The sequence below is a fragment of the Erythrolamprus reginae genome, chromosome 10 (assembly GCF_031021105.1).
Source record: "Erythrolamprus reginae isolate rEryReg1 chromosome 10, rEryReg1.hap1, whole genome shotgun sequence".
NCBI lineage: Eukaryota > Metazoa > Chordata > Lepidosauria > Squamata > Dipsadidae > Erythrolamprus > Erythrolamprus reginae.
In genome coordinates, this window is record NC_091959.1 from 12,025,801 (window position 1) to 12,093,308 (window position 67,508).

The 67,508-nt window shown below is 42.9% G+C and overlaps 1 protein-coding gene across 1 annotated transcript; it reads left to right on the plus strand.

Annotated features, from left to right (window-relative positions):
* The first annotated feature begins 33,393 nt into the window (after positions 1-33,393).
* Positions 33,394-38,445, plus strand: MEX3B (mex-3 RNA binding family member B). Its single transcript, XM_070763568.1, has 2 exons — positions 33,394-34,278; positions 35,376-38,445. The coding sequence occupies exons 1-2, from the start codon at positions 34,026-34,028 to the stop codon at positions 36,932-36,934; spliced, it is 1,812 nt and encodes a 603-aa protein (XP_070619669.1). The 5' UTR covers positions 33,394-34,025; the 3' UTR covers positions 36,935-38,445.
* The last annotated feature ends 29,063 nt before the right edge of the window (positions 38,446-67,508 follow it).

Here is a 67,508-nt window from a genome sequence, read left to right on the forward strand (position 1 = left end):
CTACCTACCTACCGAAACATAGAAACATAGAAGACTGATGGCAGAAAAAGACCTCATGGTCCATCTAGTCTGCCCTTATACTATTTCCTGTATTTTATCTTAGGATGGATCTATGTTTATCCCAGGCATGTTTAAATTCAGTTACTGTGGATTTACCAACCACGTCTGCTAGAAGTTTGTTCCAAGGATCTACTACTCTTTCAGTGAAATAATATTTTCTCACGTTGCTTTTGATCTTTCCCCCAACTAACTTCAGATTGTGTCCCCTTCTTCTTGTGTTCACTTTTCTATTAAAGACACTTCCCTCCTGAACCTTATTTAACCCTTTAACATATTTAAATGTTTCGATCATGTCCCCCCTTTTCCTTCTGTCCTCCAGACTATACAGATTGAGTTAATTAAGTCTTTCCTGATACGTTTTATGCTTAAGACCTTCCACCATTCTTGTAGTCCGTCTTTGGACCCGTTCAATTTTGTCAATATCTTTTTGTAGGTGAGGTCTCCAGAACTGAACACAGTACTCCAAATGTGGTCTCACCAGCGCTCTATATAAAGGGATCACAATCTCCCTCTTCCTGCTTGTTATACCTCTAGCTATGCAGCCAAGCATCTTACTTGCTTTTCCTACTGCCCGACCACACTGTGGTCGGGCAGTACCTACCTACCTACCTACCTATCCATTGTAAACAATTGCCCAGACTTAGCTCTTGCAATGGTCAATTAAAATATCTTGTGTGTGTGTGTGTTGTTGTTGTTGTTGTCATCATTGTAGTCGTCATTGTTTTACTCCATATCTGAATAGCCAGCATGGGGAGCTCCATTCCAGAAATGAGACAGGCCTCAGAGAAATCTAAATTGGATTACCTGGATTGAATTCAATTTTCCATTTGAATTTAATTATGATTAAATATAGTGGATCTGATTACTCTCCCTCAAGGTAAATCTTACCATTTGAAAGCAAACCGTCAGCTCACCCAGGTCGGGCACTTTGGATTCGCAGCTGTCCACAGGTTATTGCTAAGTCCCGCTGGCTGTTCAGGTAGGTTGGCTTAAATGAGCAAACTTTGGTGTTTTTGGAGATTTCTAAATGAAGGTCCAGGGCCTGGCAACTTGGTAAGAGAGATGGAGGGAGGAGAGAGAGATATATTTTAATTTAATTGGATTTGCTATTGTATTTGTTGTTTCTATATGTTATAAGCCACCCCGAGTCCTTGGAGAGGGGTGACATATAAATAATAATAATAATAATAATAATAAGAAGAAGAAGAAGAAGAAGAAGAAGAGAAGGAGGAGGAGGAGGAGGAGGAGGAGAAGAAGAAGGAAAAGAAGAAGAAGAAGAAGGGGGAGGAGGAGGAGGAGAAGAAGGAGGAGGAGGAGGAGAAGAGGAAGGAGGAGAAGAAGAAGAAGGAGAAGAAGAGAAGGTGGAGGAGAAGGAGAAGGGGGGAGGAGGAGAAAAAAGAAGAAGAAAGAGGAGAAGGAGAAGAAGAGAAGGTGGAGGAGAAGGGGGGAGGAGGAGAAAAAAAGAAGAAGAAAGAGGAGGAGGAGAAGGAGAAGAAGAGGAAGGAGGAGGAGGAGGAGAAGAAGGAGAAGAAGAGAAGGTGGAGGAGAAGGGGGGAGGAGGAGGAGGAGGAGGAGAAGAAGAAGAAGAAGAAGAAGAAGAAGAAGAAGAAGAAGAAGAAGAAGAAGAAGAAGAAGAAGAAGAAGAAGACTGACCAAATTTTGAAGCATTATACACCAAACATGATTGCGGAGAAAAAAAAATTATGGATCATCGACATCACAATCCCAGGAGACAGCACAAATGAGGAGAAGCAGCGAGAGAAATTAGCAAAATAGGAAAATCTGAAAATCGAGCTGCAACGACTCTGGCATAAGCCAGTGAAAGTGGTCCCAGTGGTACTTGGCACGCTGGGCACAGTGCAAAAGTATCTCAGCGGACATTTGAAAACCATCGGAATTGACAAAATCTCCATCGGTCAATTGCAAAAGGCTGCTTTACTGGGATCGGCAAATATAATTCACCGCTACATCACACAGTCCTAGGTGCTTAGGAAGCGCCCGACTGGTGATGAAATACAAAATCCAGCATAGTGATCTCGTTTGCTGTGTTGTATTGTTGTTGTAGTAGTAGTAGAAGTAGTAGTAGTAGTAGTAGTAGTAGTAATAATAATAATAATAATAATAATAATAATAATAATATAGATTGAATCTATCTCCTTCTCTCTCTCCTTGTTCTTCCCTATAGAAGAGAAGGAAGAGAATCAGAGAGAAAAACACAACAACATGAGTGTGATAAATAAGGGTTTGTTTGTTTTTTTAAAAGCCCATAGAGGTTATCTTGTGTTCATAGCCCAGACAGGGCTGCTACTCAGTGATTATTTTTCCTGTTTAATGTCTTAAGTTCAGTTGGTATCAAAGAAACCTATTTTAATCTCCCCCCCCCATTCCTTTTCTGCAGGGGACACTATAGAGGGAGGGGGTTCCTCCTCCTCCGTGGCCCCCTTGGGGGAACCCGGTCTTGATTGGAAGCTATTTTCATAGGCAGAGCACTTTCATGCGCGGGAGGGGAGGAGAGGTTGCTGACGGGGTGAGAGAACCACAATTCCCAAGGTTACAGCAGAGTTTAAAATAACTTCTGCTGTTGTCGAAAGGGTTGGATTGCTATGGGAGTGCTGAGCAGATGTCCAGAATGGGGTGGCTGACTTGAAGGAGATATTCCTGCTCATGTTGACTAAATTTATTTATTTGTTTGTTTGTTTGTTTGTTTGTTTGTTTGTTTCTTCCTTCGTTCGTTCGTTCATTCATTCATTCATTCATTCATTCATTCATTCATTCATTCATTCATTTGGTCCAATACACAATGAGAGTTTTAGTGGGTATATATTTTCGTAGATTTTCGTACAGGTATGATGGTCTTGGTATATTCGTGTTTCTTCCCGTGTATGATTTGGAAATTTCTGGCGACGTTTCGACGAGGCCCCACTCATCATCTTCAGGCTGGTGTTTCTGTCCTTGTTCTAGAACAAACCTGAATATACCAAGACCATCATATATATATACACATAGTAAAATACACGATGAAGGTTATAGAGGAGATACTCATAGTAAAACATATCTATGAAATAATAGAAAAGAAGGTATAGTAATAGAACATATCAATGAAAGAATAGAAGAAGAGATATAGGAAAAGAAGAAAGGTATAGGAGATATAGGAGAGCAATAGGACAGGGGACGGAAGGCACTTAGTGCACTTGTCCTCGCCCCTTACTGACCTCTTAGGAATCTGGATAGGTCAACCGTAGATAATATAAGGGTAAAGTGTTGGGGGTTTGGGGATAACACTATGGAGTCCGGTAATGAGTTCCACGCTTCGACAACTCGGTTACTGAAGTCATATTTTTTACAATCAAGTTTGGAGCAGTTAATATTAAGTTTAAATCTGTTGTGTGCTCTTGTGTTGTTGTGGTTGAAGTTGAAGTAGTCGCCGACAGGCAGGACGTTGCAGCATATGATCTTGTGGGCAATAAATGGCCGCAGTCATTTCTGTCTGTTTGCTATAGGTGGGAATCTTTGAGACACTGTCGAGTTCTGGTCACCGCACCTCAAGAAGGATATAATGAAATTGGAAAAGGTGCAAAAAAGGGCAACAAGTATGATCAAGGAAATAGAGCCCCTCCCTTATGAAACCAGGTTGCAACGCCTTGGTCTCTTCAGCCTTGAAAGACGGCGTTTAACAGGTGACTTGATCGAAGTGTATAAAATCATGCATGGGATAGAAAAGGTGGATAGGGAAAAATTATTTTCTCTATCACACAATACTAGGACAAGGGGGCCCTCCCTAAAGTTCCTAGCTAAGAAAGGAAGGACAAATAAAGGGAAATATTTCTTCCCCCAGAGGGTAGTTGGTTTATGGAATTCACTTCCAGAAGAGGTCGTGACAGCTGTCAGCCTGGATAGCTTCAAGGCTGGATTAGGCAGATTCATGGATGCCAAGTGTATCGGTGGTTATTGAAACGGATGTCCATGTGCCGCCTCTATGTTGGTTGAGGCAGGCAGGGTTCCCTTGGGTACCGTTTGTTGGGGGTCAAGGGAAAGGGAGGGTCTTGCCTTCTCTTTCTGCTCAAGATCCCCATGGACAATTGGTGGGCCACTGTGTGACACAGAATGCTGGACTCGATGGGCTTTGGCCTGATTCAGCATGGCTCTACTGATGTTCTTATGTTCTTAACAAATTTGCTGGGATTCAGGAGGCAGAGAATATCCATAAAGTAAGGTTACAAGGCATGTACCTCTCACATATAATGTTTGCGGGGGAAGTTGGTATCGTGTAGCGGGAAGCCAACGGAAGAGAACAAGCAATGTCAGTGGTCAGTAGATCATCGACTGGCGGTGTGAAGGTTAGAGATGAGTGCCGTCATTCCGTTTCCCTCCAAGTGCAAAGTGCGCATTGTAATACGTTACCTGAATGCTAAGGGCATGAACGCTGCTGCGATGAATGCCCAAAAAACTTTATTCGGAGAGAGTAACAACGAAAGAGCTTGCAAGCTGGTAAGAGCTGGGAACATTGTTAGCACCTGGTTAGGGCTGGAAAGAAACCTATTCGGAGCAATTTAGAGCAATGAAAAAAACCCTTGAAACACTTAGGGCTTGGAAAACATTCTCTGCAGAGAGTAACAATGAAAGAGCTTGCAAGCTGGGAAGAGCTGGGAACATTGTTAGCACCTGGTTAGGGCTGGAAAGAAACTTATTCGGAGCAAGTTAGAGCAATGAAAAAACCCCTGGAAAGTCTTAGGGCTTGGAAAACATTCTTTGCAGAGAGTAACAATGAAAGAGCCTGCAAGGTAAGAGCTGGGAAGATCGTTAGCAGCTAGTTAGCGCTGGAGGAAAAAAGCTACATTCAGAGTATAAGACGCAACCAAATTATCAGCCTCTTTTAGGGAGGAAAAAGGTGCATCTTATACTCCGAAAAATACAGTCCATCTGCTAGCTGTAGCCAATTTAGCCATTGCTCCAAAAAAAGACACATTTGTCAGGAATCATGAGGTAGAAGCCAGAAGCCAAATCTCGATCCGATATGCATGCTCTCCATTGAGTGAGTAATAAGAAAAGTTGATATGGTGTTGTGACAGTTAGCTCTGTCCCAGCTCCTACCCCAAGGACTGTGGATGTGGGGGAGACATCCACATGCTGCAGGCCTCTTTTGCTCCCAGTGGAATCTGATGATGAAGGCTCCTCTGACCAAGAAGACATGAGTGACAGGAAGGAGTGTGTAGCAGACAGCTCAGAAGGAGATCAATTATCTAGCTCCTCCTTGGATTCGGAACAAGAGTTAATGATACAGCCACGCATGCTGAGAGCAATGCATAGGCAGCAACAACTGAGAGATTATTATCAAAGAAAATGAGGCCACCTGTGGTTGGGTGGGGCTGTGGGAATTAGTGAGGCTGCTATAAATAGCAGCCTGTGGGTTTGGCCATTGTGGAGGATTATCTGATCGTTGTGTTTCGTGCCTGCTTTGCTGACTTCGACCTTTGTGTACTGGTTTTTCCCACTTTGAAACTAAACCAGAGCAAAGTGTGTTTCACTTTGTGGAAGTAGAAGGATTGTGAATTGCCTCACAGCTGCAAGCTAAGTATCTCAGAACTGATAAGGGACTTGTACAAATTACCAGTTTGTTTGGAGACGAGTGCTCTTTGCTATACAAAAAGAGCGCTTAGTTTATTTGAATTTTCGGTATAAAGAACATTGTTTTGAATTTTCAAACGTGTGTGTGTGTCTGAAATTGTATCTGTGCATTTCCGGGAGGATTCTACCAGAGAGCTCGACAGAACAATATATGATTGATTTTAAGCATTGTTGTTGTGTTTATAACTATGTATTGTTTGGAGAAAAAAAATATATACCTGAGAAAAAAAAACCAAAAACGGAATAAATCATATTTTAAAATGACTGGGCAAGGGTTAACTGGTCTGTTGAATTTGGGGGAAAGTTGAGAAGGTTGTATGATGTCTTTTTCCTGCTTTTGTCGTCCCTCAAATGTTTTATTTAGTTGGGGAGAAAGGAAAGTAAGATATTTCCTGAAAGTAATTTATCTTTAAATTGGAAGGCCAGCGTAGATTCGTTACAAATACACTAATGGAAAGAGACAGGGATTTTTTTTTTTGTCTCTCTTGCCTTATCTTCGAGTGCTGCTGTATGTGTTGAAGTAACAATTTACTGTTTTACTGGATAATTGCTGGAAATGAACAGGAACTTGGAACAAAATTTACCGGGAAATGTACAATAAAAAATAAAATATAGAGACACACCAGCAGAGGGCGGACAACCCTCGTTAACTAAAATAAAGAAACATTAACAAATTGGTATGTGGACTCAGGTAAATTAATGTGTCCGGTACTGTTGCATTATCAGCGTGCTGGGCACTGCCAGTTCGGTTATTAGTTGCAGGTAAAATGGAATAACGCACGAGGATCGAGCGAAGGAGACAGGAAAATATTGCAGCTGGGAAAAGGAAAGTGGTCTTTAAATACTGGATTGCCACTTTCGGACAACCATCCTCCTCCTAACTGGAAATAGGCTCCATTGAGCTCAGTGTGACTTAGTCCCAGGTAAGTGGGTAGAGCAACCTTCCCCAGCCAATAGTTTGCTTGCAGTTTATAATAAATAAAATAACAATAATAACAGCAGCAGCAGCAACAAAACCCAACAACAACAAGTTGGAAGGGACCTTGGAGGTCTTCTAGTCCAACCCCCTGTTTAGGCAGGAAACCCTACACTACTTCAGACAAATGGGTATTCAACATCTTCTTAAAAACTTCCAATGTTGGAGTATTCACAACTTCTGGAGGCAAGCGGTTCCACTGATCAATTGTTCTGTCAGGAATTTTCTCCTTTGTTCTATGTTGCTTCTCTCCTTGTTTAGTTTCCACCCATTGCTTCTTGTTCTCAGGTGCTTTGGAGAAGAGATTGACTCCTTCTTTTTTGTGGCAACCCCTGAGATATTGGACAGCTGCTATCATGTCTCCCCTGGTCCTTGTTTTCATTAAACTAGATATACCCAGTTCCTGCAACCGTAATAATAATAATAATAATAATAATAATAATAATAATAATAATAATAATAATAATGCAAACATAATTCGCCGCTACATCACGCAGTCCTAGGTGCTTGGGAAGCGCTCGACTGGTGATGAAATACGAAATCCAGCATAGTGATCTCGTTTGCTGTGTTGTACTGACATAATAATAATAATAATAATAATAATAATAATAATAATAATAATAATAATAATAATAATAAAGCAACAACAACAGAGTTGGAAGGGACCTTGGAGGTCTTCTAGTCCAACCCCCTGCTTAGGCAGGAAACCCTACACTACTTCAGACAAATGGTTATCCAACATCCGCTTAAAAACCTCCAGTGTTGGGGCATTCACAACTTCTGGAGGCAGTAATAAATAATAAATATTAACACTAAAATGCCACTGAGGCCGAGATTGGAGAGTTGGGGGGGGGGCACAGAAACAGAAAATAATTGAGAAGCACTAGTTTAGCACAAGGAGTGAATACAGCCATGGTTTGATAATAGGGTACTTCACTCTTCTGGGTATTCTCCCCACCACCACCATTCCTAAATGGAGATGCTAAGTGTGAAATCTTTTTTTTTTTTTGGGTGGGGTGGGGCTTTCCAACTCACAAATTCTTCCCAAATTGCCTGGTTGCCGCTTACTGTATTGCGTCTGCTGTTTTGAGATAGAATCTGGCTAAGCAGATCTGCGAAAGCTCAAAGGAAGCGCAAATCTTACTGGCTTACCAGTTTAAATATTTTTCCTTAGTCACGTATGATCTAAAGGGGGGAAAATGATACTTATGTGTCTCTCCGTATGTGTGGCAGGGGCTGTGCGCGGGCTTTGAACATGAATCAGAAACGCATCAGCCTGACACAAAGCCCAGGGCTGCTACGAATGCAAACAGCCACAACTGTTTCGAATTTCCGCACCAGGCTAAAAAAAATAAACGCTAAAAAAACCCCAAGGCTGCTGCTTTAAGGAGTGGATGATATAAAACAACCCTTAAAGGAGAAATGGCCTTCTTTCATAAATTGCAACGTTCTGCTCTACCGTTCTGCTCTGATCTTTCCCAGATCTTTGCCATTTATGCTTTGTCTTAAAATTTATTTTAGGTGATAAATGGAAGGTGATTATTGTTTATCAGAGGATAAAACAGCTAGACAGGGCTATTTATAAACCTGTGACAATCAGCACTGTTTGCTGTCGACTTAGTAGCCTTAAGAGAATGCAGTTATTCGTATCGTTTTATTATTATTATTATTATTATTATTATTGTTGTTATTATTATTATTATTATTATTATTATTATTATTATTATTATGTCAGTACAACACAGCAAACGAGATCACTATGCTGGATTTCGTATTTCATCACCAGTCGGGCGCTTCCCAAGCACCTAGGACTGCGTGATGTAGTGGTGAATTATGTTTGTGGATCCCAGTAAAGCGGCCTTTTGCAATTGACAGATGGAGATTTTGTCAATTCCAATGGTTTTCAAATGTCTGCTGAGATCCTTTGGCACTGCGCTCAGCATGCCAAGTACCACTGGGACCACTTTCACTGGCTTCTGCCAGAGTCGTTGCAGCTCGATTTTTAGATCTTCATATTTCACTAATTTCTCTAGCTGCTTCTCCTCAATTCTGCTGTCCCCTGGGATTGCGATATCGATGATTTACCAGTGGCAAAGAACTGGTGGGATCATAAGCCCGAAAAAGTGGTCGAAAATGAGCAAGCAAAACTACTGTGGGACTTCCGACTTCAGACTGACCGAATTCTGAAGCATAACACACCAGACATCCTGATCGTGGAGAGAAAGAAAGTATGGATCATCGACATCGCAATCCCAGGAGACAGCAGAATTGAGGAGAAGCAGCTAGAGAAATTAGTAAAATACGAAGATCTAAAAATCGAGCTGCAACGACGCTGGCATAAGCCAGTGAAAGTGGTCCCAGTGGTACTGGGCACGCTGGGCACAGTGCAAAAGTATCTCAGCGGACATTAGAAAACCATTGGAATTGACAAAATCTCCATCTGTCAATTGCAAAAGGCCACTTTACTGGGATCGACAAACATAATTTGCCGCTACATCACGCAGTCCTAGGTGCTTGGGAAGCGCCCGACTGGTGATGAAATACGAAATCCAGCATAGTGGTCTCGTTTGCTGTGTTGTACTGACATAAGAATAAGAATAAGAATAAGAATAAGAAGTGGTTTAAAAATTTATTTTCTATCCCTCCTCTCTCCCCCTAATTCTCTCCCTCCCTCCCTTTCATATATGTTGTGATCTTTCCTCACCCCTGGAAATCAGCTGTTGAATGAATCAACATGTTGACCTGTAGTTGGAATATCCTAGGAGGAAGTGAAACCAGAAACCTGTGAAATATGCTAGTATTTAGAGATAAGGAAGCTCTTGGTTAGCCTAGAATACAACTCATTGTCAGAAGCTGGTATGTGCCAGGGGAAACTGGCTTTTCCTTTTGCTTCACGTGTTGAGAATTCTTTTCATAGCTCCAAATTAACAAAGGAGATAGACTCAATTTTTGCAAAAATGGCATGTGGGAGTGGAGCTTTGGGAAGCAAAAAATGGCTGTATTCGGTGCCTATTTATTGTTCTGTCACGCTCTCTGGTAGACTCCTCCCAAAAATTCACAGGTACAAATTTCAGACACACGCACGTTTCAAAATTCAAAACAATGTTCTTTATAATGAAAATTCACTTAAACCAAGCCCTCTTTTGGTATAGCCAAGAGCACTGGTCTCCAAACAAACTGGTAATTTGTACAAGTCCCTTATCAGTTCTGTGATACTTAGCTTGCAGCTGTGAGGCAATTCACAGTCCTTCTTCTTTCACAAAGTGAAACACACTTTGCTCTGGTTTAGTTTCAAAGCGGGGGAAAAATCAGCACACAAAAGGTCAAAGTCAGTAAAGCAGTCACGAAACACAACGATCAGATAATCCTCCACAATGGCCAAACCCACAGGCTGCTATTTATAGCAGCCTCACTAATGACCACAGCCCCACCCAACCACAGGCGGCCTCATTTTCTTTGATAATAATCTCTCAGTTGTTGCTGCCTATGCATCGCTCTCCGCATGTGTGGCTGTATCATTAACTCTTGTTCTGAATCCAAGGAGGAGCTAGATAATTGATCTCCTTCTGAGCTGTCTGCCCCACTCTCCTCCTCCCTGTCACTCATGTCTTCTTGGTCAGAGGAGCCTTCATCAGCAGATTCCACCGGGAGCAAAACAGGCCTGCGGCATGTGGATGTCTCCCCCACATCCACAGTCCTTGGGGCAGGAGCAGGGCCAGAGCTAACCACAACATTTATGGGACCGCCTCCTCCCTCTTACCTCGCTGTGGCCAGTAAGGGTCTGCAGAGTTGGCCTTCTCCAGGTCCCGTCCGTCAAACAATGTCGGCTGGCGGGACCTCGGGGAAGAGCCTTCTCTGTGGTGGCTCCAACCCTTTGGAAACAACTGCCTCCAGAGATCCGCATTATCTCCACCCTACTGGTTTTCTGGAAAGCTGACCTGGTTTTTCCGGCAGACCTGGAATTAGGCTGATTGCAAGTATGTATGTTTATTATATTATTATTATCATTGATTTTTATTATTAGATTTTAACTGTTTTTATTGTTGGTGCATTTATCCCGATTGTTAGCTGCTCAGAGTGAGTGGCATATAAATACAATCAATCAATCAATCAATCAATCAATCAATCAATCAATAAGACACACCAACATTTCCACTCTCTTTTAGGGAAGAAAAGGGTGCATCTTATACTAAATATGGTAAAATAAAATATGGTAGGTTGGACTAAAACAGTGTTTCCCAACAGTTTGACAACTTGAAGATATCTGGACTTCAACTCCCAGAAGTCCCCAGCCAGCATTCGCTGGTTGGGGAATTCTGGGAGTTGAAGTCCAAATATCTTCAAGTTGCCAAGGTTGGGAAACGCTGGACTAGAAGACCTCAAAGGTCCCTCCCAGCCATAGTTCCCTCTAAGCTGAGCAGTGAGCAATCGCTCACTTAAAAATCATCATCAACTCAGAGTTTTCCAAACCTGCCCAGAAGCCGAGAGGGAAAGAGTGAGAGGGAAGGAGAGAGAGAGGAAGAGAGAGAAACAGATAGAAAAAAGAGAGGAAGGAAAAGAGAAAGAAAAAGAATGGGAGTAAGGAAGAGAGAAAGAAAATCAAAATCTAGTTTGAAACTAGCTCAACTATTTAAGTGGCATTTTGATATTGATAGAGTTGCCCTATTATGAGCTCACTGTTATGGACACACAGTACAGTATTTTATTTTGAAATTCTCTGAGACAAAACAGGGTGGGTTTTTTGTTTGTTTGTTTGTTTGTTCGTTCATTCATTCATTCATTCATTCATTCATTTATTATTTCTGTGCCACCCAGTCCCGAAGGGACTGCCGCTCAGACACTATACTTTTCCGCCCCCCCCCAAAAAAATTAGAGGGAACACTGCGAGTCCCAGCTCTATTCTAAACAAAGGGAAACAAGAGAGAGAGAGGGGTTGTATTGTTTGCCTTGCTGCAATTCAGGTTTTCTCTGTTGGCAGGTGGGGGGGGGGGGGTTCAGACTTCATGAAGTCCTGAAAGGGTATCACCATCAGAACTTGAAAGCCAGGAAGGGAGTGAGCAAGCGACTGAGTAAGTGTGAGAGTGTGTGTGTGTGAGAGAGAGAGAAAGAGAAAATAGCAAGCGCCAGGAAAAACAGTGATGCTGTGGACACATGTCAGAGTCTAATGAAACCAGAAGCTTTTTTAAAGGGGGAAAGTGCATTTAAAGGGGATGAGATCATCTGGTGAAAAGAAGAAGAATGCAAAGGGAAAGCATGCTAAGGCTCCAGCTTAAGTTACATGTCTGACTATATAGTCAATCTGTATAGTCTGGAGGACAGAAGGAAAAGGGGGGACATGATCGAAACATTTAAATATGCTAAAGGGTTAAATAAGGTCCAGGAGGGAAGTGTTTTTAATAGGAAAGTGAACACAAGAACAAGGGGACACAATCTGAAGTTAGTTGGGGAAAAGATCAAAAGCAATGTGAGAAAATATTATTTTACTGAAAGAGCAGTAGATCCTTGGAACAAACTTCCAGCAGACGTGGTTGGTAAATCCACAGTAATTGAATTTAAACATGCCTGGGATAACACATAGATCCATCCTAAGATAAAATACAGAAAATAGTACAAGGGCAGACTAGATGGACCAGGAGGTCTTTTTCTGCTGTCAGTCTTCTATGTTTCTATGACATTAGCAAGGCTGCCTTATTTATTTATTTATTTATTCGATTTTTTTTTAATGCTGCCCTTCTCCTTAGACTCAGGGCGGCTTACAACACCTTAGCAATGGCACTTTTTTTAAACAGAGCCAGCAATCCTGGTCCTCATTTTACCCACCTGGGAAGGATGGAAGGCTGAGTCAACCTTGAGCCGGTGATGAGATTTGAACCGCTGACCTGCAGATCTAGCAGTCAGCTTTAAGGGCCTGCAGTACTGCACTCTACCCACTGGGCCACCTCGGCACATGGGGGTATGCGGCGCATGTTGTTGGCAGATGTGCATTGCTCATGCTACCCTGTTAACAGGGGTGGGCAGCAGGCAGGACGGGGTGGAACGCAGTTCCACTGGCGAAAATGAAGCTGTGTGCCCAGGTCTAGCTGACCATCCCCACTCCCACCCTCCTCCTCGGAAAACAGCAGGGAGACCAGCACCAACAGGTGTTGCAGGGGGACCAGTTCCTCCCCACTCTTTTCTCAACAGCTGATCGGCACCCGTTCGGCTAGCTACCCAGCCTGAGGTGGGGGGGGGGGGCGACCCAGGAAGGAGAGCGCGGAAAACGCGAAGCAAATTGTCACCCCAGCGAGCGACACTGGTGAGGTTGTAAGTCGAGGACCTGACAGTTCACTTGAACAATGATGATCGTTCAAGCCAGTCCCATCTGGTCGCATGGCCAGCAAGCCACTCCTACCTAGTCACATGACCATCAAAGCACACCCACAAATAAGCCACACCCACAAAATAAGCCACACCCACAGTGTGGCAGTAAAAACATTGGCGGCCCATTACTGCCTGTTAACCTCTAAAAACCAAGGTGGAGTTCTTACTGCACAGGAGCACATGGAGGTTGAGCACTGATCTGGCATGCAAACATCAAATGCTTTGGTCTTTTGATTAAACCTAATGGTTAAAGACACAGAGCTTTTCAGCTAGAAAGCCGAGAAGCCCAGGTTTGAGACCCCCAGAGCCACATAGCAGGGTGAGATCCTGTTCGTTGCCTCGGGTCCTGACCAGCTATCTATTCAAAAGCATGCAAATGTGAGTAGATTAATAGGTACCACTTTGGTGGGAAGCAACAGTTCCATGTGGCTTTAGGGCATAGCCATGCTGGTGACATGACCATGGAGAATGTCCTTCGACAACACTGGCTCCCATGGCCAAGAAACAGAGGTGAGCACTATGGCCTAGAGCAGTAATGGCAAACCTATGGCACGGGTGCCACAGGTGGCACATGGAGCCATATCTGCTGGCACGCAAGCTGTTGCCCTAGCTCAGCTCCATCGTGCATGTGTGTGCCGACCAGCTGATTTTGGGCTCGCACAGAGGCTCTGGGAGGATGTTTTTGGCTTCCAGAGAGCCTCTGGAGGGAGGAGGGAGGGCCTTTTTATCCTCCCCCGGCATCAGGGAGCCTGGAGAGGGCAAAACCTGAGCCTACTGGGCTCACCAGAAGTTGAGAAATAGGCTGTTTCTGGCCTCCAGAGGGCCTCCAGGGATGGGGAAGCTGTTTTCAAGCTCCCCAGGCATTGAATTATCGGTGTGGGCACTCGCACATGCGCGATAGCACACGCCCACAATCTTTTGTCTCCCGAGGAAAAAAAAGTTCGAAATAGAATACCCTATGACAGTGATTTTCAACCTTCTTTGAGCCGCGGCACATTTTTTACATTTACAAAACCATGGGGCACATTGAGGGGGGGGGGGGCGGCTAAAAAAAGTTTGGACCAAAAAAATTCTCCCTCTTCCTCCCTTTCGCTCTATTTCTCTCTCCCTCTTTTTTTCTCTCTCCATCCCTCTTTCTTTCTCTCTTCCTTCTTTCTTCTTTTTTGCCCTCTTTCTCTCTCCCTCTCTACTTCCTTCTATGTCTTTCTCTCTCCCACCTTCCCTCCCTCTCTTTCTTTCTCTCTCTTGCTCTCTCTCTTGCTTTCTTTCTCTCTTGTTCTCTTTCTCTCTCTCTTTCTTTCTTTCTCTTGCTTGCTTTCTCTCTTGTTTTCTTTCTCTCTCTCTTACTTTCTTTCTCTCTCTCTTGCTCTTTCTTTCTTTCTCTCTTTCTCTCTCTTTCTTTCTCTCTCTCTCTCTTGTTTTCTTTCTCTCTCTGAGCTTCGCGGCACACCTGACCATGTCTCGCGGCACACTAGTGTGCCACGGCACACTGGTTGAAAAACACTGCCCTATGAGACTAGACTTTCAATCCTGGGCCTAGAAAGTTTAGAATTAAGACGCCTTAAACAAGATCTAAGTATTGCCCACAAGATCATATGCTGCAACGTCCTGCCTGTCGGCGACTACTTCAGCTTCAACCACAACAACACAAGAGCACACAACAGATTTCAACTTAATATTAACTGCTCCAAACTTGACTGTAAAAAATATGACTTCAGTAACCGAGTTGTCGAAGCGTGGAACTCACTACTCCATAGTGTCATTCCCAAACCCCCAACACTTTACCCTTAGATTATCTACGGTTGACCTCTCCAGATTCCTAAGAGGTCAGTAAGGGGCGAGTACAAGTGCACTAGAGTGCCTTCCGTCCCCTGTCCTATTGCTCTCCTATATCTCCTATACCTTTCTTCTATTCCTATATCTCTTCTTCTATTCTTTCTTAGATATATTTTACTATGAGTATCTCCTCTATAACCTTCATCATGTATTTTACTATATGTATATAGATATTTACCCACTAAAACCCTCATTGTGTATTGGACAAAATAAATAAATTAAAAAATAAATAAATCACTGCCCTAGAGTCAGACATGACTGGACAGAGAATCCTTTACTTCATCCAATGACGCTGGGAAGTATTGCAATAGAAAGTTGGTCAAAGCTCCCTTCTACTTCCATTGATACCTAATGCAAATCAAGGCAGAACTTTTTTGAGTTTCTTTCTCATGCGTTCTGCTTTTTCAGGACTAAAGATATTCATCCGATCCTGATTCTCAATGGCTCTGGGCAGCTCACAACAGTCAAAAAATTCAAATAAATAAATACACAAGATGGCAAGCCATGACAAAGCGAGAGGTCTCTGTTTCCCTCACCAAGGCCTGAGTGAAGAGCTAGTTTCTCATTCCCCACCTGAGGTCACCTGGATCTTGTCATGGAATCTTGTTGCCAGGGGCAGGTGCTATGTCCGAATATATATATATGCAGAGTAACGCAGGAGGACTAAATAAAATATCAGAATATATTGTGGCAATTAAGGAACCAGGCAGATAAATGACAAAGCCACATTTGCAAAAAACAATAGTTTTACTCTTCAATGCAAAATATCTTCAGTCTTCTACTTACAGGAACTTTACATCAGCTATATTACTTACAAATAGATATTCACAAGTAGATACTAAACCAATCCAGGTTACAAGTAGATACTAAACCAATCCAGGTTTCTTCATATCACTGCTACTACTCTACTCAACATTTAACCCACACTCAAACTGCTCCAGCCAGCCAACTAACAACCACCATCAACAGCAAACAACAGTAGATAGAAAGAATATGGTGAAGTTGATTTGCATCTTATAATGCTCTGGCCCAATCACATTGCAGTTCACACCCAATGGCTCAGCGTTAGCATACAGTGTTCCCTCGATTTTTGCGGGTTCGAACTTCGAGAAAAGTCTATACCATGGTTTTTCAAAACTATTAATTAAAAAATACTTCGCAGGTTTTTCCCCACCCGATGACGTCATATGTCATTGCCAAACTTTCATCTGCTTTTAATAAATATTTTTTTAATAAACTTTAATAAATAAACATGATGAGTAATAATCTAAATGGTTGCTAAGGGAATGGAAAATTGCAATTTAGGGGTTTAAAGTGTTAAGGGAAGGTTTGTGATACTGTTCATAGCCAAAAATAGTGTATTTACTTCCGCATCTCTACTTTGCGGAAATTCGACTTTCGCGGGTAGTCTTGGAACGCATCCCCTGTGAAAAGCGAGGGAACACTGTACTTACATTCTACCTTTTTCCTTATATGGTAATACAATGAAATATCACCCAGGATTGCTAATCCTGACATAGCGAAGGTGCACTCTAGAGGTCTCGAATGCGATCACCACCCGATTTATTTTTCCATCCATTGTTTATGATGATTGACTCATGATCCCAGGACTTTGAATATTTGTCCGGAGCTGCTTGTACCATCACGTTGCATTTGCCTTCAACGCAGGTAGGTAGTTTGTTTCTCATGAATCACGAGAGATGTTTCAGTCATACAAAGATTAGGTGTGTCAGAGAAAGAGTCAAAGAATTAGATGAACTTTTGGTGAACTACAGTTTGTTTATTTATTTTTTTGTAGCCTGAATTACCTGGAATGATCTTTGCAAATTGTTGGTGTTTTGTCTGGCGGTCGTGACACAGTTGGGACATTGCCGTAGAGCAGAGGTCTCCAATCTTGGCAACTTTAAGCCTGGCGGACTTCAAGTCCCAGAATTCCTCAATTTAATTCTGGGAGTTGAAGTCCGCCAGGCTTAAAGTTGCCAAGGTTGGAGGTCCCTGCCTGCACTAAGAGATCTTTTCTGTGAGTGTGGAAAGGGGGATAGATGCCAGTTTAGAGATAAAATACATCGTTTGCACACCAAACATGGGTCTCGTTTGAATTTTTGGACTCTCCAGCGTGATGAGATTAGATTTTGTCCAAAACACAGATGACAAGATAGGATCAACAAATATAGGCAAGCCACAGGCCTGCACCCTGGAGACACACCTGACCATGCACAAAAAAGGTGGACCCTGCAGTTGTGGAAATACGCTAGGGAGGAAAAGGCGAAAGGAGGAGGAGGAGGAGAAAGCAGAAGAAGGAGGAGAAAGAGGAGAAAAAAGGAAGAGGAGGAGGAGAAAGCAGAAATAAGAGCAGAAGGAGAAAGAGGAGAAAAAAGGAGGATGAGGAAAAGGTGGTGGAGGAGAAGGAGAAAGACGAAGCAGGAGGGGGAGGAAGAGGAGGAGCAGCAGGAGGAGGAGAAAGAAGAAGGAATAGCAGAAGAAGGAAAAAAGAGGAAGAGGTGGAGGAGGAGGAAGAGAAAGCAGAAGGAGGAAAGAAGGAGGAGAAAGAAGAAGGAAGAGGAGGGAGAAAGGAGAAAAAAGGAGGAGTAGGAAGAAGAGTAGGAAAAGGAGGAGGGGAGGAACAGGAGGAGAAAGCAGGAGAAGGAGGAGAAAAAAAGGAGGAGTAGGAAAAGGAGGAGGGGAGGAGAAAGAAGAAGGAAGAGGAGGAGGAGGAGAAAAAAGGAGGAGGAGGAAGAGGTGGAGGAGGAAAAAGGAGGAGGAGGAGGAGAAAGAAGAAAGAGGAGAAGGAAGTTTTAGTACTTAATTCCTTTTGATATGTTTGCATCACAATTCTGAGCGTCATCTTGATAGCTGGAAGGCCACCAGGATCGCGATAGATAGAGAAATTATTTTCTACTTTTTGGTAAACCATTCTGACCCTTCCCTCCCCTTCCCTCTCCCCTTCCCTCCCTTTCTTTTTTCCTTCCTTGCATAAACAATGATCCTACCTACTCAGTCCTATCCCCCGCAAGCTGAGCCTGTCTTACCTGCTGTGAAATAAGATATGCATGTTGGTTTGAGACTTATCTCCCCCCCCCCAATAAGCCAGGATTGTATCAGTCCTTGGTTGGTTGGTTGGCTAAACCTTTCCGAGAATTAAATTCTGGGCAACATCCTGGATCGGAGGGAGAGAGAGTTTATTATTCTGAAGCTGCAATGAGTAAGCGTTGACTTTGTTGTTATAATTTAAGTTCCAGGCTTTTATGATTCAGTCTGTTGCAACCAACGAAGCCCTTGCGGAGAAGTGACATCTCCATTACTTTGAAGATATAATGCTTCCTCCAAAAGTTGGTGTCACTGTAAATCTTCTCCCATAATAGTCAGCCGTAACTACCCAAACCTCTGTTTTAGAAAGCTCTTTCTCAGAATACTCTCCTTCTCCTTAAAGATAAATAAAATCAAAAACCCTTCTCATTTTCCCATCTGCCTTTTAACCCCTTGACCATCCAAAGTTGACTTCAACCAGAAGTGGGCTCTACGAGAGTTATCCCTAGAAACATAGAAGTCTGACGGCAGAAAAAGACCTCATGGTCCATCTAGTCTGCCCTTATACTATTTTCTGTATTTTATCTTAGCATGGATATATGTTTATCCCAGGCATGTTTAAATTCAGTTACTGTGGATTTATCTACCACGTCTGCTGGAAGTTTGTTCCAAGGATCTACTACTCTTTCAGTAAAATAATATTTTCTCATGTTGCTTTTGATCTTTCCCCCAACTAACTTCAGATTGTGTCCCCTTGTTCTTGTGTTCACTTTCCTATTAAAAACACTTCCCTCCTGGACCTTATTTAACCCTTTAACATATTTAAATGTTTCGATCATGTCCCCCCTTTTCCTTCTGTCCTCCAGACTATACAGATTGAGTTCATTAAGTCTTTCCTGATACGTTTTATGCTTAAGACCTTCCACCATTCTGGTAGCCCGTCTTTGGACCCGTTCAATTTTGTCAATATCTTTTTGTAGGTGAGGTCTCCAGAACTGAACACAGTGTTCCAAATGTGGTCTCACCAGCATTCTATATCACCAGCATTCTCATCCAGAAAGTAAGGTTACAAGGCACGTAGCTTTCTCTTTTTTTTTTTGAATAAATTTTATTGATTTTCTTAAAATTGACATACATACAAACACACACTTAACATAAAATTGGGGTTGCAAATACCCCTCTTATTCTAGAAGTCAAATTGCGATACAGAAAAAGAATACATTATTAATATCTTAAATCAACATGTTAATTTAAATGAAGAAATTTTGTGTAACCTTATAAAGAGAAAAAATAATAAACTTCATATATAAGCAAAATAGAAACTCAAAGTTTAAATCCTAACAGTACTTCTATTGTTCACACCTAGTATTCATTTTTACTTTTTCTTTTTCTCTATCCATATATACACTTTATTCCAAATGACATAAAATTCCGATTCTTCTTGGTTATTTAACCATCATATCCATTCAAGGCACGTAGCTTTCATGGGGAATGTTCACGGGGGAAGTTGGTATTACTATCGTGTAGGGTTGTGTAAATTTTGTGTTTCTTCAAATAGTGCAGCTGCATCAGTGTTTCAAACTGGTGTCTTTGAGTGATGTACATTACAAGCAGCGCGCTGTCATTGAATTTCTCACTAGGGAGAAAAGAAACTGTTGGGAACATTCACAAACGTTTGTGTACAGTTTATGGAGAATCTGCAGTCGACAGAAGTACGGTTAGTCGCTGGGCCCCAAAATCAGAATAGAATAACAGAATTGGAAGGGACCTTGGAGGTCTTCTAAGGAGAGAAGCAATCTAGAACTAAGGAGAAATTTCCTGACAGTTAGAACAATTAACCAGTGGAACAACTTGCCTCCAGAAGTTGTAGAAGCTCCAACACTGGAAGATGTTGGGCAACCATTTGTCTGAAATGGTGTAGGGCTTCTTCCCTAAGCAGGAAGTTGGACTAGAAGACCTCCAAGGTCCATCCCAACTTTGTTGTTATTATTATTATTATTATTATTATTATTATTATTATTATTATTTAATTAAATTTGTATGCTGCCCCTCTCCAAAGACTCAGAGCGGCTCACAACAACAAAACAGTACAAATCCAATGGATAAAACAATTAAAAAACCCTTAATATAAAAAAACAATCATACATCTCATACAAACCATACTTCAATCAGGAGTGAGTTCTACAAGTTATCCGGAAAGTAAGGTTACAAGGCACATAGCTTTCACGTGGAATGTTCACGGGGGAAGTTGGTATTACTCTTGTGTAGGGTTGTGTAAATTTTGCGTTTCTTCAGATAGCGTAGCTGCGTCAGTGTGCGTCTTTGAGCGATGTACATTACAAGCAGTGCGCTGTCATTGAATTTCTCACTAGGGAGAAAGAAACTGTTGGGAACATTCACAAACGTTTGTGTACAGATTATGGAGAATCTGCAGTCGACAGAAGTACGGTTAGTCGCTGGGCATAGAGAGTGAGGCCATTAGAGGTGATTCTCACAGTGCAGAAATGGCTTCGTGACCAGAACAAGGAGTGGAACCAACAGGACATACACACCCTTGTGTCTTGCTGGAGGAAGGCCATAGAACGGGACGGAGATTACGTGGAAAAATAGGGAGTGTAGAATAATAATAATAATTTATTGGATTTGTATGCCGCCCCTCTCCATAGACTCGGGGCGGCTAACAACAATAATAAAAACACATGTGACAATCCAATAATAAAACAGCTAAAAACCGTTATTTATAAAAACCAAACATACACCCAAACATACCATGCATAACTTGTAATGGCCTAGGGGGAAGGAATATCTCAACTCCCCCATGCCTGGCGGTATAAAAGAATCTTGATTAGTTTACGAAAGACAGGGAGGGTGGGGGCAATTCTAATCTCCGGGGGGAGTTGGTTCCAGAGGGCCGGGGCAGCTACAGAGAGGGCTCTTCCCCTGGGGCCCGCCAAACAACATTGTTTAGTCGACGGGACCCGGAGAAGGCCAACTCTGTGGGACCTTATCGGTCGCTGGGATTCGTGCGCTAGCATGTGGTTCTGGAGGTAATCTGGTCCAATGCCATGTAGGGCTTTAAAGGTCATGACCAACACTTTGAATTGTGACCGGAAACTGATCGGCAGCCAATGCAAGCCGCGGAGTGTTGCAGAAACATGGGTGAATCTTGGAAGCTCCACGATGGCTTTCGTGGCTGCGTTCTGCACGATCTGAAGTTTCCAAACACTTTTCAGAGGTAGCCCCATGTAGAGAGCGTTGCAGTAATCAAACCTTGAGGTTTCTTGTGTGTAATCTTTCTTGTGTGTAAGTTTCATTGTGTTCAATAAATAATTGTTGAAGGGAAAAAAAATGTGGTGCATTACTTTCTGGGCGACCCTCGTACTTGGCTGGAGATTTGGTAGGCAATATAGAAAGTGCTGGTGCCAACTGGTGCCAACTGCCTCTATCTTGCCACCCTGTGTTGTAAACCGAAGGAAGTCGATGCCACAAAAGTCAGGAACCAGAAATGAAACAAACCTGTGACACAGTCTGTTGTGCTTCAGTCTGAGGCTCCTCAGGGAACGGCTGGAACTCTGCCGGCTCCATGCTCAGAGGGGGAGGATGAGGAACAGGAGGAGGAGGAGGACCAGGCAGACGGGGAAGAGGAATGTCAGGATGAGGAGGAGGGAGAACAGCCTGAGACCCCCGGGGGGGAGCTCTCCCCAGCGAGTAGCCTGGAGTCATTAGATGAGAACGCACAAGCCATCATAGATATGAGGCAGAGAAGGGCAGCACAACGAAGGGGACAATTAGCCAGGTATTTCCATCCCTAATAGGCAACAGCTGGGTTTGGGTGTGGTTTTCCTCGGAAAGGTTGAAAAAGCAGGCCCGCCCTTCCTGTATTGTGGAGAGTTATCTTTTGGGAGTCCTGTGACCTTGCTTCGATCTTTGGCGTCTCTGATTCTGGCTTGTGGCCTCGAAGGCTGAAAACTTGGGAGAGGCGTGGGTTTTATTATCTACAGTGGTGTGTGTGCCAGCAAGAAGCCTGTTGTATTGTCTGGCTGTCGTGACTTTTCTGTGAAGCTTCATAGCATTCCAGTTTGTAAGAACAGTTTTTGTTATCTGTGTTTGTTTTCAAAGATATAAAATGACTTTGCTTTTTACCAGCGTGTCTGGATACTCTTTTTAGTTGGTGTTGACGTCTGGGGGAACCCAGACAGAACAACAAACAAACAAACAAAAAACCCACCCTGTTTTGCCTCAGAGAATTTCAAAATAAAATACTGTACTGTGTGTCTATAACAGTGAGCTCATAATAGGGCAACTCTATCAATATCAAAATGCCACTTAAATAGTTGAGCTAGTTTCAAACTAGATTTTGATTTTCTTTCTCTCTTCCTTACTCCCATTCTTTTTCTTTCTCTTTTCCTTCCTCTCTTTTTTCTATCTGTTTCTCTCTCTTCCTCTCTTCCTCTCTCTCTCCTTCCCTCTCACTCTTTCCCTCTCGGCTTCTGGGCAGGTTTGGAAAACTCTGAGTTGATGATGATTTTTAAGTGAGCGATTGCTCACTGCTCAGCTTAGAGGGAACTATGGACAGAAGTACGGTTAGTCGCTGGGCACAGAGGGTGAGGCCATTAGAGGTGATTCGCACAGTGCAGAAATGGCTTTGTGACCAGAACAAGGAGTGGAACCAACAGGACATACACGCCCTTGTGTCTTGCTGGAAGAAGGCCATAGAACGGGACGGAGATCACGTAGAAAAATAGGGAGTGTAGAAGAAACATAATCCTTTCTTGTGTGTAAGTTTCATTGTGTTCAATGAATAATTGTTGAAGGAAAAAATGTGGTGCATTACTTTCTGGGCGACCCTATTTATTATTTTACAGAAAAGAAGGCTGGATTAGGGCTGGAGATTTGGTAGGCAACATGGAAAGTGCTGGTGCCAACTGCTTCTATCTTGCCACCCTGTGTTGTAAACTGAAGGAAGTCGATGCCACAAAAGGCAGGAACCAGCAATGAAACAAACCTGTGACACAGTCCGGAGCCTATTTATAAATTTCAGACGCACGGAGCAGGATGCCATTGTGCAAGGGAGATTTAATTCTGCCTTACTTGAAAAAAAATAAAAATAAATTCCTTGACCCCTGTGCTACAAGGTGAGGAGCGGGAGGGGAAAAAACCAACATTTCTCCATGTGACCTAACCATAATTGGGGCCTACGTTTCCAGTAACACACTCAGCATTATAATTTATTTCTGGTTTTTCATTTGAAGCCCGGGGATCATGTGAAATCTCTTCGTGTTTGTATTGCATACCGGAGCGGTTTGTTCAATTCTCTGCCAGGCAACAAACAGGAGAAGAAAGATCATCACACGTAAAAGCTTGTTGGTACACTGTTGTGCGTTGCCATCTTGTCCTAGTTTCAGGGCAGTACGTGGGCTGTCCTCATGTTGTCATGGTGGGTGCACGCACACACACACACACAAAATACATTCTCGACATACACAATCGTGCTTTTCCGGACTAAAAACAGAGCTGTGATCATGCTGGCAAGCCAATCCTGGTTTCTTTTGGGTGCCATCCATACTGGTTTTGATAGCCAATCATCACAACCCAGGGGAAGAGCCTTCTCTGTGGCGGCCCCGACCCTTTGGAACCAACTCCCCCCAGATATCAGAGTTGCCCCCACCCTCCTAGCCTTTCGTAAGCTCCTTAAAACCCACCTCTGTCGTCAGGCATGGGGGAATTGACACTTTCCCTCCCCCTAGGCTTATAAAATTTTTGTATGGTATGCTAGTATGTATGATTGGTTTCTAAATTGGGGTCTTATAAATTAATTAAATATTAGATTTGTTACATTGTATCATTATTGCTGTGAGCCGACCCGAGTCTGCAGAGAGGGGCGGCATACAAATCTGATAAATAAATAAATAAATAAATAAACAAACTGCCCCAAAAATCAGAATAGAATAGAATAACAGAATTGGAAGGGACCTTGGAGGTCTTCTAAGGAGAGAAGCAATCTAGAACTAAGGAGAAGTTTCCTGACAGTTAGAACAATTAACCAGTGGAACAACATGCCTCCAGAAGTTACGAATGCTCCAACACTGGAAGTTTTTAAGAAGATGTTGGGCAACCATTTGTCTGAAATGGTGTAGGGCTTCTTCCCTAAGCAGGAGGTTGGACTAGAAGACCTCCAAGGTCCCTGCCAAGTCTATTAATATTATTATTATTATTATTATTATTATTATTATTATTATTATTATTATTAGTGTTCCCTCGATTTTCACGGGTTCGAACTTCGCGAATAGCCTATACCACGGTTTTTCAAAAAATATTAATTAAAAAATACTTCACGGCTTTTTTCCCTATACCACGGTTTTTTCCACCCAATGACGTCATATGTCATCTCCAAACTAATAATTTTTGCAAATAAATAACAAAAAAAAAATATTGTTAATAAATAATTATGTTTATAAATATCAGGATCACTAAGTGTCTTATTCAATGGGGAGTACCTGTAATAATGGTGAGTAAATGGTTGTTAAGGGAATGGGAAATGGTAATTTAGGGGTTTCAAGTGTTAAGGAAGGTTTGTGATACTGTTCATAGCCAAAAATGGTGTATTTACTTCCGCATCTCTACTTCGCGGAAATTTGACTTTCGCCGGCGGTCTCAGAACGTATCCCCCGCGAAAATCAAGGGAACACTGTATTATTATTATTATTAATTAATTAAATTTGTATGCTGCCCTTCTCCAAAGATTCAAAGCGGCTCGCAACAACAAAATGCGGGCAGGAGCCGTTGGTTTGAAATGGCTTTTGAGTTTTGCTTGAAGAGTTGACCACGCGACGCTCTCGATAGATTCTTGATCGATGAGCGTGGTAGCCAAGTTGTAAATCGCTGGGTCACAATAGTGTAAGAATATGGCTTGTTTTCTATCGTCCGATGCGTTGTTTAGATTGCTTGCTTGGAGAAAGATGCGAAACTTAGACATGTACGGCGTCCACGTATCTTCGTCCGGGTTGAAGAAGGGCATTGCTGAAGCCATTTCTGGAACACGAAGGTTCGAACCCCTCGTCGCCACTGTTAAATCAGCAGCTGGAGGCCAAGGAAGGTTAACAGCTCTTTATTTGGCAACAGGAACAGTTGAAGTGACTAGCTCGCAGGTAGGAAGTGACTGCTGGCTAACGGCTAAAAGCCGCGCCTTATATACCTTTTTAGCATGGGAAAATGGTGTGTCCACCTTTTTAACTTTCGCGCCAAAGTTTCCCTTGGCTGCGTCAACTCTAAGCCAATCAGCGGTCGCCTTTATTTAAAAGTACAAACATAACAAAAACAATTAAAAAACCCTTAATATAAAAAACAATCATACATCTCATACAAACCATACATAAAACGTTAGATTGTTAGATTCCTGATAAGGCCAGCGTCTTTCCTTCCCCTCCCCCTTCAAAATTTAGACTGCTTTAACAGAGAGCAGAATAGTGCCATACTCATATTCATGTGAAATCCAGGTTTTTTTGCACATTGTTTTGAAAACATGCATGGTGCTTTATGATTTGATGTGATGTACAAACCCAGGCACTTGGCTTAATTCCATACATGGGTAACCCAACCTTATGGTAGACCAGACCATAACTCAACTGTTTAGGGTAGACTAAAGTACCTTTTATTAGGCTATATTAAAAAGAATTTTGGTTCTGCAACCCAACAAGATCAACACAGACTTAGAGGATAATCAGAACTGCAGGAAAAAAAAACAATTGCTGCCAACCTGCCTTCCATTGAGGACCAGTATACTGCACGAGTTAAAAAGAGGGCGGGGAAAATATCATGAACTGGTTCAACTCCTACCCTCAAAATGTCGCTACAGAACACTGCACACCAAGAAAACTATACCCAAGAACAGTGATTATTTACAATATAAAGATAAACTCCTTCTTTCTTCTCCTACCATTTTTCTTTTTTTTTCTTCATAGTTCATTTTAAGTTATAATTTTAAAATTTCTATATATTTTTAAATGTTTTAGATGTGTTTCTACTTATTATCTTATAATTGATATATCTAAGTATTTTATAAACAATGAAAGAGTTAGTTTTTCCCCTTTTTTTTACTTATTACAAATATAATGATGACTTCTACTTTGAGGAGCGATTGTTGCTCCACTAAATGTTACATGTAATATATGTTTTGTCTGTCTTTGCAATTTAATAAAAAATATATTAAAAAAGCAAGTTAAAAAAAAGAGAAAAGAACAGTGTTTTCCCGAACGCCATCACTCTGCTAAACAAATAATTCCCTCAACACTATCAAACTATTTACTAAGTCTGCACTACTATTACTACTAGTTTTTTTCTCATCATTCCTATCACCCATTTCCTCCCACTTATGGCTGTATGACTATAACTTATTGCTTGTATCCTTAAGACTTTTATTAATATTGTTTCTTCATAGCTTATTTGACCTCTATGACAATCATTAAGTGTTGTAGCTCATGATTATGGTAAGTCTATATTTTATTTTATGTGCACCAAGACAAATTCCTTGTGTGTCGAACCACACTTGAGCAATTACAAAAATCACACTTGGCCAATTTAAAAAAATTCTATTCTATTCTATTCCTATTTTGTGAGTCCTATTGTGCCTTTGCACTTCCTTCCTTCTTATACTCATGTCAATTAAGGAGGCGACTTTCTGAACTATTTCCCAATGCTTAGCTAGATATTCTAAAATTGCTTCAACCTGTTTTGCTGAAGCAACAGCATCTGCCTGTCTTTTATCTAAAGCCGAATTTTATCTTCCTTGCTCTCCATATGAAGAGTCACTTAATCAAGGCTCAACTTATCTTAAGAAGTAGCAACATCTGGCTATTCTTGTCCAGAGCTGGAAGCTAAGCAGGTTTGATCTTGGTTAGTACTTTGGATGGGTGACTTCAAGGAAATATCAGACCTGCAGGCTAGACTGGGACATTAGAAAAGAAATATAAACCAAGAAAAAAAATGGACTACAACACAGTCCTTTCAACAGTTCCAAGAAGGTTCCACATCCATTATCTGAGGACACAGATAAACCCTCTTAAGTGGCCTTAACAACTTTCTAAAAGATAGCAAATGACCACAATGTCGTCTGGCGGGACCCAGGGGAAGAGCCTTCTCTGTGGTGGCTCCAACCCTCTGGAATCAGCTCCCTCCAGAGATTAGAACTGCCCCTACCCTCCTTGCCTTTCGTAAACTCTTCAAAACCCACCTCTGTCGTCAAGCGTGGGGGAACTGAGATATGCCCTTCCCTCTAGGCCTATACAATTTATGCATGGTATGTTTGTGTGTATGTTTTTATATTGGGGTTCCTTATTTTTAGATTTTTTAAATGTACAATTGCTATTTTAGATTTTAAATTATTAGATTTGTCAATATATATTGTTTTTATCACTGTTGTGAGCCGCCCCGAGTCTTCGGAGAGGGGCGGCATACAAATCTAATAAGTAAGTAAGTAAGTAAGTAAGTAAGTAAGTAAGTAAGTAAGTAAGTAAGTAAGTAAGTAAGTAAGTAAGTAAGTAAGTAAGTAAGTAAGTAAGTAAGTAAGTAAGTAAATAAATGAATAAATGAATAAATAAATTAATAAATTGCAGAAAAAACTATTGCTGGCAACCTGCCTTTCATTGAGGACCTGTATGAGTCAAAAAGACTGAAAATATTTACTGACCCCTTGCATCCTGGACATAAACTATTTCAACTCCTACCCACAAAACGTCGCTACAGAGCACCGCACACCAAGACAACTAGACACAAGAACAGTTTTTCCCTGAACGCCATCACTCTGCTAAACAAATAATTCCCTCTGCACTGTCAAACTATTTACGAAGTCTGCACTTCTATTTCTACTAGTTTTTTCTCATCAAGGCAAGGAGGGGGAGCTGATTCCAGAGGGCCGGCCCCCCCACAGAGAAGGCCCTTCCCTTAGGCCCCACCAAGCAACATTGTCTGGCTGATGGGACCTGGAGAAGGCTAACTCTGTGGGATCTAATCAGACCTAATTACAGGTTTTTAAACAGAGTTTTTTAGTTTTAGGTTGTATATTTGACTTCTTTTTATTGTTTTTGTATTTATATTGTTATTGTATGCCGCACTGAGTCCTTCGGGAAGGAAGGAAGGAAGGAAGGAAGGAAAGAAGGAAGAATTAGCTACCCTGTTTCCCCGAAAAAAAGTCACCCCCGAAAGTAAGACGTAGGAGACGTTTTGTTTCACAGCATTCCCGAACAGAACATATATAACATATATTTGAAGAAAGTATAATTGTTGAACATGGAAATAATGGTACGGTAGTAGTAAGAAATTCTTGATAGGATTCAGTTTGTCTGGTTATGCTGGTTTGTGATGACAACTACTGTACAGTATATAATAAATGTTCTTTTTTGTTGTTCAGCAATAAATGTGAATTCTTCTTCACTGAAAAAAAAAAGACACCCCCTGAAAATAAGACGTAGCACATCTTTGGGAGCAAAAATTAATATAAGACGCTGTCTTATTTTCGGGAAAACAGGGTAGCTAACTAACTCCCAGAAATCTCCAGCTTTCTTAATATCTAGTGGTCACCTGGAATTCTCTAGCCCAAAATTGATATTCTGCACAGAACAAAGGGCAATGCTGCCTTTTATTTGCATAGCTCTAATTTACAGATTAGCCATGCACACTTTAGCCTAGTGTCCTTTGCAAACTCCGCCTGGGTGGTCCATTTACAGTTCAGCATGTCATAACCTCCCAGAAAAATTGGTTTAATTGAGTATACACCGTGGTTCGCAGCCATTAGGTGTATTTATGGCTCATTAGCTTCAATGGAAGAATTAAAACAAACACATCTCAGATCCTTGCCTTGGAAAAACAATAGGATTAAGAGTGCTTAACTTTGGTTAGATTATACCCACTTTCTTGCAGAGGGAAAGAGAGGGGGGGAAATGGGCTCTCAATGAGAAAAGCAGCCAATCAAAGTCTTTTAAGTTACGTGCTTGGTTATGAATGCATAGCAAGTATACAATTAGCTTTAAAAAAAAAACAAGTTTCAGGAAATTGTGTGAAACAAGATGGAAAATTGGGTGATACGGGAAAAACACATTCTATTGCCCCATCTCATCTAACTGGGGGAGGGAACTATCTGCACGGTAAAGGTGATTAGATTTATAAAAATTAGCCAGTTTCAGGGCTGCAAAGGCCTTTTATCATTCCTATATGCGGACTCTCAATTTATCCGCAGTAGGAAGCAGCAGTTTTGTTTCTGGCTGGAGAATTCTGGGAGTTGAAGTCCACAAGTCTTAAAAGTTGCCAAGTTTGGGACTAAGCAACTAAATAGAAATATAGAAGATTGATGGCAGAAAAAGAACTCATGGTCCATCTAGTCTGCCCTTATACTATTTGCTGTATTTTATCTTAGGCTGGATATAATGTCGCTTGGCGGGACCCAGAGGAAGAGCCTTCTCTGTGGCGGCCCCGACCCTCTGGAACCAACTCCCCCCAGAGATTAGAATTGCCCCCACCCTCCTTGCCTTTCGTAAGCTGCTTAAAACCCACCTCTGCCGCCAGGCATGGGGGAACTAAGATACACTTTCCCCCTAGGCCTTCACAATTTTATGTATTGTATGTTTGTATGTATGATTGGTCTTTATATAATGGGTTTTTAACTGTTTTTTTAGTATTGGATTTTGTTGTACTGTTTTACTGCTGTTGTTAGCTGCCCCGAGTCTGCGGAGAGGGGTGGCATACAAATCCAATTAATAATAATAATAATAATAATAATAATAATAATAATAATAATGTTTATCCCAGGCATGTTTAAATTCAGTCACTGTGGATTTACCAACCACGTCTGCTGGAAGTTTGTTCCAAGGATCTACTACTCTTTCAGTCAAATATTTTCTCAGTAGATATGTACTTGGAGTAGATAGGTACTCAGTAGATACATACTTGGAGCCTGACACTACAATTGTTAAAAGTTGCCATGGTTGGATAGCTGGCTGGAGAATTCTGGGAGTTGCAATCCACAACTCTTGAAAGTTACCCAGTTTGAAGACCTGTGTTTTAGGATTTGAAATGCATGTCAGAGTAGGAGATGACTTCTTTCTTTTTCTTTCTTTCTCATTCTTTCCTTTCTTTCTTCCTTTTTTTCTTATTTATTTATTTATTCACTCACTCACTCGACTTCTATGCTGTGAAGGGCTACCAAATTTTTTACTACCACAATGTGGGCATGGCTTATGCAGGACACCCTGCATTTTCTTTCAATATCTTTCAGTGCAAATTGGGTGCTCTGGGGTGGAGCTTCTTTTCATTAAACTAGCCATGTCCAGTTCTTGCAACCTTTCTTCATATGTTTTAGCCTCCAGTCCCCTAATCATTTTTGTTGCTCTTCTCTGCACCTTTTCTAGAGTCTCAACATCCTTTTTGCCTCGTGGCGACCAAAACTGAATGCAGTATTCCAAGTGTGGCCTTACCAAGGCCTTATAAAGTGGTATTAAAACTTCATGTGATCTTGAGTCTACCCCTCTGTTGATGCAACCTAGAACTGTGTTGGCTTTTTTGGCAGCTGCTGCACACGGCTGGCTCATATTTAAATGGTTGTCCACTAGGACTCCAAGATCCCTCTCACAGTGGCTACTATAAAGCAATGTATACCACATGCTTGACTGGGAATGTTTGACTGGAAAAAACTGGTTCTGAAAAGCACAGATTTATTAACATAGATAACATAGAAGACTGATGGCAGAAAAAAAACCTCATGGTCCATCTAGTGTGCTCTTATACTATTTTGTGTATTTTATCTTAGGGTGGATATATGTTTATCCCAGGCATGTTTAAATTCAGTTACTGTGGATTTACTAACCACATCTGCTGGAAGTTTGTTCCAAGGATCTACTACTCTTTCAGTAAAATAATATCTTCTCATGTTGCTTTTGATCTTTCCCCCAACCTTGTTTCAACATGTGTATTTTATCTATTCCCTACAAAACCAGGCAGTGAACCTATGCAAACACACCTTCCTCCTCCTATTTTCCGCACAACAACCCTAAGAAGTGAGTTAGGCTGAAGGGCAGGCCCAAAAGAACCTGAGCTGGTCCAGACAATCAACTCGGTGCAACAACCTGGTCGCAATCATGTCTCTTCCTGTTCCTTCTGATCGGCTGGCGAGGTTAGCAAAGAGGAAGCACCTTCTTAACAGCTGCTTAATAACAGTGGCACTGATGGTGTTACCTAGTCGGGTCATGAGACGTCTATCACAAAACCCACCAAGATCAGGGAGCCCCAAGGACCCCACAGTTCCACCCTTGGAGCAACAAAGATTCTCTTTCTATCGACTGGCGCTTTTGGGCTCCCAGGGCGTTGTGTTGCTGCTTTGGGTAGGTCTGGACTCCGTCCACTTCTGCAAGGAAGCATTTCCATTCTTTCTCCGGCTGCTGCTGCTGATTTCCTTTCCGCAAAAGATCCTAAGTTTGCCCGGCATTCTCTGTTCTCCCCTTCTGGACGCGCGGCTTTGTTTCGCAGACCCCCGCAAGGAATCCGCGCCCTGGAAAAGCGGAGAGAGAAAGGTGCGCAATCGCCGAGGTGCCGCAAACGGAGCCCCTTTCTTTATTCCAGAATTAAAAAATAAATGCTGGGCCACCGCTCCCCGCCCATTGACTTCTTTGTCTTCGCCCGAACTATAAAACCTCTCCAAACCTCCGCCCCTTTTTTCTCTGTCCCGAGGCTCCTCCTCCACCTCTTCTCCCTCCCCCCAGCCCAAAGCGCACGTGGCTCCCAGAGGCGGGGCGACCCCCCCTCCTTCAACCGGAGGAAGATGCCTCGCCACGCCTCCCCGGGGGTGGGGTGGGAGCCTTCGACTTGAATGGGAAGGAGCGCGCAATCCTCCCAAGCCCCGTGCGTAACCCTTTCCAACCGCACGAGACGCGATGCGCAAAGCGCGCATGTCCAAAGTTAGTGGGAGTGGGGCGTGGAGGGGGTAGCAAATCGGGGGTGCGGAGGGCTGGGGGGGCAAGCGCCTTTTCGGACTCAGATCCGAGGATGGTTGGGCGGTGATAGATGCCAATAAGGAAACCTTTCCCGGTGGTGGCTAACCGCGGCTGCTTCTTCCATTGGCAATGGGTCCTCCCTTTGTCCTTCTCTGTTGGCATCTTCTTGGCCCGCTGCTGCTGCTTGCGGGGGAATGGCGTGCGCCTGTGCAGTGGCTGTGCAAATGGTGGGTGGGTTAGGGGGGCGGACTGGGTTTAGCTTAGGCTCCCAAGAAAACTGGCTTCCCCCGTTAGCGCGTGGCCGAGTGCCTCTCGGCTTCTCCGCCGCCTTCCTTTTTGGCGATCTGTGCGTTTTTACGCGTGCCAACCGAGGTGAGAAGTGACACCGGGACGGACCACAAGACGCGCGCGCTTGCGTGCCCAGACTGGTGTTTTTATGGCACCGCAGCCGAAGTGGAGCTGATGGTGGGTTTTTTGTTGTTGTTGTTTTGTTTTACAAGAGGGAATGAAAGAATGAAAAAGGAAGAAGGCGTGGTCTGCTTCAGAAGGACGCCACGCCCCTCTGAACCTGGAACCCTTCGGCCAATTCTCCCCTACAGGGCGCACGAGCCCATCCCACCAATTCTCTCTTTCCACCCGCATCCCTCGGGGTTGGGGCGGGGAACGATCCTAAAGCGCGCAATGGAGAGGCTTGAACGGTCTCCAGCGCTGGGAGCTCTCCTTCTCCTTCCCAGCTTTGCAAAGAAGGGTCGGGTGGCTGGACAGCGCTCGCCAACCTTCCCCTTTTCGTGCGCGCGGCAGATTTGACACCCGGCTCGCCTGACCCCCCTTTCCTCAACCTCGAATTGCCCCCCCCCCACTTTCAAAGCGGAACCCCGGCTTGTTTCAGTCGCTGGGAGAGGCATCTGCTGGTTTTGCCTTCCTTTGCCGCTGCGTATTGGCGCGCCGTTCCCTCCCCATTTGAAGAGAAACGCCGGGGCGCTTTGACAAAAGGAGGTCTCGGGGTAGGAAAAACGGGGCGCTCCCCTCCGCCTTCGACCGATTTGGAGAAGCGGGAAGAGCCTGTAGGCAGTGCCCCCTCCCTGCGCCGCGCCAACCGGTCCGGCTGATGCCCAAGTAGCCCCCAAAGCAGCAGGAATCGTTCTCCGACGCCCCGTTTTCCTCTCCGAATTTAGACAACAAAGAAGAGTAGCTTTTTCTCCCAGGGGCGGTGCGCGCACTGCGGCTCCCGCCCCTTCGGTTCTGGATTCCGCCAATGGCTCGGCGGAGCGGTCATGGGTTGCGCGGGCGCACTCCGTCCCTCCCCGCCTCCCTCTCCTCCCCCCGTCCCCTCCCCTTCATCGGCTCTGGGACGCTTACGCTGCGGCGGCTCTGATTTTTTTTCCCGCCTCTCCCCCCCCCTCTTTTTTTCTCCCCTCCCCGCGTTGTCTGGCTGCAGCAGAGGCTCAGACAGAAGAAAGGAGGAAGAGGAGGAGGAGAGAGAAAGGAGGGGGAGGAGAAGGAGGAAAGCGGGGGGGCCGAGAGAGAAAGAAAATCGCTGAGTGGAGGCTGGGAGGGGCCCCTTAAAGAAACGGTGCCATCGCCTGGCATTGTGGCCAGCGAAAGAACTCGAGGGGGGGAGGAAGAAAGCATCGCTTGCGCTTCCCTCCACTCTCTCTGCACGCCCACCCCCACCCAGCTTCCCCCCCCCCCGGCTGGCCAGGAGGGGGAGAAAAAAAGCTCGGGGGAGAAATGGTTTTTTTTTTCTTGGAAAGCGTCTTATAACCCGGATTGCATTTGGGGGGGAAAAAGAAAAAAAAGAAGGCGATATTTTTAAGGCGCAAGGAAACTACAGTCGGGGTGGAGGAAGAAAAGAAAGGAAGAAAGGGAAAAAAAAACCCGGAGATTTCGGAGGGAGGCTGCTTTGCGAGCTTGAAACCAACGTCCAGGATTTGGCTATCCAAAGCGAGCGCTCGCCGGGTTTCTGCCGCCGCCGCCGCTGCCGCTGCTAAACTGGCCATCTGCCGCCGCCTCTTCTTCCTTTGTGTCTGATTTTTTTTTGGAGGGGGGGTTGCTTTTCCTCCTCCTCCTCCCCCCCTCCGCGCCCCCGCGCCGCCGGTTCGAGAGCAAGGAGAGAAAGGAAGCGAGGGGCGCGCGCGCCATCCCCATCCATTCTCACCGGGACGATGCCCAGTTCGTTGTTTGCGGACATGGAGCGGCATGGGAGCGGCGGCGGCGGAGGAGGCGGCGGCGGCGGAGAGACCCTGGATGACCAAAGAGCTCTTCAGATCGCCTTGGATCAACTCTCCCTCCTCGGCTTGGACAGCGACGAGACGGGCTCCCTTTACGAGAACGAGCCGCGCAAAAAGAGCGTGAACATGACCGAATGCGTTCCCGTGCCCAGCTCGGAGCACGTCGCCGAAATCGTGGGCAGGCAAGGTGGGCTGCGTGGATCGCTTTCTTTTATTTGAAAGGGGGGTGGGTGTCCGCGCATCCCTGTGTGTGTGTGTGAAGGAAACGGGGGGAGTTTTAACTGCAAGTCTCTCCCATCGCCACCCGTTTCTTCTTCCCAGGTGGCTGGGTTTGGCCAAGGGTAGCTTTGAGTGGGGTGCTCCCCCCATGGCAAGAAAGGAAGGAAGGAAGAGGGGAGAGAGGGAGGCTAGGCTTTGTGGGTACCCACCTGGGCTGCCGATCCGCAACGCCCCCCCTTCCCCCCCCCCGCGGCATTAAGACAAAGAAAAAGTGCCCGAAATGTGGCGGAGGCGATTGGCAGCCAGATGTGCGCTTTCGGCTCAGCAAAAAAAATCAACCGCACGGGAAAAGCTGGGGGAGGGCAGAGCAACGGGACGCTCCACCCAGCTCGTGGGCTGCTATTGTTGTGATTCGGTTCCCGGACGCGCGGGGTGAGCCGCCGGGATAGGGAACCCGCGCGGGGATCGGAGGGCATCCCGCGTTAGGATACGGAGTCGGGGAGGGGGCGCCTTCTTCCTTGCGCTTTTTTCAAAGAGGGGCGCGCCACCGGATGCTTCTCTCTCCGCATTTTGGTTTGTTTGTTTGTTCAGGGTTTTTTGGGGGAGGTGGCGTTTGTGTGTGTGTGTTACGTTGTACTGAGCTCGCCACGTTCGGGACTGTCCGCGGGACCGGTTTGGAGGGGTCCGCTGGGTCGGCGTTGCTGGGGAAGAGATGGAGAGGGGAGGGGGGCTTTCGATGGGGTTTTTTTTGTGTGTGCCTTGTTGGTGATTTTTTTTTCTGCCGAAGCGCCCGTTGGTGGCCAATGGGAACTACCAGGCAGAAAGAGGGGCGTGTGTATCTGGGGCTGATTCCCCCCCCCCTTGTTGGTGATCTTGTGTCACTCAGGGTGGGGGGAATCGGAGGGACAATAGCTTGGCCGGGTGACAAGTTGCATCGCCTGAGATGCGCCCCCCCCCCCAGAGATGGAGGTGTAACCGGTTCTTGTCTCCCCTCCCCTTTTCAAACTCCATCCTCCCCCCTTCCTCCTCCCCTTCCTCTGCCATCATCTCCTCTCCTTTCTTCAGGTTGCAAAATCAAAGCGCTGCGGGCCAAAACCAACACCTACATCAAGACGCCGGTTCGGGGTGAGGAGCCTCTCTTTGTGGTGACGGGCAGGAAGGAAGATGTAGCCATGGCCAGGCGGGAGATCATCTCTGCGGCGGAACACTTCTCCATGATCCGAGCCTCCCGCAACAAAAACACCGTTATGAACGGCTCGGTGCCCAGCCCTCCCAACCTGCCCGGCCAGACCACCATCCAAGTGCGGGTGCCTTACCGGGTGGTGGGTTTGGTGGTGGGACCCAAAGGAGCCACCATCAAGCGCATCCAGCAGCAAACGCACACCTACATCGTCACGCCCAGCCGGGACAAAGAGCCGGTCTTCGAAGTGACGGGCATGCCGGAGAACGTGGACCGTGCCCGCGAGGAGATCGAGGCTCACATCGCTATGCGGACCGGCGGCTTGATCGAACTGATCGACGAGAACGATTTCCACGCCAACGGCACCGATGTGGGCTTCGAGCTGGGCGGAGGGGGCACGGGCAGCCTCTGGAGCAAGCCCACGCCCCCTCCTCCTCCTCCGCCCCCTCCCCCTCCGCCTGCTTCCTCCTCCTCCTCTTCTTCCTCCTCCTCCTCGTCTAGCAGCATCACCCCGACGCCGGCCCGCAAGCCTTTCTGCAATTACCGCAACGACAGCTCCAGTTCGCTGGGCAGCACTTCCACGGACTCCTATTACGGCAGCAGCGGAAACAATAGCGCTCGCTTGGCTGATTATAGCCCACCCAGCCCGGCCACCTTGGGCTTCCCACACAACGGCGCCCCCAGCAATGGCTACAACGTCTATGGGGCCCCCGCCGAAGGCCTGGCTTCTCCCGATTGCTGTCCTGCCGAGCTACCTCCTTTCGATTCCCCGCCAGGCTTCGACCTGGCACCAGCTCCTCCCCCACAAGTGATGTGGTCGCAGTACGAGCGCAACACCAGTCTGGCTTCCCCCGCCGCCTTTCCTGGCTCAGTGGCGGCTCCCGCCACCAACCTGGCCTTGTTTGTGAGTGGCGGGCAGAGGCGGGGCGTTCCGCAGGCCCAGCCCCCAGCGCGTCTGTCCCCACCCCTGCACTCCAGTGTGGGAGGTGGGTCGCTGGCAGCCGCCGAGCAGCACCCATTGGCCCGTCGGGTGCGCAGCGATCCCGGCGGCCGCTTCTTAGCCGCCGCCGTGGCTGCAGCGGCGGCGGCCTCCTGCTGCTCCTCGTCTTCTTCCTCCTCCTCTTCCTCGTCGTCTTGCTCCTACCCACTCTACGCCAACGGGCTGGGCTGCCACTTGCCCGGTTTGCCCTCGGACTGCTCTCCTTCCTCTTCCTCCTCCGCCTCCAGCTCTTCCTCCAGCTCCTCTTGTTCCTCGTCTGGGCTGCGTCGAAAAGGCAGCCGGGACTGCTCGGTTTGCTTTGAGAGCGAGGTCATCGCGGCCCTGGTGCCCTGCGGCCACAACCTCTTCTGCATGGAGTGTGCCAACCGCATCTGTGAGAAGAACCAGCCCCAGTGCCCTGTCTGCCACAGCATTGTGACTCAGGCCATCCGCATCTTCTCCTAAAGGCTCCCACCGACAACCGAGGCGCCGGGACTTTGTGAATCGGTCGGTATTTGAGCAGTAAAGGCAGTATCTCCGCACAGGGGGAGTTGGGAAAAAAAATAGTGGCAGGAAGGTGAACCTGGCATTTTTAAGGTGGCTATTATCATATCTCACATATATGTATGTATGTATGTTTGTATGTATGTATACCTCGATGTATATATACAGGGGGGGTCCTTGAGTTACGACCGCTATTGAGCCCAACATTTTCTGTGGCTAAACAGAAATACTTCTGAAGTTGCCCCGTTCTACGATCCTTTCTTGCTACGTACGGTGGTCTAGTGGACCACCACAGCTGATTCATAACCCAAGTTGTGACCTCCCCTCATTTGATTTTCCTGTGTAAAAGGTTGCAAAGGGGATCGGTGTAACCAGGATGCGGCAACAGCAACATAAATATGGAACCTGTTTGCCAAACATCTGGATTTTGATCACGTGACTGTGGGGATGGCTGCAACTGTGAAAAATGATCACAACTCACGAGATGAACTGTTGTAAGTCGAGGAAAGAGTTTGTGTGTGTGTGTGTATGAAGAGGCAACAGCCATGCGATCTCCAGAACATTTGAAATATATTAAAAACTACTAAAATTACTAAGCTTTCATTAGTCCTCTACTAACGTCATCAGAGTATTAAAATCCCCATTGAAGACAGACACACACACATAAATATATACCATATATGTGTGTATGTATGTATATGTATATATATACACACACACTCCGTAATATATACTATATAATTTTAAAGCTATAAAAATTTAACTGCCTTGGATATGTCACCTAGGGGGGCCCGAGAGGCAAAAAGGAAGCAGTATGTTCCCTCCCATATTTGGGTATACCAGGGTGATTCGACAGGAAAAAAAACATATAACTCTTCTCTGGGAGAGTTGAGAACTGAGAGGAGAAGAATCTAAGGTCTACAGGTTAAAGCTATTGCCTTACAGGCAGACTCCTCAGGTTCAAATCCTGGTAAGGTATGACTAGCTGATGAGAGAAAAATAGCTTGGAATAGATCTATACTAGTCTCCATTTTTTTCATTATCAGCAAAAATATGATACACACACAAATACACACACAAACACACATGGTCTCTTGCCACTGAGGGTATTGTAGCCTAGAATGGGTTGGAGGGGAATATTTGTAACATCTGGTGCATGCTATTTATATTGAATGATATTCTAGTAATAGAATAGTTTTAACACTTATGGCCAAGCTGACAAAACATATTTCCTCTCTCTCTCTCTCTCTTTCTTTCTCTTTCTATCTCTCTTTCTCTCTTAAAAGTAGGAAATGCATATGGATTATTGATGGTGTTTGAAACAGTTAGCATAATGTGTTGGTAGTTGCTAGATTGCTATTGAGATATATAAATCTATGGATCGATTATTTTCTTTGAATGTTTCTTGAAAGGCCAATTTTTTTCCTGTGAAAGTAATAATAATAATTATAATAATAATAATAATAAACTTCTGATACTGCAGCTTTATCAAAGAGAAAAAAAGAAAAAAAGGAAACTGTAACATATCTCTTATACATATATATATATATATAAATATAAATAATTAAATATATATATATATATATAATGTTTAAAGGTTTTAAAAGATAAATTGCATTAATACAGATTGAAGTATTTTATTCTTTTTGACTTGAAAAATTATATTTCATATTGCAAAGATGTTTACAAGTATTTTAATTTAAGTTCAGTGAACTTTTTTGTAGCTGGGTTAAATCTTTTTTATTTTTAGTATGGCCTTATGGCAACAAAACAAAACAAAACACTGTATTATTTTGCTATCACGCAATTGTGAATGGAATTGCAAAACCATAAATGTGTAATACTTTGGACAGTATTCTGTTGGGATGGAGATTTTTTTATAGGTTCAGAAAAAAAATCTTTTAAATCTGCTTCACCCAGCCTATTTTCTATTCAGTGATATGGAGCATATTTTATTCTATATTATTACAAAAAATAAAAGCGTTTAAGCAAATGTCAACAGAAAATGTTGATGCTTTCTAACATTTGTATACATAGAATTCAATGGAAATTACAAAAGTTCTGTTGCACCCCTATAGTTTAGTATTTCTATTTTAATACATTTGTTTACCACTTGTTTCTGTATATGTAGGTGATGTTAAATGTACTTTACTGAGCAAAGTTTAAAAACAAAGTATATTTTATTTTATAAAGGGCCTTTAACCTCATGGTCAAATACTAATATTATATTTGCTGAGACAAGATTTGAAATTGTATCAAGAGTTTTATTTTTCTGACATTTAAAGTTCTACATAATAAAGGCAAAACTTAAGTAATGGTGCTACTTCATGTTTTTTTAAGTATTTCTATATAAATAAAATATTACTGAAAAGAGCTCGTGTTTTGAGTAGTTTTCGGTGTGTGTTTTTTTACTGAGTTTTGAATTTCCACAGAAGGAATGGGAAAACACAATGTTTCTTTAATAGCATGTCATTATTTGAAAAGAGGTGTTGCGGATGGCTTGGATACAGTAAAACAGTAAAATCCTTGCAAATGTAATAATTTAGTTCCATGCTTTTTTAAAAAAAAAAATACCGTTGACAAATTGTATTCTTTTTGTTATGCTGCAGTTTGGTAAACTAATAGATCCCTTTTCTGATTGTGTAAAATAGCCTGCAAGGGACCTTGGAAGTCTTCTAGTCTAACCCCATGCTCAAACAGGTGACCCTACACCAGGGGTAGGCAAAGTTGGCTCTTCTATGACATGTGGACTTCAACTCCCAGAATTCCTGAGCTAAGCATGATTGGCTCAAGAATTCTGGGAGTTGAAGTCCACAAATCATAGAAGAGTCAACTTTGCCTACCCCTGCCCTATACCATTCGGGACAAATGGCTGTCCAATCTTTTCTTGAATATTGACCAATCCTTAAAAACCAACAAAGGTTCCCCCCCCCTTTTTATAGGGAATATGAAAACTAAAAGGTTGGCAGTCACTTTACGTGGATAGTGGATTGCGTTAATCTGAAAAATAACCACCAACCAAGTACCGGTAAGTAACTTAAGGATAGCTTGTTGACATTTGATGCAAAGGAATACGGGTTAGAAATTGGAATCCAACCTGTCTTTCTTTAAGGCAGGGGTCCCCAAACTTTTTACACAAGGGGCCAGTTCACTGTCCCTCGGACTGTTGGAGGGCCGGACTATAAAAAAAAAACCTATGAACAAATCCCTATGCACACTGCACATACCTTGTTTTAAAGTAAAAAACAAAATGGGAACGTACTATTTAGAGGGGGAAGAAGTCTGAAATTCATATATGTTTATGTTTTGTTTTTAATTTTCTTTTGTTAACATCTGATTGGCTAGACAAGGTTTTCCTGGCTTATGAAAAATGTATAAAGAAAGAAGGAAGCACTTTGGCATAATGGTTAATAAGTTAGAAATATAATTGGTGTTGCACTTTTTGAAGGAACATTAAGGAGGGAATTTAATTAAAAGAAAATGAATGTAACTGGATGACAAAATTAGAAAAATTAGGAAAAAAAATCTTTTGCAACTTTTTTGATGATTGATATTCATGGAAAATTAGATGGTACAGTGTGTTGTTTGAATGTATGTTTAGAGAAAAATTTAAAAAAATTACCCTCCCCAAAACAGTCCTTCCTTCCTCTGTCCCTCCATTCATTTCATTCTTCCTTCCTTTCTTCCTTGTTCCCTCCATTTTTCCTTCCTTCCTTGTTCCCTCCATTTTTCCTTCCTTCCTTGTTCCCTCTATTTCTCCTTCCTTCCTTCCCTCCTTCATTCCTCTCCACTTCTCCTTCCTTCCTTCCCTTTCCCTTTTCTTTCTTTCTCTCTCTCTTTTCCCTGTGCTCTTGTCACTCACTGGCGGGCCGGATAAATGGCCTCAGTGGGCCGCATGTGGCCCGCGGGCCGTAGTTTGGGACCGCTGCTTTAAGTTCTCCATTTAAACAACCCCCCCCCCCGCTTGTTTCCAACCATTTTGTTTTCTTTTGCTGGAACGAGAGCAGCCTACATTTTGAACGTACCCAGTCTATTTCTTCATGTTTTTTCTTGTAAATATTGTATGTGATGTGGGTGGTTGTAATCACTAATGTTTGTATATTTCTTTTCCCCAGGCTGTATTCCTCTACTGTGGGCTTGTGGGCAGCTTTTTAATCCAGCCTTCACGGGTCAGGATCAGTGGAGTGAGCTTGGCCTTGTGAACTTTGCTACATACCTACCGAGTCAATCACAGGATGACAGGAGCTTTATCTATAGCAGGCCTGAGCCCAGGGTCCAGATTTCGCATGTCACCAGTTCTCTGGGTTGAGTCCATGGGGCCGGAACAAGGGACCGCTTCCAAGCAGCCGTCCCTTGTTCCCCGCGAGTGGCCTACCCCATGTCTCCGGCCATATTTGCCTCTCCACAGCAGGACCGGAATATTCTGGCCCTCTACCACCCGAGATATAGTCTCCCTCACTTCTCCTGCCTTCAGGCCACCAGGTAAACTGACCCTTCCATTCATCCCATTTATTCACAGATTCAAACTTCCAATCCTATCAATTCATTAATATTAAATCTTCTTAATACTTAAATATACTTAATCACCCATCTTAAGATTTAAAAATTACCTCCTTAGTAATTAATTAATTTAAAAACTTCCCAATAATTAATAAAAACCCTAAGAGCACTTGTATGTTGTGTGTGTGTGTGTTTATATTCTATATTTTAAAATCAATTAAAAACCTAATTAAAAAAACCCCTAAAATCTATCCTAAAAACATAGTAACAATAATATAGTTAAATTTAGAAAACAAGGCACACAGCTTTTAAATAGTGCTATAAAAATATTAAAAAGTTTCGCAAACCACTAAAAATATTAAACGTATGTTAGGACATAACGTGGATTAAAATATATTCAAAAACAGAGTCTCACTCCTTCAAGAATTATCCAGAATCTTATATAAGTCCGCAATAGTTCTCTTTCTTCCAGAGTCTTGTTACTTCTATTTGTTAAGATTTTATAAATAAGGGTGTAATAGGTGGGAATGATAATAATAGGAACACTGTCACTTTGATTCACAAAGCACAACCACCTCCTCAAAATAAAGATGTATAAAGGGATGGTTAACATGGTGAAAAGAACCTCAAAGACTCTAAGTCTAAAGTAAGTAAGGGGGCAATTGTTTCTATATTCCCATTCTCTCTCTGTTGGCTGCTCTCTCTAACCAGCAAGCCCATGTCAGTCTATTCTCAATATTTCAGGGTTAGCAGCTTCCAATGCTTTGGAGGTCTCTTAGTCCAACCGCCTGCTTAGGCAGGAAACCCTACACCACTTCATACAAATGGTTACCCAACATCTTCTTAAAAACTTCCAGTATTGGAGCATTTACAACTTCTGGAGGCAAGTGGTTCCCCTGATTAATTCTTGTTAGTAAATTACTGACTATCCACAGACTATTCTACTTTTCAGATCAGTAGAATGGCGGGGGAAAATTGCTAAGGAGATCTGGGAAGTTATTTCCAAAGCTTCCAAAAAGACTGGCATTTTTATGTTGCTTCCTATGTTGGAATTTAATTTAATTTAATTTAATCTAATTACTTAGATTTATAAGCCGCCCTTCTCCAAAAGGACTCAGAATTTTCTTTACACTTGAAGAGAGGCGAAATGAATGTTTGAGAAAAGTTGGTTGCAGCGTTGGGTTGTGGAATTTTACGAAACATGTTCTGCAATTGCCTTCACTCAACTACGTTGGTATAAAATTCCCAATTCTCTCCCCCCCCTTTCTCAGTATAAATTTTTTTATTGTTTTTTCCTTCATACGCTTTAGTACAATGTCAAATATCTTCTATTTACAGTACAATAAAATGCAGTATTTTGTTAGTAACTCTTGTATAATCCCAGGAAAAAAATCATACTACAAAATTATTAATTTCTCTATAGATCTTTTATCCCTTATTGCAAATTTTTTTTATCTAATCTTGTCATCCAGCAAACACAATCATCATATATTACCTCTTTATTAATGTTCCCTCAAGTATATACTGACAAATAAACAATATTTCTAACATTCTAATTAACTGGTAGGCTGTAGTGCCTTCTATTTCTCTACAGTGTCTACACAAACCCCCTATATAGTCTATTAAATCACAAACATTGAAAATACTAAATTCCTCATTCCTTTGTACCCTGTACTGCAAGGAAATGTACCAGCTGGGGATGATGAGAATTGTGGTCCTCTCACACCTGCAGGAGGTTTGGTGGGGAAATTGTCACCATTAGACTCAGAAGTTAGTTTTGATCTTCAAGGATTTATCCATAGTTTTGCTGCTTGAGAGATGGGGATTATACTGTCTCCCATCTCTGAAACAAGACAAGCTCTATCACTGCTGGTTTCCCAACCACAAGGTTAACAACCTGGCAGATGGGTGTTTAAAAAGCTTGATTTTAAAAATAGGTCTTTGCAGGTAATGGAAGAACTGGCTACAATCCACAAAGGAGGTAAGTTGTGGTCTAAGGCTTTCAGTGGTATTTTATGTGGTATGGGAGTAGGCTAAATTCAGATGGCAACATTTAAATGTTTTTTTTGGGGGGGTGAGGATCCCATAAATAGTTCTCATTTGGAGTCCTAGACAAAAGGTTAGCCATTCTTAAATTATCTGCCGGAGTTGCCTGTTTTATGGTGGAGCACAAACAAATTTGCACAAATTGGGTATTGTAAAAATTATCTGCCGGAGTTGCCTGATTTATGGTGGAGCACAAACAGGTTTGCAATTGGAAAGACCAACAAGCACTGTCACAAAATGGCCGATGTGAAAACCATGCTAGGTGTAAAGGGAAAGGTTTCCTCTGAACAGTCAAGTCTGACTCTAGGGGGTGATGCTTAGCTCTGTTTCTTAGCTGAGAGAACCAGTATTATCCGAAGACCCTTCTGTGGTCATGTGGCCATATGCTAAGGCACAGAGAATACTGTTACCGTCTGGTTCAGTGGTGAAATCCATTTTTTCCCACTACCGGTTCTGGTATGGGGCTGGTTTGGTGGGTGTGGCTTGGCTTAGTGGGCGTGGCAGGGGGAAAATACTGCAAAATCTTCATTTTTTCTGAATTTTTTCACTATTTGGAGGTTCTTTCCTCTGCTGCTGCTTGGAAAAGGGCCTTCCCGCCAGCCCCTGGATTTATACCTTATTCCTTTCCCCAAAACACAGCTGAGCAGCTCATCAGCTGTTTTTCGGGCTGATTATAGCTATGAGCATGCGCAGAAGCAGAATTGCACCAGGGGATGCGCATCAGCATCGCAATGTGAACAGATGCCGAAGGTAAGTGGAACCCACCCCTGATAACAGAGATAATCTGTCCTGGTTTTCAACTTTCAACTTCACAGTGTTGCCTGCAGCTTTTGGAATTGCCCGATGGCTCCCCACATCAAAATAACTTTTATTTTAATCTCTTGGTTGTTGGTTGCTTTATTTGTGCGAGATCATGCATTCAAATAGAACCAGAAGAGGGCCCGGAATGCTAACTTGTGGTTCACAAATTGCACTCAAGACTAATTTGTAGAGTGTACTTACAAAGCCTGCATTCTTTCACTTGCTAATCTCTGGATTGTAATGGATGGATTCATATAAATGCAGGCAGGGGTGGGCTGCTGCCCAGACGGTGGATGGGAGGGGGGGACGACAACTCAGTGGAGTACCGAAAATGGAGCTCCACCCCAGAGCACCCAATTTACACGGAAAGATGTCGAAAGAAATTTCAGGGCATCTTCTTTGGGCAGCCTCTGCCTTCTTCCTGAAAGCGTTTAAAAAGTGAACACTTTTTAACACATTTAGGAAAATGAACACAAGAACAAAGGGGACACAATCTGAGGTTAGTTGGGGGAAAGATCAAAAGCAACGTGAGAAAATGTGATTTGACTGAAAAAAGTAGTAGATGCTTGGAACAAACTTCCAGCAGACGTGGTCGGTAAATCCACAGGAACTGAATTTAAACATGCCTGGGATAAACATAGATCCATCCCAAGATAAAATACAGGAAATAGTATAAGGGCAGACTAGATGGATCAAGAGGTCTTTTCCCCCCGTCGGTCTTCTATGTTTCTATGTTTCTAAAAACCCCAAAGCCGGCGATTCTGCTACAAACAAAAGTGTCTAGGAAAAATATAAGAAGATAAGATCTGGAATGAATTCTATGTGATCTGGGTTTCTGCCTCCCCCTCCTTTCCGAATGGCTGTACAGTGGAACCCCGACATAAGAGCTGCTCTACTTAAGAGCAACTCGAGATAAGAGCTGGGAGGGGAGAGATATTTTTGTTCTATTTACAAGCCCAAATTCGAGATACAAGCGCCAAGGAGCGCGTGTTTTAAAAGGTTGCAGCCGGCCTGGGGGGCTCGGGGGGGTGCTTGCAGCTTTCTTTCTTGCTCTTTTTCTTTCTCTCTTTTACCTTTCCTTCCTCTATTTCTTCTTTTCTTTCTCCTTCCCACCTTCTTCCCTCCCTCCCTCCTTTCACTCATTCCTCTCTTACTCTCCCCTTTCATAAGTTTCCTTGCTTCCTTCCTCTGTTCCTGTCCCTTCCCCCTTTCTTTCTTTCTTGCTCTTTTTCTTTCTCTCTTTTACCTTCCCTTCCTCTATTTCTTCTTTTCTTTCTCCTTCCCACCTTCTTCCCTCCCTCCCTCCCTTCACTCATTCCTCTCTTACTCTCCCCTTTCATAAGTTTCCTTGCTTCCTTCCTCTGTTCCTGTCCCTTCCCTCTTTCCTTCCTTCCTTCCCACCCTCCGTCCATTCATTCACCCATTCCTCTCTTGATCGCTTAAAGCCGGTCCCTGGTGCAAAAAGGGTTGGGGACCTCTGTCCTACAGGATTGGGTGGCAGAGAAGTTGAACATATGTAAATTTAAAAGTTTAAGAAAGTTTACAAGTTAAGTGAAAGAAACTTCATTATTCATTTATATGTACATGTACATTTCTTCATTAAAAACATGTCTTTCTGCATAATTTAGACTAACTTTGTGAGTTTTTTGAGGGCTGGAACCAATTAAAATTATTTACATTAATTCCTATGGGGAAAAGTCGTTCGAGATAAGAGCTGCTCGACTTAAGAGCCCAGGTCCGGAACGAATTAAACTCGTATCTCGAGGTACCACTGTATTCTCTAGAACAGAGGTCTTCATAGCTGGCTGGAGAATTTTAGGAGTTGAAATTCACCAGTCTTAAAGTTGCCAAGTTTGGGGACCCCTGCTCTAGAAAAATAAAATGAATAATGCTTGAAACCTAATGTTTTGCCAGAAACCTTGATTTTGTTTGGTAGTCTGCAGGAAGGAGGGTTTAGACTGCTATGTGGAATGGAGCATTTTGGGATATTCCTTTAGGCTGTGAGATTTAGATTGTTGCCTTTGAGTAAGTGATTATTTTGTGAGTGGCCCTTTTAATCATGAAGGCCCCTTTAGCATAATGCTCAAAAGGTGCTTTCAAAATTTTAAGTGAGATGTTTCTGTCATTTCAGGGTTCTATAGCTGCTCAATTCTAGGATGTGGGTGAATTCGATGACCTTCTTGTTTTGAGTCCATTCTTATGGATATTGTTTTGAGGTTCTTGGAAAATCCTTGGTCAAGTCACATGATTGTCAAGCCACTCCCACCCGGTCACCTGGCTGGCAAGCCACTCCTACCCAATCACATGGCCATCAAGTCACACCCACAAAATAAGCCACGCCCACAGCGTGGTAGTAAAAAAATTGGCAGCCCTTCACTGGACACAGGTGCTGACCACTTATGAAACACGTTGTTTTAATCTCGGAATCCCACTAGGCTGTTTGTCTAAGGCAGGGGTAGGCAAAGTTGGCTCTTCTATGACTTGTGGACTTCAACGCCCAGAACTCCTGAGCCAATCATGTTAGGTCAGGAATTCTGGGAGTTGAAGTCCACATGTCACAGAAGAGCCCACTTTGCCTACCCCTGGTCTAAGAGTAATAAGGATGATCAAGGGAGGTAGATCCTGTGGCACCTTCAGAGTATGAATATGATCCATTTTTTTAGAATACTGTATAGGCAAAATAAAAGAACGGGTGGGAACAAGTAACGTCTTTGTTCAGTCTTCTTTCAAAGAGTGTAAGAAGCTCGATTCTTTTCTGAGCAAAATGTGAGAGCTAATTTTACTTTAATTAACTTTGCTTCAGTGGCAGCTGTTACAAGGGGTCCTTTTTTTCCAAGCTACATTAGTTCTTGCATGTTTTTAAGATCCTATCTCTTAGGCTTTTTCTTTCTAACTCCCTTCATCTTTCCTTCCACTTCCTGATTCTAAAAGATTGACAGCAAATAATAGAGTTGGAAACAAAAGTGCTATTACCTGTTACCACTTGGATATTAGTTTAAGATAACAAGATTTTGGCAGTGGTTTGCTCTTGTTTCAATTAAGTTTCTGGATGATTCTTTTCCAGACTGGGTAATATCATCAGCAGGTTGCCTTGTCCTATTCTCTTTAGCTTATACAGTGATACCTCTACTTACGAACTTAATTCATTCCGTGACCAGGTTCTTAAGTAGAAAAGTTTGTAAGAAGAAGCAATTTATTTCAATTTAAGTATGCTACTTAAATTGAAATAAATTGCCATTCCCTCCTCCCTTTCTTTCTTTCTTTCTTTCTTTCTTTCTTTCTTTCTTTCTTTCTTTCTTTCTTTCTTTCTCTCTCTCTCTCTCCCTCTCTCTCTCCCTCCCTCCCTCCTTCCCTCCTTCCTTCCTTCCTTCCTCTCTCTCTCTCTCTTGAGGTAGGCAGGAAAACAGTGAATAATTGTTAGATGGCAGCAAAGAGTCAGCTTTCTGTGTCTCTTTGCTGCCATCTAGTGGTTATATCTGTTTGCACCCACATATGTTTAAACCAGAATGAGGCCCTCTTCACCATTGGTAAGTAATTAGGAACGCTGTGTCTTAGTTACTTGGTCTTGAAAAACTGGGGAGCAGCTAAAGGTTGACATAAGATCATGACTCCAGTGGAGGTGATGCCCAAATCTTTTGGCCTCTGGGATGGGTTTGAAGTGAGTGGATGGGAGCTATGAGGTTAACCCAGACTCAAGGTGTTATAGCTTAGTATGTTTATTTTATTTTTATTTAATTATTTATTTATTTTGTCCAATACACAACACATATAGAAGAGAATAGACATGAAGTAATATATATAAAGAAAATATATAAAAATAGAGGAGAAGATATATGAAAGGAAGAAAATATATATGATATATGAGATAAAGGAAAGACAATTGGACAGGGGACGAAAGGCACACCGGTGCACTTATGTACGCCCCTTACTGACCTCTTAGGAACCTGGAGAGGTCAATCGTGGAGAGTCTAAGGGAGAAATGTTGGGGGTTAAGGGTTGACACTATTGAGTCTGGTAATGAGTTCCATGCTTCGACAACTCGATTGCTAAAGTCATATTTCTTACAGTCAAGTTTGGAGCGGTTAATATTAAGTTTGAATCTGTTGCGTGCTCTTGTCTTGTTGCGGTTGAAGTTGAAGTAGTCATTGACCGGTAGGACATTGCAGCATATGATCTTGTGGGCAATACTTAAATCGTGTTTTAGGTGCCGTAGTTCTAAGCTTTCAAGACCCAGGATAGCTAGTCTATTTTCGTAGGGTCTTCTGTTTCGAGTGGAGGAGTGAAGGGCTTTTCTGGTGAAACATCTTTGGATGTTTTCAAGGGTGTTGTCAGAAAGTCAGGTGTTGCTTTATTACGTTGTGTTGTGTGAACCAGATGATTCTGAGGACTTGTAGTATGTTTGGGAAAAAATGTTCGGTGATCCCGATAATTGAGTTTTTAAACTGGATTTAGGAATTAAGTCAGTGTGCTACTACTGTGTTTCCCCGATAGTAAGACCCCTCTGATTGTAAGACATATGGGGGGTTTCAGGGGGGGTCGGCTAATATAAGCCATACCCCGAAAGTAAGACATATGTTTTACTTTCGGGGAAACACGGTACTAAAAGCGAGGGAGGCGTTGGAGCAGTTCGCCGTGCCCTGGCGGCGGTTCCCTCCGCTTTGACGGCGCTGGTCCGCTCGCTCGTCCCCGCAACCGACCCATTTCCCCGACACGCGTCTGGAGGGGAGGAGCCGCTCTGCGCAGTTGGGCAGCCCTGCCTGCCAGAAAGGAGGCGGGCGAAGGAGGGCGCAGCTCCGGCCGCCCGCTCGGCTCGCTTCTACAACTTCGGACCAGCGCCGTTCTTCGCCTCGCATTTCCGGGTTGGCGAGCCTGGATTGTTTTTCCTGCGAGCGCTGGTCCCCGCTAAGCCTTCTGCGCCTGACTCGGCGAGGCGAGAGGGAAGAAGGAGAAGCGCAAGTGGATGCGGAGCGAAGGACGGATAAATGCCTCCCAGGCACTCCGCATCCACTCCTCCTCCTCCTCGTCTCCTCCTCTTCCTCTTCCTCTTCCTCCACTTCTCTTCTTCCTCCTCCTTATCCTGCCCCTCCTCCTCTTCCTCCTCTTCCTCCTCCTCCGCCCGTGAATCTGAGCGGCATAACTGCTCTCTACCAGCCTGAAGAATATTCCGGGATTTGGGGGGGTTGGGGGGGGTTTCTGTCTCTTCCTCCTCCTTCCTCTTCCGACAAAAGTGGGGAGCACACACCGGCAGCAGCCCCGGCTGCCGAAAGGAGCCTGCTGTATTTTTAGACAACCTTTAATTAAGATGCTTTGTGTGTTGTGGAGGCCAAAATGATACGTTGCCACTTTTCTAGCTGTCAGCCAGGAAGGAGGGGCAGAAGAAGCCTTTAAAAGGCTCTTCCATTATTCCTTTCATCAGATAGTCACTTTGGGGGGGGGGGCTTTCGCCCACGGCAATATGTATCCTGGCGGAGGATAGGAGAAGCGGTAGTTACTGCGCGCTGAACAATCAGGAAGAACCCCCCAAATCCATTGGGTTTTAACCTGAAATAGCAGCTTCTTCCAAAGAGGAGAGAGTTGCGATGGGGAATTCAAGATCTCTGCTATTCTTCAGAGGACCTAGAACAGTGATGGTGAACCTATGGCACGAGGGCCACAGGTGGCATGCGAAGCCATATCTGCTGGCACACGAGCCGTTGCCCTAGCTCAGCTCCAACGTGCATGTGTGTGCTGGCCAGCTGATTTTTGGCTTGCACAGAGGCTCTGGGAGGGCGTTTTTGGCTTCCAAAGAGCCTCCAGGGGGATGGGGGAAAGCGTTTTTACCCTATCCCGGCTCCAGGGAAGCATTTGGAGCCTGGGCAGGGTGAAAAACGAACTTCAGATCGTACAGAATGTGGCCGCGAGAGCAATCACGGGCTTCCCTAAGTATGCCCATGTCTCATCAACATTCCACGGTCTGCACTGGCTGCCAATCAGTTTCCGGTCACAGTTCAAAGTGTTGGTTATGACCTATAAAGCCCTACATGGCATCGGACCAGAATACTTATTATTATTATTATTATTATTATTATTATTATTATTATTATTATTATTATTAATTAGATTTGTATGCCGCCCCTCTCCGTAGACTTGGGGCGGCTTGCAGCAATGATAAAAACAATATATAATCTAATATAACAAATCTAATAGTTAGAATCTAAAATAAGAATAATACATTTAAAAAGTCTGAAAAACAAGAAACCCCAATATATAAAAGCATACATACAGTCATATCATACACAAATAACTACATAGGCAGGGGGAGATGTTTCAGTTCCCCCACACTTGATGGCACAGGTGGGTTTTAAGGAGTTTACGAAAGGCAAGGAGGGTGGGGGCAGTTCCAATCTCTGGAGGGAGCTGATTCCAAAGGGTCGGAGCCGCCACAGAGAAGGCTCTTCCCCTGGGTCCCGCCAAATGACATTGTTTAGTTGACGGGACCCGGAGGAGACCAACTCTGTGGGACCTAACTGGCCACTGGGATTCATGTGGCAGAAGGCGGTCTCACAGATACCCTGGTCCGGTGCCATGAAGGGCTTTATAGGTGATGACCAACACTTTGAATTGTGACCGGAAACTGATCGGCAATCAATGCAGACTGCGGAGTGTTGGAGTAACATGGGACCGCCTTCTGCCACATGAATCCCAGCGGCCGATTAGGTCCCACAGAGTTGGCCTTCTCCGGGTGCCGTCGACTAAACAATGTCGGTTGGCGGGACCCAGGGGAAGAGCCTTCTCTGTGGCAGCCCCAGCCCTCTGGAATCAACTCCCTCCAGAGATTCGAACAGCCTCCACCCTCCTCGCCTTCTGTAAAATGCTGAAGACTCACCTCTGTCGCCAGGCGTGGGGATGATTACCTCCCCCCTTCGTTGTGTTTGCTGACCGCTGTTGTATGATTAACTGGGTTGAATGTGTACGATTGTGTAGTTGGTGATTTTATGATACTGGTTATTTTATATTAAATGTTTTTTTAATTGACTTTTAAATTTTATTATTAGATTTGTAATGTATTGTATTATTGCTATGTTGTGAGCCGCTCTGAGTCTTCGGAGAAGGGCGGCATACAAATCTAATAAATTATTATTATTAAATTATTAATCATGAAATTATTAAATTATTACTGGGCTTACCAGAAGTTGGGAAACAGGCCATTTCCGGCCTACTGAGGGCCTCTGGGGGACAGGGGAGGCTGTTTTCATCCTCCCCAGGCCTTGAATTATGAGCGTCGGCACTCACGCATGAGTGACAGCATGCGCCCACACTGTTTCGGCACCCAAGGAAAAAAAGGGGTTTCCCTTTTGGTTCGCCATCACTGCCCTATACCAGGGATAGGCAAAGTTGGCTCTTCTATGACATGTGGACTTCAACTCCCAGAATTCCTGAGCTAGCATGATGGGCTCAGGAATTCTGGGAGTTGAAATCCACAAGTCATAGAAGAGCCAACTTTGCCTATCCCGGCACTAACTCATCTGTCTGGAACCCGCACCACATATCAGACCGAAACACTCTAGAAAACGTCCAGAGATACTTTACTAGAAGAGCTCCTCCACTCGCAACGGAATACCCTACACAACTAAACTTACAATCCTATATTTAGAAAGCTTAGAACTATGTCGTCTTAAACACGACCTAAGCATAGCCCATAAAATCATCTCCTACAACGTCCTTCCTGTTAACGACTATTTCAGCTTCAACCACAACAACACATGAGCACACAAACTTAAAGTAAACCGCTCTAACCTCGACTGCAGGAAATACAACTTTAGTAACTGAGTAGTTGATGCATGGAACTCACTACCAGACTCTGTAATATCATCACCTAACCCCCAAAATTTTACCCTTAGATTGTCCACTGCTGGCCTCTCCGGATTCCTAAGAGGTCAGTAAGGGGCGTGCATAAGAGCACCAGCGTGCCTTCCGTCCTCTGTCCTAATGTTTCTCTTTTACTAGAATCATGTATATAAATATTATTATATCTTTGTATACCACGAATACATACTTGACAAAACAAACAAACAAATAAATAAAAATATTTTTTTTTTTACTTGTTAGGCCAGAAAGACTGGCTGAGCAATTCTATAATGAAGTAGTCCTGCCTGTCTGCGACTACTTCAGCTTCAACCACAACAACACAAGAGCACACAACAGATTTAAATTTAATATTAACCGCTCCAAACTTGACTGTAAAAAATATGACTTCAGTAACCGAGTTGTCGAAGCGTGGAACTCATTACCGGACTCCATAGTGTCATCCCCAAACCCCCAACAATTTACCCTTAGATTATCTATGGTTGACCTATCCAGATTCCTAAGAGGTCAGTAAGGGGTGAGTACAAGTGCACTAGAGTGCCTTCTGTCCCCTGTCCTATTGCTCTCCTATATCTCCTATTCCTTTCTTCTATTCCTATATCTCTTCTTCTATTCTTTCATTGATATGTTCTATTACTATACCTTCTTTTCTATTATTTCGTAGATATATTTTACTTTGAGTATCTCCTCTATAACCTTCATCATGTGTTTTATAATGTGTATATAGACATATACCCACTAAAACCCTCATTGTGTATTGGACAAAATAAATAGATAGATAGATAGATAGATAGATAGATAGATAGATAGATAGACAGACAGACAGACAGACAGACAGACAGACAGACAGACAGACAGACAGACAGACAGACAGACAGATAGATAGATATTGGAAAGTCATACGCCTGGATGTGTGAGCATATTCTCAGTTTTGCACATCTTACTAATTGGCACGAAGCATTTAGTTAATCAAGTGTTTAAAAAGAGCCTTTGTATTGCTGAAAAGATCTGCTGGTTTGCTTCCAAGTGCTCCAATGCAACATCACAAAAGGACTCCAGCAGCAGGCCTCCTTTGCTTAGAGACCTGAATGTATACAAATCAAAGATTTCTTTGTGGCACCGTAATTCACTTCGGTCTTTTTCCAACCCTCTGAGAACAGGCAAATGAAATTGCTTTGTAATGGAGTCCAGCTGTGCAGACTCGCAAAAGATGGGGAGAATTCCTTGGCTGTTGTTATCTGCAGCACCGAGACTTTTGGTCCCGTCCAGGGGAGATCAATGCATCACTTGGCAGGGGACTTCTGAGAGCGTTCTGCCTTTGGGTGCTTAGCTAGACAAGACACGCAAAAGGTTGTATTAGTTGGATGTTCTCCTTCTCTTTGCAGCTCTTCAAATGAAGATCTAGTTTTGCAGAGCTAAATGGTTGACCCAAAGGGCAACCAAGAGAAGAGCTCTCTGGAAATAGTATCTGGCTGACAGCAAATAAATGTATATCTATTTTTGTTGCAATGAGACAGATAGATAGATAGGTAGATAGATAGATAGATAGATAGATAGATAGATAGGTAGATAGATAGGTAGGTAGGTAGGTAGATGATAGATAGGTAGGCAGGTAGGTAGATAGATATAGATAGATAGATAGATAGATAGATAGATAGATAGATAGAGGTAGGTAGGTAGGTAGGTAGGTAGATAGATAGATAGATAGATGATAGGTAGGTAGGTAGATAGATAGATAGATAGATGTAGGTAGGTAGGTATATAGATAGATAGATAGATAGATAGATAGATAGATATAGATAGAAAAAAAGATAGATATAGATAGGTAGATAGATAGATGGGTAGGTAGATAGATAGATAGGTAGATAGGTAGATAGGTGGTAGATAGATAGATATAGATAGAAAGAAAGATAGATATAGGTAGGTAGGTAGATAGATAGGTAGATAGATAGATTAGATAGATAGATAGATAGATAGATAGATAGATAGATAGATAGATAGATAGATAGATAGATAGATAGATAGATAGATGTTGTGGTTGGATCGCAGCCAGGTCCTCTGGCAATAGAATAGAATAGAATAGAACAGAACAGAATTGAATAGAATAGAACAGAATAGAATTTTTCATTGGCCAAGTGTGATTGGACACACAAGGAATTTGTCTAATTCTTTTTTTTATTGTGTTGTATCTATTTAGATTGTATTTTTATTCTTGTTGTAAGCTGCCCTGAGTCCTTTGGGATTGGGCGGCATAGAAGTGGAATAAATAAATAAATAAACTTAGATGCTCAAACTTTTTTTTTTAAAAAAGAATCAGCCTGACAATCTGGGGTGGGAGAAAATAATAATAATAATAATAATAATAATAATAATAATAATAATAATAATAATAATAATAATATATGAATCCATGATAAAATTTCGGGGGTTTTGGATTGCCTGCATGCCTCAGCTCACTATTGGCCAAGAATTAGCCACTAAGCCCATTTGTAAATATATATATACAGGCAGTTCAGTTTCCCATGATTGCTCAAAATTCCGTCTCATCAGGGTAAGCAATGTTTGCCCAATATTAATGAGAAAATACCGAGACAGACTCCCTAGCAGAATATCTCAAAGAGCAAGGCCACCAGGATAAATCAATCTTTCAACTGGTTGGGAAAGTTAATTTGGCAGAGGCAAATAGGGAGGAAGAAACGTAAGGTTCTTCTGTTTGCCAGCTGGTTATCATAGCTTTGTTTATCGTTGAATGGATTCCAATGTTTTCCTGTTCTGCCAGAGCTATGGCAGAATAAGGCACTTGCCATATGAACGAGAGCTTTCTTGTTTCATTTTGGAGGATGCTCCTTTGCTCCATTCCAAATCAGTTAATAGAATAGAGTAGAATTCTTTATTGGCCAAGTGTGATTGGACACACAAGGAATTTGTCTTTGGTGCAGATGCTCTCAGTGTACATAAAAGAAAACATACATTTGTCAAGAATCATGAGGTTCAACCCTTAATGATTGTCATAGGGGGTCAAGTAAGCAATGAAGAAACAATCAATATTAATAAAAATCTTAAGGATACAAGCAACAAGTTACAGTCATACAGTCCTAAGTGGGAGGAAAAGGGTGATAGGAACGATGAGAAAAAACTAGTAGAAATAGTAGTGCAGACTTAGTAAATAGTTTGACAGTGTTGAGGGAATTATTTGGCCTTCTCCGGGTCCTGTCGACTAAACAATGTCGTTTGGCGGGTCCCAGGGGGAGAGCCTTCTCTGTGGTGGCCCCGACCCTCTGGAACCAGCTCCCCCCTGAGATTAGAACTGCCCCCACCCTCCTTGCCTTCCGCAAACTCCTTAAACCCACCTCTGCCGTCAGGCATGGGGGAACTGAAATATCTTCCCCAGGCCTATACTGTTTATGTCTGGTATGTTGTGCGCATGTTTTTTAAATTATGGGTTTTTAGCTTTCTAATTATTGAATTTGTATTATATATTGTTTTCTGTTGCTGTTGTGAGCTGCCCCGAGTCTGCGGAGAGGGGCGGCATACAAATTAAATAAACAAACAAACAAACAAATAAATAAACAAATAAACAAACAAACAAACAAATAAATAAATAAATAAATAAATAAATATTTGTTTAGTAGAGTGATGGCGTTTGGGGAAAAACTGTTCCTGTGTCTAGTTGTCTTGGTGTGCAGTGCTCTGCAGCGATGTTTTGAAGGTAGGAGTTGAAACACTTTGTGTCCAGGATGTGAGGGGTCAGTCAATATTTTCACAGTCGTCTTTTTGACTCGTGCAGTATACCAGTCCTCAATGGAAGGCAGATTGACAGCAATTGTTTTTTCTGCAGTTCTGATTATCCTCTGAAGTTTGTGTCGGTCTTGTTGGGTTGCAGAACCAAACCAGACAGTTATAGAGGTGCAGATGACAGACTCAATGATTCCTCTGTAGAACTGGATCAGCAGCTCCTTGGGCAGTTTGAGCTTCCTGAGCTAGCGCAGAAAGAACATCCTTTGTTGTGCTTTTTTGATGACGTTTTTGATCGTTAGGTGACTATTTTATGTCTTGAGATATGATAGAGTCTAGAAATTTGAAGGTCTCCACTGTTGATACTGATAAATGAAAAACCAAGTCACTTTAGAAAAAAGGAATCAAATTAATCTGGCTTTCCGACTATATCTTGAGTTGTCAAATTGGATCAGAGCCCAGTCCTTCTGGCTGCTAATAGCTGGGGCCAATCTTGAGGTTAGCTAACCATCTAATTATAATAAGGGAAAGTCGGTCCAGGTGACCTGGGCATCTGCTATTCGCTCCGCTGTCCAGATGGCACTAATGGGCACCTCCAAGAATCCTTCTGGTTCTGTTGCAATTAAACCGCCTGTCAGATGGGCAAGTCTTCAAACAGCATCCTTATCAGGCACTTTAAAATTTTTTTTTTAAAAAAATATAGTTTATTGGTTTGTTAAGAAAAGAAAAAAAAGAGAGGGGAATGGGGATATAGAAAGTAAGGGGGATACAGAACAATAGACATGTTTCAACGTAAGATATATAACTTATTATATATCAATTCTAAACATTCAACTGTGCATTTTCATGTTATACTTAATATTTAAAGTTGTATGGTTTCATATCTATAGATTAACTTAGAGATGAAGTAGTATGGTTAGGTAAGATGGGATGGGGTTTGGGTGGGGAAAGGGAAGGTGGTAGTACCTGCAGTATAGCAGGCGTGTGTATTTTAACAACATGTTATTTGATTATACTGTTATGGCAGTGGGTGTGTATATTGAGGGATAGTTGTAGGTTACGTTGTTAGTAATTTATAGATAGGTATTGGGAGAATTAAACTCAAACAGAACATATAGTTTGTGTTTGGTCAATGCTTTTGTTGTATTTGTTTTTCCTTTGGTGAGGAATAAAAAGTTTTCAGTTGGTTTCTGTTTTATTGTTATTAGTGTTGAATAACCATCTGTACCACTTCTCCCAGGCCTTGTAGAACTGGGATTCGTTTTTATGTTGTATTTCCATTGTTATTTTGGATAGTTCAGCACATTCCATGATTTTGCTAATGATAGTTAAAGTTGTTGGGACAATAACAACAACAACATCATCATCATCAACAACAACAACAACAACAGAATTGTAAGGGGCCTTGGAGGTCTTCTAGTCCAACCCCCTGCTTAGGCAGGAAACCCTACACTACTTCAGACAGATGGTTATCCAACATCTGCTTAAAAACTTCCAGTGTTGGAGCGTTCACAACTTCTGGAGGCAAGCTGTTCCACTGATCAATTGTTCTAACTATCAGGAATTTTCTCTTTAGTTCCAAGTTGCTTCTCTCCTTGTTTAGTTTCCACCCATTGCTTCTTGTTCTACTTTCAGGTGCTTTGGAGAATAGGTTGACTCCTTATTCTTTATGGCAACCCCTGAGATATTGGAAAGCTGCTATCAGAGCTCCCCTGCTCCTTCTTTTCATGCCCAGTTCTTGCAACCGTTCTTCATATGTTTTAGTCTCCAGTCTCCAGTAATCATCTTTGTTGCTCTTCTGTGCACTTTTTCTAGAGTCTCAATATATTTTTTGCATCATGGTGACCAAAACTGAATGCAGTATTCCAAGTGTGGCCTTGCCAAGACCTTATAAAGTGGTGTTAACACTTCACATGATCTTGATTCTATCCCTCTGTTAATGCAGCCTAGGAACTGTATTGGCTTTTTTGGCAGCTGCTGCACACTGCTAGCCTATCAATGCTAGGTAATGGTTTGGTTTATTAAGACAAGGTTCAGGGACCTGAAAACTATACCACATAAACACACTGTTGTGGTTAGCTCTGGCCCAGCTCCTGCCCCAAGGAATGTGCAGGTGGATGTGGGGGGAACATCCACATGCCACAGGCCTGTTTTGCTCCCAATGGAATCTGCCGACAAAGCCTCCTCTGACCAAGGAAGCGTGAGTGACAGGGAAGAGGGGAGTTTGGCAGCCAGCCCAGGAGGAGGTCAATCATCTGTATCATCCCTGGATTCTGAACAAGAATTAATTACACATCCACGCATGCATAGAGTGATGCATAGGAGACGACAACTGAAGGATTATTACAAGAGAAAATGAGGCCACCTGTGGTTGGGTGGGGCTGCTGTAATTAGTGCTACTGATAAAAGTGCAACCTGGTGTTTTAGCCTCATGGCAGTTTATCTGATTCATTGTTTTGTCAAGATTGTGGGTTTTGTGCTGTTCAAGATTGTGTGTGGATTCTCTGGACTTTAGAATTGGACTCAATTTCCCAGTTATTGGGTGAGCAATTGGATTGCATTTCACCTGTGCCTTGTGTGTACCAGAAAATCCCATTGACATTTAAAAAGGGAGCTGTTTCTGTTTTTCTGTTGATAAATTTTTTTGGGGTTTTCCTTTTATCGTGTGGTGTGTGTCTTCCTGGACAAATTACCCTGTAATTACGGGCGGTTGAAACACGCCGGGGCAGAACACACACCTATATAGGATGTCATGTTGACAGTGGTACCCAACTGATAAGCTAGTGGGACAGGGGAGCCAAAGAATTACGTGAGGCAGACCCCCACCCCTTACTATCCTGGCCTTCCATAAAGGCATAAAAACGTGGATTTGCACAGAAGAGCACGCAGCTATGGGGCTGCTTACTGCCCCCAGAGCCTTCCGGCCATTTTAATTAATTTTTTAACATTGCTTGCCTCTTTTTTTCAACTTTATACACTGTTTTTATGCTTTTAATATTTTAGTGTACACCGCTGGAATCCTTCTGCAAGGGAGATGGCCGGTTCATAAATATGATAAATAAAATATATAAAGTAGCTGGTAATTTAATACAAGATGTAAAAGTAATGCAACGTCACATTCCAAGAGCGCTGGGAAATGCAGATCTAGAAGGAAATGCAGATCTGAGCACTGTCATCTTTCTTTCTTTCTTTCTTTCATTTTTCTCTCCCTCACTCCTTCCTTCCTTCCTTTCCTCCTCCTCCTCCTCCTCTTCTTCTTCTTCCCTCCCTCCCTTCCCCTCCTCCTCCTCTCCTTCTCCTTCTCCTTCTACGTCTCCTTCTCCTTCTTCTTCCTCTCTTCCCTCCCTCCCTCTTTCTTTCTTTCTTTCTTTCTTTCTTTTTTTCTTTCTTTTTTCTCTCCCTCACTCCTTCCTTCCTTTCCTCACTCCCTCCTTTCCTCCTCCTCCTCTTCTTCTTCTTCTTCTTCTTCTTCTTCTTCTTCGTCTTCTTCCCTCCCTTCCTTCCTCCCTTCCTTCCCCTCCTCCTCCTCTCCTTCTCCTTCTACATCTCCTTCTCCTTCTTCTTTCTCTCTTCCCTCCCTCTTTCTTTCTTTCTTTCTTCTCTCCCTCCTTCCTTCCCTCCGTCCTTCCTTTCCTCCTCCTCCTTTCTTCTTCTTCTTCTTCTTTCCTCCCTCCCTCCCTTCCTTCCCCCCTCCTCCTTTCCTTCTCCTTCTTCTTCCTCTCTTCCCTCCCTCCCTCTTTCTTTCTTTCCTCCCTCCTTCCCTCCCTCCCTTCCTTCCCCCTCCTCGTCTTCTCCTTCTTCCTTCTCCTTCTATGTCTCCTTCTCCTTCCTCTCTTCCCTCCCTCCCACCTCCCTCCCTCCCTCCCTTCTTCCTTCCTTCCTTCCTTCCTTCCTTCCTCACCAGCCTTTAACTGGTTACCTGCCTAATCAGAGGAAGAAAGGAAGGCAAATAAGAATGCTGCGTTGCCTTCCTTAACAATGCTTGAATAAGTGGAAAGCTCTGTGTTTGGTGTGAAATTAACATCCTTGTTTTGAGGAATGGGGGAAAAATTGGTTTTCTTTAATTAGAATTGAGTGGGAGGTTCAAAGCTCCACCAGCTTGATATTGTTCATATTTCCTTCATGGGTATTTATGTATTATGAGTGCTGCCATAGTCTGAAATGATTGTCAAGATTTGTTAAATTACAGGTACCGCAGTGCTTATAATAAAATGCTTATACTGATTAATATTAAAATATAGTGAACCAAAAGGTGCATCATTTTAAATGCAAGTTATTTCCCATACCAAAATCTGCAGCTAGCTAATCTGTTTTAAGAGTCTATGGAGATTCTCAGTCATCCAAATCATGATTGTCCCAGAGGTGCTTTTTCAAAAGGCAACTGGACTTTACTTTTCCTAGAAGAAGTTTCGCTTCCTATCTAAGAAGCTTCTTCAGTTCAGGACTCAAATGTATTAGATCTGAAGCAGCTTCTTGGATGAGCAGCGAAAGAAAAACAAAGTCCAGTTGCCTTTCGAAAAAGCCACTTTTGGACAGTGAAAGGCTGCAAAAAATCTCACTACAACACTGTGGGAGTGGCTTATTGTGTAGGTGTGGCTTGATGGTCATGTGCCTGGGTAGGAGTGGCTTGCTGGCCATGTGACCAGGTGTGAGTGGCTTGACAATCATGTGACTGGGGGTGGTGGCTTAAAGGTCATGTGACTGGGTGGGAGTAGCTTACCCACCAAGCAAAGTTTTCAAATAGGTGCTTGGCCTCTTTTTCAGTGGATGAAGTCACATTATTTGAATAGCCACAAAAAGGACAAATGATAGACAGCATTATTGTTGTGAGCCACCCCGAGTCTTCGGAGAGGGGCGGCATACAAATCTAATAAATTATTATTATTATTATTATTATTATTATTATTATTATTAATTATTATTATTTGTGGAGGAGCACAGGAACATTTTAAGGTTTTTTACTGAACCCACAAGGTTCAGTATGATAACAGATTAGGCAAGTAGCTCAATTTTCTTCAATTGCTATAAAAGTTCAGTTCTAGATAATGATTAAAATGATTAAAGCATTTATGGGCAAAAACATACTATTTAATTATTTCCTATTTTGAAAGTAATTAAGGACCATACTAAGGTACGAGAGAAGGAAGGACAATAAAAAAACCTATTAAGTATTCAATAAATAGTGCATAAACTTACTACCCCCACTGTGTCCCGTCCCACCCCATGGGGGCATCAACCTACCAACCTATCCTTTGGAGCACCTGTCTTTTAAGAGGCACTTTCAGGCAAGCTCAGGATTGTGTCTTAAAAAAAGAAGAGGCGAGCTGTAAATTGTGCATCATTTCAAACCCTGGTGTTTAATACAAAGGAAGTGGCAGATATGAGTATCTGGGTTGTCCTCTCCTCTTCATTTTGTCCTTGGTTTGAAATGTCTCCTTAGCAGTCATCTTCTTGTGCCAAATCTGTCATTCGACGTTAGCAACAGTGAAGGGCTATCAAAAGTTTTACTACCACACTGTGGGCGTGGCTTATTTTGTGGGTGTGACTTGATGGTCATGTGACTGGGTAGGAGTGGCTTGCCGGCCATGTGATCAGGTGGGAGTGGCTTGACAATCATGTGACTTGACCAAGGATTTTCCAAGAACCTCAAAAAAATACCCATACAATATACTCAAAACAAACGGTCATCGAATTCACCCACATCCTAGAAATGAGCCACTATAGAACAGTGAAATGTCAGAAACATCTCACTTAGAATTTTGAAAGCACATTTTGAGCATTGTCATAAAGGTGACTTCACGATTAAAATGGCCATTCACAAAATAATCACTTACTCAAAGGCGACAATCTAAAGTGTTCCTTGCTACTTTCACAGCCTAAGTGAATATCCCCAAATGCTCCATTCTACATAACAGTCTTAACCCTCCTTCCTGCAGACTACCAAACAAAATCAAGGTTTCTGGCAAAATATTAAGTTTCAAGCATTATTCATTTTATTTTCTAGAGCAGGGGTCCCCAAACTTATTATTATTTTTATTATTATTTATTGGATTTGTATGCCGCCCCTCTCTGTAGACTCGGGGCAGCTAACAACAGTAATAAAAAAAAACATCATGTAAATCCAATACTAAAAACAACTAAAAAACCCTTATTATAAAACTAAACATCCATACAGCAAACATACCATGCATGAATTATAAGGCCTAGGGGGAAGGAATGTCTCAATTCCCCCATGCCTGACGACAGAGGTGGGTTTTAAGGAGCTTACGAAAGGCAAGGAGGGTGGGGGCAATTCTAATCTCTGGGGGGAGTTGATTCCAGAGGTTCGGGGCCGCCACAGAGAAGGCTCTTCCCTTGGGCCCCGCCAAGCGACATTGTTTTGTTGACGGGACCCGGAGAAGGCCCACTCTGTGGGACCTAACCGGTCGCTGGGATTCGTGCGGCAGAAGGCGGTCTCGTAGATACCCTGGTCCGGTGCCATGAAGGGCTTTATAGGTAATGACCAACACTTTGAATTGTCACCGGAAACTGATCGGCAACCAATGCAGACTGCGGAGTGTTGGTGTAACATGGGCATATTTGGGAAAGCCCATGATAGCTCTCGCAGCTGCATTCTGCACGATCTGAAGTTTCCGAACACTTTTCAAACTTGGTAACTTTAAGACTTCGGAGAGGGGCGGCATACAAATCTAATAAATTATTACCATTATTATTGTGAATTTCAACTCCCAGAATATCTCCTTATACTTGTCCTAAAAAAAATTTTTTGTAGCAGAATTGCTGACTTTGGGGTTTGTAAACGCTTTTCGGAAGAACGCATAGGCTGTCTAAAGAGGACGCCCTGCATTATCTTTCAACATCCTTTGGTGCAAATTGGAGTGGAGCTCCATTTTTGCTACCCCACTACGTTCGCCCCTGTCTGGGCAGCAGCCCACCCCTGATTGGTGACCATCGGACATTGGCAATCCTATTTTTATTGACAGCCACTCAGTTTTTTCAAACTAGATCCTTCGATTTTGAAGCCACAATGTTCTTCTTCTTGGACCTCCTTAGCTGTGTCGGTGGTGTACTCTGTATGAATTAACTAGTGGTTAAAGATGTACTTTAATTCGAATGTTAAAACTGGAGAAATGTTCTGTTCTTGAGCTGCGTTAAGGCATCCTTACGTGCCATCAAGTTGGTGTTGACTCTTAGCAACCACATAGATACAGCTGCTCAAGGAGGATCTGTCCCCAACTGACCCTCCAAGCCCGTCCACAGTGCATCTACTGTTTCTCGCTGAGTAAACCCACTTTGCTGCTCATCGTCCTCTTTCTTTCTTTCTTTCTTTCTTTCTTTCTTTCTTTCTTTCTTTCTTTCTTTCTTTCTTTCTTTCTTTCTTTCTTCTTTTCCCAGAATTATTATAGACTTTGTCAAGAGAGCTGGATGCTTGCATAATGCCTCTGAAAGCAGGATAATTTGAGAATGCCTTTCCTGAGGAATCTGGAATGATTCATTAATTTGTTTTCTTGGCAATCCATGGTCCATTCCATGGTATTTTCTTCTCCGACACCAACATTCAAGGGTTAAAGATTATCATTAGATTTGTTCGAACCAGTACTGCTGTAATTAGTTATTAATTAATTACAACTTCAGTTGTCATTAATTAAACTATTAATCCTCTCAGCGTCCTTATCACCTATCTCCTCTCACAAATAATTGTATGACTGTAACTTTGTTGCTTGTATCCTTGCAATTTATATTGTCTGGTTCCTAATATGATTTTATTGCTTATTTTAATCCGGACTAGCATTTAGTGTTGTACCTTATGATTCTTGACGAATTTCTTCTATGCAATTTCTTCTATATAATTTTCTTCCACATACACCAAGAGCATATGCACCAAAGACAAATTCCTTGTGGGTTTAATCACACTTGGCCAATAAAATTCTATTCTATTCTATTCTATTCTATTCTATTCTCCTCTCCTCTCCTCTACTCTATTCTACTCTATTCTACTCCACTCCACTCCAATCTATTCCATTCTATTTGGTCTAGTCTAGTCTAGTCTAATTTGGTTGGTTTTCTTTATACAGTATTTGGGTTTAGCTAGTCTAAAGAAAAGAAGAATTAGGGGTGACATATATTGTATTGTCCTGATTGTTTACCAATAGCCAATTTCCTGGATGTTAACCCACTCCAAAAAAGTAACATATAAATGGATGTTCTATTGAATAAGGAGCAGAATCCCTGGAGATATAACATAAGTGAACTAGGGGAGAGACCTTAGGAGTGTAAACAGTCCATATTAGGGGTAGAAAATGGTTAGGTAGAATAACACAGCATTGGAAAATAAAATTACAGTATGAGATATTCCCCTTACAACTTTCTAAAACAGCAATTTAATCAAAAGATGCAGCACTCCACAATGCTGTTGACAAAGTGTGAGTGATTATATGTAGGGAATGGGATAACAATTAAAGAAAAAAATACTCTGCTTTCTTGGAGGTAGCTGTGTTATTGTGTTACAGCAACCTCCCCTTCCCAAGATTCTTGTGTACACCTGAAGATTAACAAGCTGTTATGGATCAAGGTTCATTTCACCCTGCATGTATATTTTTGACAGGTATTGTGTATGTTTGGAGAGGAGAGTTATATTCTGTGCTCTCTCTCTCTCTCCCTCCTAATCTATAAATATCCTCTGCTCTAACCCCTAAATATAAAAGGCCACATTTGTATAAAACGGTTTCACAGATAATTTGCAGAGGAGAGACGATAAATGCAAAACTCTGGATGGCTTATCTGTGCCAGAAATCTTTGTGAAGCATCCCTCGAACAATTCTGTGTAGCTGGAGCTCTTATTGTCTGTTATTTATTTATTTATTTATTTATTGGTTGATTGATTGATTGATTGATTGAATTATTGTTATTGGAAGGGACCATGCGGGTCATCAAGTCCAACCCCCTGCCTAAGCAGGAACCCTATAGCATCCTAGCCAAATGGCAGTCCAATTTCCTCTTAAAAATGTCCAGAGTATTGGAGTTCACAACGTCCGCTGGTAGATAGTTCCACTGGTTGATCGTTCTGACCGTCAGGAAGTTCTTCCTTATTTCCAGGTTGAATCTCTCCTTGGTCAGCTTCCAGTCGTTGTTCCTCGTCCGGCCCTCCGGTGCCCTGGAGAATAAAGTGATCTCCTCCTCTCTGTGGCCACCCCTCGTATACCTGTAGACTGCTATCATGTCCGCTCTGGCCCTCCTTTTCTCTAGGCTATCCATGCCCAGTTCCCGCAGTCTCTCTTCATAAGTCTTGGTTTCTAGACCCCTGATCATTTTGGTTGCTCTTTTCTGCACCTTCTCCAGAGTTTCAATGTCTCTTCCCCTGGGCCCTGCCAGATGACATTGTTTCGTCGACGGGATCCAGAGAAGGCCAACTCTGTGGGACCTAATCGGTCGCTGGGATTCGTGCGGCAGTATGTTTTTTTAAAACTTGTATTTATACTTGATCTTTTAAAAAAAGTGCTGAGAATGTTTAATGCTTAAATCCCGAAGTGGGAAATATAGGAGAGAAGGACTTTTTTTTTTTTGCACCCCTCCATCGTGTTCCCCCACCTAAGTGTTTCCATTGTTTGACAAATATTGGCCTGAAGTTGTCTGTGGACACAAGTCCCCAAACCAATTAACTTATATTGTTATGTCTATGAAGTCTGTTTGTGCTGGAACACCGACAGCTGGAGAGAACTCCTTCAACTTTTAGTATAAATATTTAAATTACTGTGATTAGTCTGTACTACTAGGAGTTGTAAATGGGCTGAGTAGGAATTACAGTGTAGTTGAAGGTGCTGTCATATTCCAAGTCGCTAAATCTCAGTGATCCTGCAGACGTATATGAGGATGAGATCATACGGGACCGCCTTCTGCCGCACGAATCCCAGCGGCTGATTAGGTCCCACAGAATTGGCCTTCTCTGGGTCCTTTCGACTAAACAATGTCATCTGGCGGGACCCAGGGGAAGAGCCTTCTCTGTGGCGGCCCCGGACCTCTGGTATCAACTCCCTCTGGAGATTTGGACTGCTCCCACCCTCCTTGCTTTCCGCAAGACTCTGAAGACCTACCTATGTCGCCAGGCATGGGGTAATTGATGCATTCCCTTATTGACTAGTAAGATTTATGTGAGGTATGATTGAGTAGTATTGACTGTTTTTAAATAATATTGGGTTTTAGCTTCAGTTTTTAATTATTGGATTTGTACTACAGTGGTACCTCGAGATACGAGTTTAATTCGTTCCGGACCTGGGCTCTTAAGTCGAGCAGCTCTTATCTCGAACGACTTTTCCCCATAGGAATTAATGTAAATAATTTTAATTGGTTCCAGCCCTCAAAAAACTCACAAAGTTAGTCTAAATTATGCAGAAAGACATGTTTTTAATGAAGAAATGTACATGTACATATAAATGAATAATGAAGTTTCTTTCACTTAACTTGTAAACGTTCTTAAACTTTTAAATTTACATATGTTCAACTTCTCTGCCACCCAATCCTGTAGGACAGAGGTCCCCAACCCTTTTTGCACCAGGGACCGGCTTTAAGCGATCAAGAGAGGAATGGGTGAATGAATGGACGGAGGGTGGGAAAAAAGGAAGGAAAGAGGGAAGGGACAGGAACAGAGGAAGGAAGCAAGGAAACTTATGAAAGGGGAGAGTAAGAGAGGAATGAGTGAAGGGAGGGAGGGAAGAAGGTGGGAAGGAGAAAGAAAAGAAGAAATAGAGGAAGGGAAGGTAAAAGAGAGAAAGAAAAAGAGCAAGAAAGAAAGCTGCAAGCACCCCCCCGAGCCCCCCAGGCCGGCTGCAACCTTTTAAAACACGCTCGCCGCTTCGCATCTGTCTCCTGAAGCCGAACGCGGAAGTTAGCGTTTGGCTTCAGGAGACAGCTCCTTGGCGCTTGTATCTCGAATTTGGGCTTGTAAGTAGAACAAAAATATCTCTCCCCTCCCAGCTCTTATCTCGAGTTGCTCTTAAGTAGAGCAGCTCTTATGTCGGGGTTCCACTGTAAATTGTTTATTGCTGTTGTGAGCCGCCCCGAGTCTTCGGAGAGGGATTATTATGATTATTATGATTATTATGATTACTGTATTATGATTATTATGATTATTATGATTATTATGATTATTATGATTATTATGATTATTATGATTATTATGATTATTATGATTATTATGATTATTATGATTATTATGATTATTATGATTATTATGATTATTATGATTATTATGATTATTATGATTATTATGATTATTATGATTATTATGATTATTATGATTATTATGATTATTATGATTATTATGATTATTAATTATGATTATTATTTTGCTTTCAAAAGCGGTTTAGAGAATCAACATATTGCCCCCAATAATCTGGGTCCTCATCTTCCATTCCTCCACTCACAACAGAATACCCAACGCAAATAGACTTACAATCCTAGGTTTAGAAAGCTTAGAACTACTTCACGTTAAACACAACCTAAGCATAGCCCATAAAATCATCCGCTACAATGTCTTTCCTGTCAATGACTACTTCAGCTTCAACCACAACAAAACACGAGCACACAACAGATAGAAACTTAAAGTGAATCG

What these genes read in the sequence shown, in the direction of transcription:
- MEX3B (XM_070763568.1), top strand. Translation starts at nt 34,026, where the DNA reads ATGCCCAGTTCGTTGTTTGCGGACATGGAGCGGCATGGGAGCGGCGGC. An exon ending in CGAAATCGTGGGCAGGCAAG is followed by an intron (nt 34,279 to 35,375) that starts GTGGGCTGCGTG and finishes TCCTTTCTTCAG; the next exon opens with GTTGCAAAATCAAAGCGCTG.